Source organism: Rhinichthys klamathensis, unplaced genomic scaffold (assembly GCF_029890125.1).
Source record: "Rhinichthys klamathensis goyatoka isolate OS25496 unplaced genomic scaffold, OSU_Roscu_1.1 h1tg000133l_1, whole genome shotgun sequence".
NCBI lineage: Eukaryota > Metazoa > Chordata > Actinopteri > Cypriniformes > Leuciscidae > Rhinichthys > Rhinichthys klamathensis.
In genome coordinates, this window is record NW_026606668.1 from 1,871,157 (window position 1) to 1,943,245 (window position 72,089).

General features: G+C 41.4%; 1 protein-coding gene and 1 pseudogene across 1 annotated transcript; both read right to left on the reverse strand.

Moving 5' to 3' along the window:
* Nucleotides 1-13,435: 13,435 nt before the first annotated feature.
* Nucleotides 13,436-21,808, reverse strand: LOC130089447 (uncharacterized; annotated as a pseudogene).
* Nucleotides 21,809-22,106: 298 nt separating this feature from the next.
* Nucleotides 22,107-22,763, reverse strand: LOC130089448 (uncharacterized). Its single transcript, XM_056256751.1, has one exon. The coding sequence runs from the start codon at nt 22,761-22,763 to the stop codon at nt 22,107-22,109; it is 657 nt and encodes a 218-aa protein (XP_056112726.1).
* Nucleotides 22,764-72,089: the final 49,326 nt, after the last annotated feature.

Below are 72,089 nucleotides of genomic sequence, written 5' to 3' on the forward strand. Positions count from 1 at the left end.
TGAACTGTAGTGTAGTGCAACTGTAGGGGGATCTCCCCACCACCAATGTGCAGCATCCACCAAGATGATGCGACAGCAGCCATAGTGCACCAGAACGCCACCACACGACGGCTTATGTGACCGATAGCATTGATTTATGACCATTTATAAAAATTAATATGGAGGTACTGACCAGGTAAGGTTTCTGCCCAACAGCGCCAATATATACTTGAATATATAACTTTCTATTGCAACTTTTATTTTGTTGACCTAGCTAACATTAGATAAAATAAAATATGTCGACCGCAAGCTAATAGTATTGGACATGTTTCTCTTTTGCACTAGTAATGGATTTCAAGGTCAAGGTAAGCTTAGCCTAAACGTTCAAATTTTAGGCTATATCTAGATGTCTTTCACAAAATATCAAATATTTTCTGTGACAAAAAATGTATTAAATAAAACTTACATGCATAAAATATATGTAAGAATTGTGTTGAATTGTGAAATGTGTGGCAGGTGAATTGTTTTCTGCAGTAAATATATTTATACTATTTATAAATATCAAAGGTTCTTATATGGGTCATTTTTGACCCATGTGTGTAAAATTGATGTAGAAATACAAAAACCGTGTTTGTTTATAAAGTAAGAAAATAAAAATAAAAATAATGATTTGTGGAAATCAAAAACAAGATATTTAATGAATACCTGGATGAATAAATGATAAAATACATTTCTTTCAAATATTCAGCAAAGAAACATGAATACGGGTCTTTTTAGACCCATGTTGCGCATTAGAAGGGTAGTGAAACAAAAACGATTTTTATTCGAAAAGTAAGAAAGGAAAAATTTAAATAAGGATTTGTAATGATCTAAAACGAGTTAATTGAGGAATACCTGGAATACTGAATGATGAAATTAATTTCTTGCAAAGATATAGAAAATGCAAACTCAGTCGGGTCTATTTAGACCCATGTTGTGCATCAAAGGGTTAATGAATAACTACACAGGAACAAATGAGTAACACAATATTAACAATCTAGTAACTACTATTAACTAACAAGAAATTCTGATTAACGAATTAGTAAGTAACAGCGCACAGATGAAAGTGGTAGTTCACTATTAACTAATTGATAACTACTTTTTTTTTAATGCTTCCCAGAGAACTACTGAAGAAGATTAATAGTTCATGCAAAACTAATCAATAACTAATGCAGGACAAATGACTAGCACTACATTAACATTAATAACTGCTGTAAACAAATACACAAGGTTTATCAATATGTAATAGCATAGCAGACTTATAAATAATTAGGGAAATAATTAGCCTATGCTATCTCCTAGAGAACTATTTATCAACTGAATAATTTTAAAGAAATGGCTTTTTAAATGCAGTTGTCGGGACCTTACTTGTCCTGTAGTGATTCAATGCCAGTCCAGAGGAATGCCAGAAAATTGGCCAGAGTCACGGTGACGGCTGGAACATATTGAGTTATCGGCGATCCAAATACCATATACAGTGATTTTATTATTTAACCTACCTCGAAAAAATAAATAAATTTGGTAACGCTTTAGATTACAGCCCGGAAAGTACTGTGTAATTAAGAGGAATTAAAAGAGTAACTTTCGGTAATAGTGTACCTATAAAGTACTTACATGTAAGTATAAGGGAACAATATGTAAAGTTTGGGGAATAAAGGGGTAACAACCAGGAGAATTAAAAAAAATATTTATACTGTAAGTATTATAGAACGGGTACTTATTCTACTATATGATACAACAATCTTACATTTGGGAGCAATTTAGCGAGAACATACACTGCGTACCTTTTTGTAATAATTGTGTACCAAGGCAATACATACTGTATAGGCTTTTTAAAAATGACAGGGTACATATCTATGCATTTATACTTTTATTTTATTTTTTTTGATAGCAAAAGTGCAGATGTTTAAGTTTGGGCTAACATGTTTCAAGGCAAGAAAAGCTAAGACTATTGCAATTTTTTTAAATACTGGGAAATGTATATTGTTTCATGTGGTTACAGGGTAAGTGGTGCTTGTATAATAAATAAAGGTTTCCGAGTCAGTGATATAAGATTGTATGTATTTTTATTGTACTTACCCTGTAACTACATGGAACAAGAGGGTAACAAGCACCACTTTAATTTACAGCCCGCAATTTCACACTTACCCTGTAACTACATGGAACAAGAGGGTAACAAGCACCACTACATGAAACAAGAGTATCTTTCCCCAATATTTATGCAAAAGTTTTCGTTTTCAGTGCACTTTTGTTAAAAAAATTACATTTTAAAAGTTACAGGGTACATATCTATTATATCTATTTATAAAGCCTATACAGTATGTACTGGTTCACCATTATTTCAAAAAAGGTATACGCAGTGTATGTTCTTGCTAAATTGATCACAAATGTAAGATTGTTATATCATAATAGTAGAATAAGTATCCCTTAGTTCTATAATACTCACAATATTAATATTTTTTTTAATTCTCCTGGTTGTTACCCCTTTATTCCCCAAACTTAAAATAATGTTCCCTTATACTTATATTGTAAGTACGTTATAGGTACACTATAATTACCGAAGGTTACGCTATAAAATTGCTTTAATTACCCAGTACTTTCCGGGCTGTAATCTAAAGCGTTACCAAAAATTGTATTAATGTCTCCTACCTCATACGTGTGTGCAAATATCTTGTGAAGGATTAGAAGATTCTACACTTTAGGATTGGCTTTTCATGTAAGAATCATGCTAACTAACTAGTAATGACTCAAGTGTTACTACACTTCTAAAGGAATGACTAATTATTTGGATCGGTATTCTAAAGTGAAGATCATGGTAACTAACTAGTAATTACTCAAGTGTTACTACATAGCCTACTTCTAAAGGAATTACTAATTATTTGGATCCGTATTCTAAAGTGAAGATCATGGTAACTAACTAGTAATTACTCAAGTGTTACTACATACTTCTAAAGGAATTACTAATTATTTGGATCCGTATTCTAAAGTGAAGATCATGGTAACTAACTAGTAATTACTCAAGTGTTACTACATACTTCTAAAGGAATTACTAATTATTTGGATCCGTATTCTAAAATGAAGATCATGGTAACTAACTAGTAATTACTCAAGTGTTACTACATACTTCTATGGGAATTACTATCTAAAACTTCACCAAAACCCTCAAAAGCTTAAAAGAATTAGTAATTCCTTTAGAAGTATTTAGTAACACTTGAGTAATTACTAGTTAGTTACCGTGATCTTCACTTTAGAATACGGATCCAAATAATTAGTCATTCCTTTAGAAGTATGTAGTAACACTTGAGTCATTACTAGTTAGTTACCATGATTCTTACAGTAGTTCTCTGGGAAGCATTAAAAAAAAGTAGTTATTGATTAGTTAATAGTGAACTACCACTTTCATCTGTGCGCTGTTACTTACTAATTTGTTCATCAGAATTTCTTGTTAGTTAATAGTAGTTACTAGATTGTTAATATTGTGTTACTCATTTGTTCCTGTGTAGTTATTCATTAACGAAGGAACCGTATTCTAAAGTGTTACCTCTAATTGCTCTTCTCCAAAACAGGAGCATTGCAAGAATTCTGTCCTGACATGAATATGAACTGTCTGCTTCACGTTAAGCCACAACATCTCAATTGGAATTCAGTTAAGACTTTGACTTGATCCTTCTTTCTCCTGAGCCATCTTAGATTTGCTACCGTAAATCATTTAGGTCATTGGAAGTTGTTGGTCATTGGTTGTTGGAAGACCCATTTTTTGTCCAGGTGGTTTCTGGCAAAAATTAAGGCAGATACTATTTTGGTTCTAGTAGTAGTTAAGGATCAATACAAGAAAGTTCTGCAAATTACTAAATGTTAACCCTTTAACACGTACATTATTATTAATCACTCCTTTCCTATTTGATTTAACTAATGCTTCTTGGGGTTGAATTTTATTATTATTTTTTCACACATGATTTCTTACTACAACAGAAACAGGAAAAACTGTATGCAGCAATGACTATAGGCTATAATTTAGCTATTGAGTCTTTGATTTTACCACATACTTCCATTTAAAAGCACAGACATTATGTACAGAAAAGGCCCCCAAAAAAAAGATCAATGGAGGTCGGATGATTAATAATTTAGGAGAATTTCAATGATAAACTCCTCACCTTTTTAATGAAACCTTCTGATGCCCTCCAATATGAGGCGAATCTTGCCCCATAACCTATACATTTGGCATTAAGTGAACTGTAAATGTAATGGCCGTTTTGCCAATGTCATATTTTATTAAGTGCTGTTTCATCCTTGAGTGACACACTTATCCTTTTTGTGCTTCTCAGCCTGAAAGATTCATTAACAAAGAAATTAATTTTAATGGACAACCAAGTAACTAGTCTAATGCTGAAACAAATAATAAAATCTCTGCCATTTGCGTTTAAATGTGACCAGTTTCTCATTAATTCTTGCGGTTTATTGGCCTTGCAACAGACCTTGAGAGATCTGTAAGAGATGCTCATTTCCTTTTGAAAATGAACTAAATGTTTTATTGGTCACCACAAGAAACTGTTTTTTAAATCTGTCTCCAACAACTTTTTTTTTTTTTTTCGTGTTATTGGATAAATGTTCAATTGGGTATGACTCTCAGGTAAAATGGTCCACTCATGCTGACTAGTGTCAGTCTGCTGTTATTGGTGCATGCGTGCAGTGCTGCTCCGTTAGCAAGATAACAAGTGATTAACATGCACAAGGAGTGGCAAGCTGTCAGACTGAGCCGATAGCGGGCTGAAGATGTTGAGGTATGACTAATTAGAGAAACGAGGGACCTGGCATGATGACAGGCCATAGCCTGGGCAAGAAGCTCAGAGAATTGGACCTTTGAACAGAGATTTCTGAGACCTAGCAGGCCATGGCAGAGTGTTAATATCTTTACATTCCCAGGGCAAGGATTTTACGCTTGAGTATTCCACTCCTGGAAAGTGCGCTTGGAAGTTGTAAGCTTGATTCGCCTCAACCTATGTAAATGTGCCATAGAGTAAACTCCAGCTCGCCATGCTTGGATGTACTGTAGCTACTGGCACCCCATCCTTACTGGATACTGTTACATCCAGGTAGTTGAAAGCTTGCTGAAAAAGCAGACCACAATTACAATCACGACATCCATGATTAGACATCAATCCAGTCGTTTAGATAACCCAAACTGTCTTGAAAAGGAAATCCACTTGAAAATAAGTGCTCATCGTCTTGCATGTCATGCAGTCTCGAGCTGATCCACATACAGCATTGTGTTTAATATAGCCTCAGGTTTGTATGAGTCCTCTAATCATCCTTAACTACATTGGGTCACACAGGCCAGTCTGAAACCCCAATGGTTTAAGCCTGGTGGAACTTTAATTGGAAGGTAATGTCTCATCTGACCTTATACCCAAGGAGTCCACAGGGAATTATCCCTCACAGAATGCCATGATCTGGGATTGTCAGGAGAAAATCCCCACAAGAGCCACAGGCTGTCAGAAGCCTATGTAGCCACATTGAGATGTGCCTTAATTAGCTCAAATTATTTATAGGGAATTTTAATAATTAATCATGAAATATGATTAATATATTTGCATATTACAGTTATATTATCGAAATTGAAAACAGATCGATCGTATGTATGAATGGTAAATCATAACGAATTATAATTCCTCATTCATATATCAATGGTCTCATTACAGATCGATTATATGAGATAACTTTAAGGGAATTAATTAGTTATCAAACAATCGGTTTGTCCAGCAAACAGCCGTAAGATTAACTTACCAACTTCTCAACAAAGTTATCCCTTTTTATAAACTCCAAGAAATCTCAATGTTCCGGCCGTGAACATTAATTTTCTCGTGTTTATAAAATTTACGTTACTGAAATAGTAACAACTCGTAAAGCTTTGTAGCTATGAGATCATTATTTCATTGACTTGTAAATGAGCACTTCAGGATCAATCAAGAATATGGTTTTAATAATTGAAACTACGGATACAGAATTCTACATTTGAACACAGGATACATGTATGTACAGTTAAACAGTAACACTAACGAGACAGACGAATAACAAACAGGAGTGACAGAGAGAGAGGTTGCGAGAGAGAAAGAGTGGAAGGGAGAGAGAGAGAGAGAGTAAGAAGATGAGAGATCTTCTGGTTTGGCAAAATTCATCACAGACAGAACCTTTTGAGACTACAAGAATCACAGATCTTAAACCTCGAAAGAATGGTAAACGGTTACTTGCACAGGTAAAGCTCTTTTGTGGTTGATGTGAAGAAAGCGTGTGTGTCTCTCTCTGTCCTCGTGTCACGAGTTCGGGTTCGTCCAGCGCGCGCGAGCGCGGCGTGTTTGAATGTCCTTGTAGGTGAAGCTTGCCAGTCTGGCTATGTTCATTTCTTCGCGAGAAGACATGAACAGAGGAGACTTCGAAAAAGATAAAATAAACTTGAAGAAAACAAAAGAGAAACGATGGATCATCACACTAAGGCGAGGTCCAGATGCACGAGGAGTCACATGATGAAGCCCCGAAGAGCAGGAAGAGCCAGGGAGTTTAGGAAGAGAGTTTTCCGGAAGGTTTCAGAAGCAACAGAGTTGGAGTGAGCGCGCCGACATATATCACCTGGGAGAAATCCCGCCTCTCCCTGTCGGCTTGGCCAATCGGAGAGTTGGAAGTCACAGGCGGGAATTCAGCTTTTATTACTCTTTGTCTGAGAGCGCACGCTCCTCATCTCTGTGTGCGAGCGGGGAGGGTTTACAGTCTAAAGACACTTCGATCTTGAATGAGAGTAAAACTGATCAAAAATACACTTTACTCAATATTTGTATGCATATTCGCGTTGTTCACGCCACAAGTGTTCTACAGGTAGTAAGAACGTTATTGTAAGAGGGATATACAGTTATATTCAAAATGCATAATGAAGGTATTTATAACTCACTTTATGCTACGATAAAGTCATAGTTATTCCCATGTGACATGGGCAAACAGACACACATAAAAACACGTCGAATACATCTGGTTAAATGTCTTTCAGTGAGGATATTGGAGAAAGATTTGTGTGTGTGTGTGTGTGTTGGAATGGGTAATTGTTCGTCAGCATTCAGGCAGTGCTCTGTTTGTGAGATGATCAAATCATGACAGACCCTAAGGGCCTGTTCTCTGCGTGAACCTTCGGCCAGCCTCATGATCTCATCTCGAGTCACATGTCCAGAGCTGGCTCAACTCGTAAGCAAAGTATTCCGTTGTTCATTCTTTAGAGAAAGATGCTGCATGTGCGAGTCAGAGTCAATGATTTAATCAATTCAAAACACTATCCCCTTTGTTTCACGAATGGAAGTTAAGGGGAACTTAACTACATTAGAATCTAGTTAATTCACTCCAACATACCAGAGCTGGCTCAACTACCGATCTGATTATCACTACACCTACTTTACCATAACTGAACAGGCTAAACGCCACATTGATTGGGTGAGTCAGGAAGAGCTGAATGTTTTATTTGTTAATTGTGACATAAGCTTCTCGCTCCAGTATATAGGCACTTTTGGTTATTTTGGCTAAACCTTTTTAAAAGATGCTGATGCATTATCCACATCATAAGACAGACAGTGAAGCCATTTGAAAAAAAAAACAATCCATAAAATATTGAATATGGGTAAGCTTTGGAATTGATAAAACACTCTTTGTTTCAGGGGTGTTTCCTCAGAGGCAAGGGAGGCAGTATCTCCTCAAAAAAACTGGATGAGAAAATAATCAATATTACAAAAATAAGACAATGCACATATTATGAAATGTGACATTAAAATGTTAATCACTATGATTGGATATGATTGGCTATGACTGGATATGAGTTGTCCGTAAGATAAGTCCCGCCTCTTGTTTTTGTGCACGTTCTCGAATTGGCCTGGATGAAGAAAATGATGGCATTAATGGAAAGACTAATTAAAAAGTAACTGAACGACTCACTTACTTTGATATCACCGCTTTATGTCATGTCAAAATCAAACTTGAAATGGCCTGAAAATGTCTCAGGTTACGATTGTAACCCATGTTCCCTGAGAAGAGGGAACGAGACACTGCGTTGATGATGCTATGGGGAAAGCCCTCAACGTGAACCGGTGTCTGAAAGCTTATCCAATCACGGCAATCGTTATTGACCGGCGACAGCCTATGACGTCACTACAAGTGCGACCCAGAAGTATAAAAGGGGTGCCTAGAAAACATGTAAATCACTTATCGTCTGACGGGACTGTTCAGCAGGCATCCCGTGGCATGGCTAGCAACGCAGTGTCTCGTTCCCTGTTCTCAGGGAACATAGGTTACAGTCGTGCTGAGGGGAGTGCATGCCAAATTATGGCTGTGACAAAAACGTCAGAAATGGCAGTTTCACTGAAATGCCAAACACTCCCCCTTCGGTTCACATACAGGCTGTCAGTGACTGTATTCCCTAAGGCCACTTCCCAAGCTATAAGCCTCAAAGAGGTACAATGAAGGCCTACCAAGGCCGCTCAAAGGCTTGGAACCAACAGCTTCCTTGGATGGGGTTCCTTTAACCCTATGGGGTTAGCGGTCATGCCGACGTGACCAGCTCGCTTTTTTTCTTATCAGTGCAAAAGAGACTCAAAAAACTCTATTAATTTTGATCTTACATATAAGTGTTATACATCATTCAAAACTGTTAAATGTCTTCTTTTATTTGTGTATGTATTGTTCCTCTATACTCCGTATTCAAGGACACAACACTCAGGCTGTAAACAGATAACTTTTTATTCTTCTTCACTTACTCTGGCATCACTCTACCTTCAACTACTCCAGTGCCCCACTGAGGCCATAACATGCCATTACATCTCCCCTTTTTAGATGAAAGTTTAACTGTTTTAACAGAGCCTTTAAATAACACAATACATTCAACAGTATGGCTACTTAGTTATTTCGCTCACTGAACTTGTGATTTTACGAGGCTTCAAATCCTTTTTCAAACTTGAAAGTGTTCATAGAGAAATGAACAGAAGATATTTTACTTCACCGTAGCCCTTTTTATAGACCTTATCCTAAATTAACTGGAAAATTCAATAACTTAGAACATGCCTTTTGTAATGAACATTTCACTTTTTAAACAGAAAATTATTACTTTTTTTTTTTCTCTGGTGTGTATGCATTTGTTTCATGCTCAAAGGTCCAGTCTCTCAGGAGCCTTAGACAGTCTCCCTGACCTAGTCACCGTCATATCACCTGATGCTGAAGGCCCTGGAACTTCCCTGAGGTGTGAACGGTTGCGTCGCAGCCGTCCTCCCTCCGGGGTCTCCACCTCGTATGAGCGTGGTGTATGTGCCTGACTAACAACAGTCCCTTTTGTGTGTGTGGGTTTGATCCACACGTGCTGTCCAGGCTGGAGAGGTGGTAAGGTTTGAGTACGGTGTCTGCGATTGAACGTTTGTTGCTGTTGCAATTTCAACACCGTGTCCTTTTCTCTGAACCTCTCAAGATCGGGCCACTGTGGTTGTAACTGCTCCGATGATATGGGGACTGGTGTTCTAATTCTCCTCCCCATCAGCAGTTGTCTTTCACTAAAAGAGACTTCACAGTTCTAACGGCCCGTTCAGCCTCCCCATTGCTGCGGGGGTAACGGGGGCTGCTTGTCACATGGGCAAAGTCATATTCCTGTGCAAACTGAGTGAAATCATGACAGGAGAATTGCGGACCATTGTCTGTGACAAGCACTTCTGGGCATCCATATCTGGCAAACACAGCTTTAAATCTGGCGATGGTCTGTTTTGCTGATGTACTGCCAGGTAGGGAACAAACTTCGATATAGCGAGAGAAGTAGTCTATTATAACTAAATAGTTCCCATTCTGCCATTGGAAGAGATCAGCAGCAACCCTCTGCCACGGTCTGTTTGGTAGTTCTGTTGTGAGCAGAGGCTCGACTGTTGTTTGAGCTTCACGTGCGCAAATCTCACATCTCTCGACCATTTGCTTTACAGCAGACGTGATACCTGGCCACCAGACTGATTCTCTGGCCCTTGCTAGGCATTTGTTGATACCTTGATGTCCCTGGTGCAGTCTCTGCAGGATGTCAGGTCTCAAGCACTCAGGGATTATAAGTCTCTCTCCTTTCATGAGCAGTCCTCTTCCTTCATGCAAAACTGACCTATTGGGCCAGTAGGGCAGCAGCTGCTCATGCACATCTCGTCTGTGTCCCGGCCATCCATTTGCAATGTATCGGCTGAGACGTTTGCAGGTGTTATCTGACATTTGTGCACTCTTAATCTGTTCCAGCTTCGTTGGAGTGGCTGGCAGGCTTTCAACTACGCTGTCCAGGTAAGCTTTGCATTCTCTTTCCAGGTCTTGCTCCGCCTCTGTGGCTGCAGTTGGAAGAGGTGCTCTGGACAGGGCGTCAGCTGTTATCAGATTTTTACCTGGAACATGGATAATGTTAAAGTTGAATCTGAGCAGCCTGAGTCTGAATCTGATGATCCTCGGCGGGAGGTCATCTAGTGCTCTGGATTTCAGGAGTGTTATGAGTGGCTTGTGATCAGTTCTTATGGTAAAGTCCAGTCCACTCACGTATCCACGCAAGCGCTCACATGCCCAGGTCACAGCCAAAGCCTCCTTTTCTATCTGGGCATATCTTGATTCGGCTTTGCTCAGACTTCTAGAAATGAAGACGACAGGTTTCCACTCTCCGTCTGTCTGTTTTTGTGTCAGGACACCTCCAAGTCCATATGACGAAGCATCCGCCGATACCATGGTTTCGTGATTTGGGCTGTACTGGGCTAACACAGTCTCTGATCCCAATTCTTTTTTCGTCTCCAGGAATGCTTTCTGTTGGGGTGCTCCCCATGTCCAGCTGTTCTCTGTCTTCAACAGGTCACGAATGGGCTTTGTCAGATCTGGCAGGCGTGACGAAAATTTGCCTACAAAGTTCACCATGCCCATGAAACGGCGAACATCCGCCACATCCTTTGGCTCTGGCATCTCCAGGATTGCCTTTATTTTTCCTGGATCTGCTCTGATGCCCTGAGAATTTATGACATGGCCCAGGAAACGGATCTCTGTCAGGGCAAATTGGCATTTCTCATTTAGAGTGAGCCCAGCCTCTCTGAATTTCTGTAGCACCCTGTGCAGCCTGTCGTCGTGCTCTGCCCGGTCTCTTCCTATGACCAGGACATCATCAGCGTGACATAGGACTCCATCAACACCATCAATCAGTTGAGAAATCCTCTTCTGAAAGTGTTCTGGTGCCGAAGATATACCAAAAGGTAACCTTTTGAAGTAATAGCGCCCCTCTGGTGTGATGAACGTAGTCAACAGCATGGAGTCTTTGTGAAGTGGGACCTGCCAGAAGCCTGATGTCGCGTCAAGCTTTGTGAAGACTCTGGCTCCTTCCAGCTTGGCCAGTGTCTCATCCACTGCCGGTAAGATGTGTCTCTCTCGGATAACACTCTCGTTCAGACGGGTTAAATCCACGCAAATACGAATTTTCCCCGACGTTTTCACTATAGGGACCATGCCCGCACACCATTCAGTCGGTTCTTCCACACGAGCTATGACCCACATCTTCTCCATCCGGTCTAGTTCCTCTTTGACTTTGGCCCGAAGAGGAATGGCCACTCGTCGCGGGGCCGAGAGGGCATAGGGTGCCGCGTTGTCTCTCAGCTTAATTTTATACTCCCCCTTAAGGTTACCCAGCCCTTTAAATACCTCGGGGTAAGTGGAGCGAAAGTGTTTTTCTGCGTCGTCGATGCTGTTGAGCTGAGGGATCATCTGTAGTCTGCGGATAGCTGGGAGGCCCAATAAGGGTATAGTCAGGTCCTTCACGATGAACACCTCCTCCTCAATCTTTCTGTCACCTCTCTGAATGACCGCATGCACTTGCCCTTTTACGTCCAGAGGTTGGTTGGCGGGGCCCAGCAGGGGTCTGCACGGCGCTGAATGTCTGCCATATCTATCCTGTTTGAATTCTGTCTCTGGGATAGCGGTCACAGACGCACCTGTGTCTACTTTGAAGCGCAACGGGCCGCCGTTTATGGTGAGTATTTCAGTCCATGTGGAGGACTGTGGATAGTCAACCGCACCCAGATAAGCTGCCTCGTCCACTTCAATTGAATCCATCTTTTGAGCTGATCTGCACACTGCCGCAAAGTGTCCCCTCTTTTGACATTTTCTACACTCAACGTCTTTTGCTGGGCATTCAGTCCATGAATGTTTTGGGGTTTTACCACACTTCCCGCACTGTTTTGGCTTTGATGAGGTAGGCTGAGGCTGAGAATAGCTTCCGCGTTGAAAAGATTTTTTTCTATGAGCCTGTGTTTTACTGTTGTGAGACAGTGCATCAATTTGTCCTGGTGAATCAGCTGACCGCAGAACAGCTTGTTGCTTTTTAACTTCCTCGTGCTGCCTCACTTGGACTATAGCTGTAGCTAAATCCAACTTTGGGTTGAGCTGAAGTTTTTCAGACAATTTAGCATCACGTATGCCGACAACAATTCTATCTCGAATCATTTCCTCACGTAAGACGCCATATTTACAATGTTCAGCTAACTTGTGTACTGCGGTGATAAAGTTTTCTGCAGATTCGCCGACGTCTTGACATCGTTTATTGAACTTGGCTCGTTCATAAATTACATTATGTACTCCTACAAAATGTTCATCAAAGGCTTTTTTTACCTCGTCAAAGTCCTTTTCTTTCTCATCCGTCAACTGCAGTGAGCTCAGAATATCATCGGCCTTGTCGCCCATTGTATAGATGAGAGAATTCACCTGGTATGCGCCGTCTTTTTCTTTCAGTCCCGACGCCATTCTGAAGCGTTCAAACCTTTTGATCCACGCGGGCCACGAGCTTGGCTCAAAGTCGAATGGTCCCGGTGGTGTGATAGTGAATATGTGGTCCATCCTGTGTGCTTTTAGCTTGCCGCTAGCTGTTATTGCTCTCGCCGACTCGCTCTTTCTCTTGCTCTACAGGTCCCGCGTTTTCACTCTACTCACCATTAAAGCTACTCCGACTATTTTTCTGTACCACTAGACTCTTTCTGTTGTGGGTTATACGTCTCTGACACCATGTATTGTTCCTCTATACTCCGTATTCAAGGACACAACACTCAGGCTGTAAACAGATAACTTTTTATTCTTCTTCACTTACTCTGGCATCACTCTACCTTCAACTACTCCAGTGCCCCACTGAGGCCATAACATGCCATTACAGTGTACACTCATAATAAAAACAAAATGTTGTGTTTTTCGTAAAATAAAGAAAATTGTTGTAATGATACATCTTTTGATGCTAAGCTAGGGCACATCATCAGTGATGTTCCTGATCTTATTGGGTGTTTCAGGTCTTTCGAAACATCAGACACCCTCCTTCAGGTGACCCAGCTGAGGTTGATCAGGCCTCAGCTTGTGCCCTAGCAGCATTTAATCACGGATCCGCTCTTTTGATCCAGAGCCACATCGAAGCCTTCTCTGCAGCCTCTGTGGTATTGCTATTAGCCCTTCTCCTTCTCTCACCTGTGATGCTGAGTGCAGTGTAGGCCCCGTAGAGGGACTTCCCTGCAAAGCCTCTGTACCCCACCTCCACAGGTAAGCACCTTGCCTTCCAGCCTTGGTTGTGGCAGTCGCTGACGAGGCCATTATATTTCTCCCTCTTTCTCTCAAAGGCTTCCTCCATTCGGTCTCTTTCCATGGCACAGTGAGCTCCAACATGACCAGGTTTTTTGTTGCCTCAGATATCAAGACAATGTCAGGTCTCAGGGTGGTCTCGACGACATGCTGGGGGAACTTAAGTTGTTTGCCTAAGTCCACTTTCAGTTGCCAATCCTGTGCAGTGTTCAGAAGCCCTGATGTTGTCCTAAAATATTTTGGCTTCTCTCCGGCCCTGATGAAGCTGATGGTTTGTTTGCAGGGCTTTGACCTCCGGCAGCTGCTGATAGTAGCCTGGATACCGCCAGCGATATCGGCCTTCCCCCAGAGCTCTTGGGCAGCAGCTCAAGATGTGCTCAAGGGTTCCCTTTCTCTGGCACAGGGCACATCCTGGTGTATCGACCAGACCCCAGGTGTGCAGGTTGGATGGGCTGGGGAGGACGTCATAGACTGCCTGGACCAGGAACTTGATGCGGTGTGGCTCCACAGCTTGTTCCCATCTAGTCCAGGCACCCTGACGTGCCATTCCCACTGCTTTGCTGGACCTCTCCTCCTCCACCGCTGCCCTCACCTCACTTTGAACTAGCTGACTCTTCTCCTTCCCCCGAGCCTTGTCGAACCGGGGCCCTTGAAAGGTTCCTAGCCCAGCCCTTCCTCTGGCCACTGCTCCCACTAGGACACCAGGGCGCAGCCGTGACTCTGCCTGGTCTACTGGCGCCTCTGCCCTCCATTTCCTGCCCGTCTTGACCTCTACACCTGCCCCAGAGACTTTGGGGTCCCTAGACTTAAGGAGCTGCAGCACCTCTCTTGCGCGCAAGACCTTGAACTCCTCTTCAATGGATTTTAGCGGGAGCTGCAGCTTGCAGGTGTTTCCATAAAAGGCAATGCTGCTTAACCCTCTCTAAGGTGTTTTTGGGGTCCTTGAGATGTTTTGACATGACCTGACATTTGTGCTTTTTTCAGTTGCTTATAAACATATTAATGGCACAGGTGAAATTACACTCTATTTAGCACAAACAAGGCTACCATATTATGTGAGCAACATGTATGTACATGTTTGTATTTTTGAGAGAATATTGCATGGTTATTGAAAAAACTAAAAATTAAAGTTTCTGAAATAAGGCCACAAAACACATACTACATATCTGTCCACAAGACTTTTGACTAATGGATGTTGTTGCCTAGAGTTTTTGCTTCAAAATGATCTGAAAATCATCTTGCCTAATCATTCACATAAAACAATAGATTGTTTTAAATTGTGAAAAACATTTTTTTGTTTGGAAAGGCAATATGCGTGGGGGCGTGAACGGCCCAACCCACTCATGAATAATTAGGTGGTTCACACCTGATGAGCCTTTCATTCAGGTGTGTCACACAAGAAAGAATGCAAGGACTATATATATACATATATACACACACACACATATATATATATATATATATAATCAAAATATAAATGAAAGTCAAAAGCACATTTTTAGTCATACCTGGAAACAAATCCTGTTCAAATAGGTTGTATTGGCCATTCTACAGAATTGGTTCAAAGTTAGAGTTGGAAACATCTTGAAAAGAAAATGGTCTTTTTCCATAAATGTCTTTATAAAGTATTATTTTTTTAAAGTAGGCCAATACATTTTATCATACATATTTAAAAGTTAAGGATTCATTATTTTGATATAGTTTGCATTGGAACAAACACTATAACAGTTGATTAGTTTATTTTTGACAAAACATACTATATATTTAACACATGAGCAGAAACTGTCTAACAAAAGCTTATTTGATGTCTATTTTATATTAAAAACTTTATAATCTATCCAAAACTAGTCAATGAAATGTTGTCATTACAGACACTATTCAAAATTTGCATCATGTTTATTTTTCTTTATTTGACAAAAAGCAGAACAGTTTGTTTTTATTGTGAGTATCCACAAAAAAATTTGACACTTAACATGATCTAATGATGTACAACACTTATATGTAAGATCAAAATCAACAGAGTAATTTGAGTCTCTTTTGCACTGATAAGGAAAAAAGTGAGCTCGTCGCGCCGGCGCGATAGCCGACCCAGAGGGTGAAGCTCCTCGGGAATCCCAGCCATCTCCTTAGGTAGCGGCTGACTCTCCTTTCTATTTCTGAGATGTTGGAAATCGGAAACTCGTACAGAAGCAGAGGCCACAGTATTCTTGGCAGTTGGTACACCCATGCCTTAAATTTCCCAGGGAGCCCAGTTTTATCAACATTCTTCAGTCACCTCTCCAGCTCCTCACATGTTTTTTTGATGGATGTTGTATCCCTGAGGCTGCTGTCGAAGATCTTTCCCATGCTTTTTACTGTTTTTTCAGACAGGGTCGGGATTTGAGTTCCTGAGATGATAAAACGAAACTTCTCCACCATCCTGCCCTTCTTTAGCACTAAAGACCTGGATTTGGTTGGCTTGAATGACCTCCTGGCCCGTTCAATCACCCTCTCCAGACCCCTCAGTATCCATCTGGCTCCAGGCACTGACTCCGTTATCACTGTGAGGTCATCCATAAAGGCACGGATTGGTGGTTGCCGCGTTCCAGTCATGGATTTGGGGCCTCTGCACGACCAGAGCGAACAGGATCACTGAAATGGTGCAGCCTGTGAGGATTCCCACCTCCAGCCTGTGCCACTCTGATGTTGTTGACCCAGATGAGACTCTCAGCTTGAAATCACTGTAGTAATCCTGGATAAGGTCTCTCACTATGGCAGGAACATGGTGCCTCTCCAGAGCCTCCTGTACCAGTTTGTGGGGCATAGAGCCATAGGCATTGGCCAGGTCTAACCACAGCACCACCAGATCATCCCTATTCTCCTTTGCTTCTCTGAGGAGCTGTGTAACCACGCCTGTGTGCTCTAGGCAGCCTGGAAGACCTGGTATGCCGCCTATCTGCATAGAGGTGTCTATGTATCCATTTTTGAGGAAGAACTCTGCCAACCACTTCACAACTATGATGAAGAAGATCTTTCCTTCAACGCTTAAGAGTGAGATGATGCTGAACTGGCTGATGGTCTTGGAGTCTTCTTCTTTTGGGATCCACACTCCCTCTGCACACCACCACTGTTTTAGAGTTTTTCCTTTCCTCCAGATGACTCTTAGGATCCTCCACAGCCGATGTAGCAGCTTTGGGCAGTGCTTGTACACCTTGTACGATGTTCTGCTTGGTCCTGGTGCAGACCTAGACCTTGCCTTCCTTACCACTTCCTGTACTTCTTTGAGGAGTGGCTCCATCAGGTCGAATGCCTCTACAGGCTCTGGTGGTGTTATCAAGGCATCACACTGGCCCAACTCTTGTTCTCTGGAGGGGTCACTAAATGTATCTGAAAGGTGTTGGTCAATTTCCCCTATGGCTATCCATGAGCAAAACCTCAAACATACAGTGCACTACTTTTCAGAAGTTTGGGGTCTGTAAGATTTATGCTTTTGAAAGAAATCTCACTTTTTAAAATCATTAACTCCAGGTTTTTTCAATGAGATTATCCTTGAGAAGCCTGTAGGCTAAATAATCAGCTAAATATTAAGCGACAAATATAATGGTCGTAGTTATAATAATTCATTTAACTATTATGATAACAGGATATCATGGTCATTGGTATATTTTATTTCTCTAGATCTGTTTTGAATTATGTTGGCCAATGAGACAGACACCATATTGTCCAACTCAAAGGTATTTATTTATTTGTATGTATTTTTTATTGATAAATACTGAAATTCCTTTTACTTATGTAGTCACATTGAGATGTGCCTTAATTAGCTCAAATTATGCATAGGGAATTTTAATAATTAATCATGAATATGATTAATATATTGCATATTACAGTTAAATTATCGAAATGGAAAATAGATCGATTGTATATATGAATGATCAATCATAACGAATTATAATTCCTCATTCATATATCAATGGTCTCATTACAGATCGATTATATGAGATAACTTAAAGGGAATCAATTGGCTATCAAACAATCGGTTTGTCCAGCAAACGGCTGTAAGATTAACCCATCAATTAATTCAACAACGTTATCCCTTTTTATAAACTCCAAGAAATCTCAATGTTCCGGCCGTGAACATTAATTTTCTCGTGTTTATAAAATTTACGTTACTGATATAGTAACAACTTGTAAAGCTTTGTAGCTATAGGATCGCATTTCATTGACTTGTAAAATATGAGCATTCAAAACAATCAAGAATATAATGGTTTTAATAAAATGAAACTACGGATACAGAATTCTACCTTTAAACACGGGATACATGTATGTACAGTAAACAGTAAAACAAATGAGACAGACGAATAACAAACAGGAGTGAGAGAGAGAGATTGCGAGAGCGCAAGATTGGGAGAGAGAGAGAGAGAGAGAGAGAGAGAGAGAGGAGAGAGAGAGAGAGAGAGAGAGAGAGAGAGAGAGAGAGAGAGAGAGAGAGAGAGAGAGAGAGAGAGAGAGAGAGAGAGAGAGAGAGAGAGAGAGAGAGTGAGAAGATGAGAGATCTTCTGGTTTGGCAAAATTCATCATAGACACAGAACCTTTTTAGACACCAAGAATCAACAGATCTTAAACCTCGAAAGAATGGTAAACGGTTACTTGCACAGGTAAAGCTCTTTGTGGTTGATGTGAATAAGGGTGCGTGTCTCTGTCCTCGCGTCATGCGTTCACGTGGTTATTTCAGAGCGGGCAAAGCGCGTTAGTTTGAATGAAGACTTAAAGGTCTTTGGTTCTCCTGGTGTTGCTGAGGAAAACCGCGTCTTGCGTGCGTGTCCTTAGGAGCGGGTGCGTGCTTTCTCAGCTCTTCTGGGCGAGCGTGGTCGCTGCAGATTCGAAGAGTCTCCTTCAGGTTGAAGTTGCCGATTACGTTCATTTCACTGAAACTAAACGTAAGAAAAGTCCGAAGACGAAAATAAAGAAAGATTAAAGAAAACGGAGAAAGCTCCCCGAAGGAGCCATGGATCCTCTCACAGGAAAAGCTCTCATGTGGCGTAGAAACTGCATCGAACAGATTGTGGCGTTCGAGTTTTGAAGGAGCTAGAGGCACGCCTTTGTTGCGTGTCCTATCCAATCGTTTGGGAGGGGGCGTGTTGTCAAACTTCTGTGTTTGCGAAAACACACGCCCTCCGGGTCATGTGCATGGAAGATAACATTTAGTAAAAATACACTTCTAAACTGGTATTGATAAAAGTATGCCTCATGTTGCACTTTGGGTCAGTGATTCGATCTTATTCGATTCCTCTGATTCCAATCATACCAAGCGCGACATTCCTAGGGCTAGTAAAATGCAGATACATGATTTTCGTGATTAAACGAATGTCAAACTGATTACATACCATAAAAGCTTATAGTTACATCAATTTGGTCACATGGGGATTGGAAAACACAACAAGAGAAACACTTCATACGTTTAAAGAGGTAGGCATTTAAAAGTTCATGAATGAGTGTTTCTGCGTGTGTGTGTGTAGCAGAGTTCAGTTAGAGTTTGCCGGGGTGGTGGACTCTCGCTCACTCCCCCTCTGGGGAGTTTCGTGTGTGTGCGTACTCCTCTGAGTTGATGAGTTTAATAATTTGAGTGGTGGTGATCACGTTATTACACTTGTGCTCTGTGTGTGAGGTGATTAAAACAGAGGAGACCCTAAGGGGTCGAGTGGTCTTCGGCCGGACTCACGAGATGTCATCTCGAGTCACATGTTCAGAGCTGGCTCAACTCGTAAGCAAAGCACTTCGTTGTTCATTCATCAGAGAAGACGCTGCATGTGCGAATGGAGTCAATGATTTAATCAATTCAAAACACTGTCCCCTTTGTTTCACGAATGGAAGAGACTTTAGTAAATTAGAATCTAGTTAATTTACTCCACATACCAGAGCTGGCTCGATTACCTATCTGATTATCACTACACTTATAAATGCTGAATGTGGTTCAGGGGGTCGACAACTTTAGGCTCGCAAGTTATTTTTCACAGATATCTGACCAGCTTACTCATGTCTCATACTCTTAGCCTTTAAAATGTTTGAATTTATATCCCCAATGCAATATCAGGGGGTAAAGATATCATTAGAGTTCTTAAAGTTATGGCTATGCTCTTGTCACCAGATGAGATATAATCCCTAGCGTTTGGCCCTGTGATTCTTCAGGACAAGCTCTTGATGCCATCCACACTCAGATGAAGAAGGTGAGTTTCACAGTAGCTGCCACTATCACAAACCAAGAGACAGAACACAACATGCTTTCATCCATATGAACTCACCCATATGTAGGGATGGGTATCGAAACCCAGTATTAAACCGGCCCTGGGGCCAAATTAAGGAAGACCGCAGTATCGATAAGCTTGGACGTTATTGGTTCTTCATACAACGTGTTTTTCAGGCTGGTTGTTTGTAATTTTGTAAGAGTAGGGAGAGGCTGTACCTCTCATGTGTGTGTACTGTGTACTATAACTTTTCAACAGGAGCTGGTACTCCTTTGACTTAATTGAAAAGTTTTAGATAGAGCTGTTTTTTTCACTCTCTATTCTCATTATGTTCATTTACATGCCAATAGCTCATGATGAAAATTTTGTAGCATTTATATACTACTAATAATAATGTTAATATTAAGCAAAGTTATTTACAAGATCTTTTAAAAATGTATAATTAAATGTCTTTATTATAACCTGCAATACAAAAATAGTACAGTTCAAAATCTATTATATGAAAATAGTTCCGTTGTGTTGACGGAAGGTGGCCTATTTTCAGGCGCTGCGTCATATCATTACGCCTGCTGCACTCATGGTACGGCAGTGAAGTTTCTTGATTATTACGCAGGAATGAGAGTATAGTTCCTAGCCATATCAGCCTAGAAAATCGCAACTTTACATTTTCCGTCGGTCTTAGTTCACGATGTAACTACAGAAGAGTCAAGTTTTAAATAGGAAAAATATCGAAACTCTTTGGTCATTTTTTTTTTAGAAATGCTAATGGTCTTGTCCACTCCAATGATGTATGCTAAGCTATGCTAAAAGTGGTACCGCCAGAACCGGAGATCGGCTGAATGGATTCAAAAACGGTAAAACTGAACAGTTTAACTCTGGGGGAGTTGTAAAATGAGCCTATTTCCAAAAAAAGTGGAGTATCCCTTTAAAGCAAATATTCTAGGCTACGTGATACTATTTTCAAAAGTCTTGTGAAGAAATAATCAGTATGGGTATCATGACCTTATTTCAGTTTTTTTCACAAACCACGCATAAATGTCAATATCTCAAAACTACAAACTTTTACATACATGCTGCTGACATATTATTGTAGCAGAGTTTGTGCTAAATACAGTGTAATCAGACTTTAGCCATGAAAATGTCACAAGTAACACAAATAAGCACAGATGTCAGCATATGTCAGAACACCTCCAGGGCCCAGAAAAGCAGAGTTTGAAAAGCAAAACACGCCAAACATAACGTCATAACATTTGAAAACATTTGAAGTAACATGATAATCCATATATTTTTCTCTAGTGTATTGTACTGAAGGGTTCCTTTCCAATGATTTAAAGTTATAGGCCGTCTGCATTTCTTTCCCAAAAAAAATGTTTTCTGTAATGTAAAAATTGTTATTATTGTTATTATTATTTTATGCACCCTACAAGTATATGCCTACAAGATACAACAAACCTGGTGTTCTTTATATATATTTTTGTGAATGTTAAATCTAAATATTAACCAGAAAAATCACAATTAGATTTTCTTCCCCTAGTCGTGCAGCCCTATTGTTTTCCCTGATATCAGCATGTTCACAGTTGTTGTTTTACAGGGACCAGATTCCAGATGCCACTGATGAGTCCTGCTGACTTGAACATGGTAAAATGAAAAAGCAAACAACTTGGAAATGACAGGTATTTTGAACAGGAACTGTTTCAGGAACGGCACAAAGGTGTGTGACTGTTTGAGTCTCTCTGTTTAGATTATTGTGCTCAATAATGTGCCTTTTTGTCCTTCGTTGTGTATCTTTGGATTATGTTGTGTTAAATAATACATCCAAATGATCAAAAAGCCATTCTATAATCTCTCCTCACATTCTTTGTGCAAATGCCCTCACAGTCCCACCTGATAGGGCCATTAGGGGTCCCATTAGGGTCTTTGTCTTCCCAGGTGTGAAACACATCGATATTCATGATGATTAACGCCTCCTTGCATACAGCTTTCTTACACAAAACATGTCTTACAAATTTTAAAGCAATATATTGTTTTATGTGAATGAGTGGGCAGGATGATTTTCACATAGTTTTGAAGCAAAAATTCTAGGCTACATGATACAATTTTCAAAAGTCTTGTGAACAAATAGTCAGTATGGGTAGCCTGGATGCCAGCCCAAAGGGCCTATTATCTTGTAATTTTTACAAGAAAGATTTTACATTCTCTACTAAACCCAAGGGACTGGAGGCCTCAGTAAGTGGCCAACGGCATTCGACCTTATCTTCTTCCTAGCGTATGTCCCGCTTGTCGGCAAGCCTTTCTCCACTTTCTCCGGTCCAAGGCATCCTCGGGGGCGACATCGATGTATTTCATGTCTTCCTTGATTCGGTCCATCCACCTCTTTTTCGGTCTTCCACGTCTTTCGCTTTTCCCCTCAGGGCTGAGCCGCAGTGCTCTTCTCGCCACTGACTCTTCCTCACTGCGGATCACATGGCCATACCATCGGAGGCGGGCTTCTCGCATCTTCTCCGTGATTGGTGCTACTCCCATGATCTTCCTGATATTCATAACGTGGTCCAGTCGGGTCAGTCCCAATGTCCATCTGAGCATACGCATCTCCATCGTGTGGAGGGCCTGTTCGTGTTTGGTGGTTGCAGGCCAGCATTCTGCTCCATAGAGGGCGACTGGGCGAAGTACCGTCTTGTAAACCTTTGCCTTGAGGTGGCTGGGCATGCGTCGATCACAGAGGACACCAGTGACCTGGCGCCACTTCATCCAGGCAGTGTTGACTCCTGCTCTGGTGTCTGGAAGGCTATCACCATTAGCCGAGAGGGTGGAGCCGAGGTACTTGAACTGCTCCACTTTCTTCAGCTCCTTCCCATTGATGGTGATTGTGCCGTCGGTTTGGGCGCCACCTTCCATGTATTCCAGCATTCGACCTTATGACTTGAATTATTTTATTCAAAGGGCTCAGAGGAAATTTTTAATTTTTCAACTTAACCTCTTAACCGTCTCCAGAGCGTCGGCGCACTGAAGCGTTTTTTTATTTATTTAGTTCAAATATACTATCAGATTTAATGTTATACCTTGACAAACTATACATCATTAAAAAGATATAAGACTCAAGATTCAGTATTTGACCACTATTGTATTCTGAGAAACTTATAGTGACAGTTATGTCTTAATTTGTGTCAGGAGTTATGAAATTAAAAAATGAGTCGTTACCTTTAATATGAATTATGAGCCTCAGCCGGTCTCATTCAGAAAAAAACTCCCGTGCGATCGTCATGACAGCGCTTGACAAAACAACGTCCCTCAGGGCTTTTAGCTCAAACATGTGCAGATTTGGAGAAATATTGATAGATTCTCATAGCTTTACATTAGACTTCTATAGACAGGAATAATATTTATTGAATTTATACCCAAATGCGTCGATGTAATCATTTTGAGCGCTGTATACTCTGTACTGTGTTATCAATTCATCCTGAAAGTGAGGGCGCTGTTTGAACAGAAGTCCATAATATATGGATCACATGAAGAAGAGCCATAATCATGTGACATTCAGGAAGTCCTGCCACAACAAAGCTATCCGAGATCGCTGTAAAGTGCAGATAAAGATGTTTTGAAGACAATAAACATGATTGCAATGATATTTGATTTACCTGTGTTCTTCGAGTCATGTCAGGTATTTTCATAATAATTGATTATATGTATAATGTAATGCTAATCGAGATAGACTTTCAAATTGTGCAGAATACAATAAAATAATATATTTTCTATCTGATTTTTTTATCTGAAGCCAAATCAGATTACAGAAAGTTATTTAAAACACTCGACTTGCGCTATAAAGTAAGTTTGGAGAACAAACATAGTTTTATTCTCATAAATTGTCGTGTATTGATGGTGTGCTAAGCTAACATGCTAGCTAGTACTGAGCACCTGCTACCTTACTTCGGTGTAATTTTTATGATTTTTTTCTAAATAAGAATGCTTACTGAAATGTTTCGTTTTTCAAAAAGGGCATTTGATACAGTTTCACTGTGAAGTGAGAACTTTTATAAAATAAATGAGGGATTGAAACAGTGTGAATTGCTAGTCGTTAGTGATTATAATGCAGACAAAAGAAAAGCATATTTAGAGCAATAAACTGGCTGGAGAGGTGTGAATATGTGCAGGGGAGACTGAGACTGAATGGGGCTCGTTTTTGCATCACAAAACAATAGAGGCAATAGACTGAATAGATGCTTATAAGAAAACAATAAACACCAGTCTAATCAAAATAAAGTCATATGACATGATCTTGAAAAACATTGAACTAAATACAGAGTTTTAGACTTATCATCTTCAAATTTTAAATATAACATGGCCAGACATGTGGCTTTAGCTGCAGTGCATTTCTAGATTGCTACAATGCCAACTTCAATTTTATTTTCATGAAGATGTTTCATAAAAATAAATGTATAATAACTTTACAAAACTTTGAAGCTATTTATAACTATTTTTTTCATTATGATAATAATTAATTCTACATTTACAATAAACTTCCAGGTGTCAGCTTTCAAATGAGATCTTACTTGTGCTTTTAGTACAAAGGGTTCATGAACTGTATCTGTTTCAGTTTGGGAATGCCATATCTGGGGATTTTTCAAAAATGGGCTTGAAGCTTAACAGGTTAAGGGCTTGCTGGATATACCAGCTACTATACTCAATACTGTAAAGGGTGGAGGCCTGAGTATACTGCTTCTTACTCTCTAGAGAGAAAGACCTGACAACACTCATGAGATATCTGCATGGGAGGCATTTTGAAGATAGCCTGCTACCTATGCTGCTATCTACCCTGTCACACCACTAGCATTTTACACCTAATGCGTAGGTATTCGTCTTCCACTAGTGCTTTCAGCACTGCCTTTGGCGGTCAGGAGCGAAAGGAAATAGAACGCTGGTTACAAACGTAACTGTGGTTCTATAACTAAGTGGGAGACCGCCCAGAGTCTCTGGTTACTCGGCATCGCGAGAATGATCTAGAAATCGATCTGACGTGTTAGGAGGTGGTTATAGCTGAAGACACGTCATAAGCACTGATCTATATAGAATGACTGGATAGCTCATGACATCATAAACAGTGAAGCCACCGCGCCACCATATTGGTATTCCCTAGTGAGCTCACGCGTTCTATTGAATCAATAGGAAATTGTATGATTTGACTGAGAAAACATTGCATAACGAGACACCGTTTTGAAATCTAAAGTCTCCCTGAATAGTCTTACAACGCAAACATCATAAGCATTTAAATGGGTATTTGTTTAAAGTCAGAAATTATTCCTGCTTACTAAAAATTAAGTATATGTGAATTATGTACTTAAAATATAGCTCTTTCTGATTGTGTTTTACAGATAGATCAGTAGTCTGTATACGTATTTGATTAGTTAGCAAGAACATGTTTAGGAAATGCAAAATACAAATTGTATGGGTTAATGTACGCCTGTTTCACCTCTTATTTTCCCCTTATTTACACTGCACACGTACGTCTGCGGCGCGTTACAGCTGCGACACGGCTACCGGAACTGATCGCGCCCACAAATCGGCAAATCATGTGGAAATGCTCCTGGTGTGAGTTGACGCGTGAAGGACGGAATAAAACATTGCACACATCTGCGGTGCATTATGGCTCCGACAGTGTAAATAAGGGGTTACACATAGGCCTACTCCGTTTGCAGTGCATATTTTTTACCATACCCATGTTAACAGGTTGGAGCTTTCACTGCATGCGGATGCCCGTCAATACGTTCCAGGAGCGGTGCGTATGCAGCAGTGCAGAGATCGTTCCCGCACCGAGTCTATTTCTGCTGTGCAGGCGCTGAATTAAAGTGACAGCGCATGGTTCGTGGTCAAACTGAACACGGGTTGACATGAAAATATAGTAAATAAATGCATGTAATTAAATTAATAAGAAGTAATGCATTGAATAATATGTTTTTTAAGTTTATTGGGTTTAAACTTGAATACGTCTGTGAAAGAATGCATAGTAGCCTAGGCTACAAATTTGTTTTTTATTAAAAAAAATTGTTTTTATAGAAGACGCTGATAATAAAAATAGTGATTTGAAATAAAAATAGAGAATAAATGTTGTTTGTGGTACAGTTGTACATCAGTTGCGCACTGCAAACAGCATGTGGAAGCACAAGGGCGTGCTGCTCCTGCACCGCATACGCACCGCAGGCGTTAGTAATGGTAAATGGACTCTGCACGAAGCTCTTTTGAAGCAGTCAAATGGGGTCACTATTGGACACTTAATTGTGATTATTGCTGGTCTGGGGTTCCTTATCGGCTATTGTTGAACGTTTTATCGTTTGTTTTTTGAAGAAGCATTACTCTTGCCTCGGAGAAAACAACACGGAAATAGCGACAATTGTGCATATAAATGACTACTTATGGGCATAACCTGTGGGCAGTTTTTGTAGATCCTTTTGTGAACTTCGTTTTACACTTGTATGATGCACAGCGGGTCATCTTAAAAGTGCCGTCGGAGCTACAAATCTTTGTATAACGGCCGTTGGAGCCCTCTGCTGGTAGGGAATCGTAAGATGGCCGCTCGAACACTTCCGGTGGCTTCACTGCCTGGTGGCAGTTTAGAACGTCATGATCTATCCAGTCATTATATAGATCAGTGGTCATAAGTCATGAGGTGACAACTTTGTTATTCGAATTCTCATCAGGCGCAAGCGCGAGGGATTTTCCACCAATGCTTTCAGCACTGCCTCTGGCGGTCTTCCACTTAGTCATAGAACCACAGTTACGTTCGTAACCAGCATTTTTACCTGTGGTATCGAAAATGCTATCAAATATTGATATATTTTCAAGATATTATATCGAAGTTAGAAACTCCAGTAGGCTATCGTGACAATACAACAAAGTTGGTTCCGATCTATCTGCTTGGTCATACGCATTTTCAGAATCAGACTTGGGCTCGAAATGGTGTGATAAAACCAATTACATTATTAACTGTTTGTGTTTACAATTGCTTTGGAAATCTTGGAAGCTTATTTTGAGTCGTGTAAGGTGTTTGGCCAATCACAACGCACTAGGTCAGCTGGCCAATCAGAACACTCTGGGCTTTTCGGAAGGAGGTTCTTTGTACAAACCAGAACTCAGTCAGCATGTTTCAGACATGTTTTTTTTTTTTTTTTTTACATAAAGCATGTTAACCCATTTGTTAGCACCTAGTAAACAAAATAATGACTTTTTGAAACAGCATGTGTACTATACATTAGTGGAATGTGGCACTGTTTGAAAGCAAATCTTTGTTTTATGCTGTCTGGTTTTAGATTTTCTTTGGGCCACATGAGATGTGGAATGTTTTGTAGTCTTGAAAACAACGAGATGGCATCACAGCGGGGCATTCTGGGACAGTAAGCAAGAGAGCAGATGAGAACTGAGAACCGCTGCATGTGGCCAGGTAAACAATGTCTTCCACTGTCTCTCCCTCTATAAATTCACTTTGTCTCATACCAAATTTGCCACTTCAGTTCACTTTACTCACCCCAGTCTCACCGGGCGATTTACTACTTGTTACTTTTTCCAGGGATTCTAGACTCTTTTGATTTCAGCTTTTTGTTCATGTGATTCCTTTCATTCCTTTCAGCCCTTCTCCTCCACCAACTTCAGCCTCTGTTCTGTTTGTCATTCTCTCTGCTGTATCTCAGGCACTTTATAGCTAAGAGAAATAGCCAGTAGCCTCATCAAAGGTGTTTCATTTTATTTCTATCAGCGGGAAAGCTAGGGATCGCTGTCCTTTGATTCCCATGTGTTAGAAGTACAATTACTCCTCATCTTAGGGCAACCGACCCAGACGCTTTGAGCCTCCAGAGTGGGAGATGCTAACGTTGAGCAGGTATGTGAATGAGTCTGCATGCAGTCATTTTTTACTACTCTTTCACCTTATGCCACATGGTACACCATGATTGAGGTGACTATGCTAACCGCAGGTGGTCTCAACCCAAACAGCCTGAATTGGATCTGAATTCTCCTGATAATGCGAATGTTCTTTTCACTTTTCACCCTTGCTCCAAGAAAGCAAACTATGCACCTTGGAATATTTGCCATCAGGCGTTCACCGAGGATCCTCCTTGTGGCAACAATTATGTGGAATATTCATTATACCAAGCCATACAAGTGAAAAGAAACATCATGCTAAAAAATAGCTGAATAAGCCTTTTGTCATAAACTAAATCATACTAATAATTTGTTCTATTATGAACAAACAATAGCATCGCTAGGCTTTCTTTAGGTGTGTAATGAAGTTAGATGTTATGGGAAGGAGGCGGGAACATTCCCAAGATTTTAATAAATTAAATAAACAAATACAAAAACGAAAGTAAAGACTGCAGTCCCTCACGGGCGACTGCCGCCACACATAATAAAACAAAACATCAAATAAAATAGTCCAGGCCTGGTCCTCTCTCGATCTTCACGATCGTCAGTCCTCCTTTCATGCTTCCGCTCCTCCGTGAGAGATACGAGACCGGTGCGTCGCGCAGGTGTCGCTCCTCAGCAATTCTCATCTATTCAGCCATTCTCTCACGGCCCTCGGCCTCGTCCTGCTCCCAGCAAGGTGCCTCTTGCCTCTTTAGCTCTGGGTAGCTGACCATCAGTATAATGTACTTCTGAAGCCACTGCAGTCCTCGTCATCCATTCACCCTTGTTTAAATAATTCAGACTGACATGTCATTCTGGCTGCTCTGGACTTTAATCTTAATGACATGAGAGGAATGTTAAGTGAAGCGAGGGGAGAGGGAAATGGAGATGATGAGTAAGACTAAAACAAAAAGATGGAAAACAGAATGGAGAGGAGTGGAATAGGATGGGAAAAACAGAATGGAAAGAAAGGCTTGGATGGAGATGAAAACATGCACAAGTTGTTTTGAAATCGGGTTCCCACCCCCCTCTGTAGAAATCGTAGAATCGTCACCACCTTTCGGCCCTCTAGCGACGGCCCTGTCCATACTGATCATGAAAATGCTGCTGACCTTTATCAACAGCACCACTAAACAACACAAGTTCATGGATGAATTTAATTTTTAAGCAAAGCAGACAATGTACATATTGTACATGATGACATTCAGACAATAAACAAATATTATAAAGCACAAAATGCTAATATAAATACTAATATTTAAATATTATTTCATTACAGAATTTTAGAGCAGTGTTTCCCAACCGGGGTGCCGTCTGACGATAGCAGGGGTGCCGTCTAAAAATCATTCAAACTTTTCTAAAATGCGTATAAAACATTTAATATATATGATAAATATCTGATGTCTGAAATAATAAATAAGACAGACACACATACATGCATAATAGCCTAATAATAATAAAAGAATCAAATTCCCTCCCCTCGACGACCTGTCAGCAGCACGTCAATGCCAATGTGCGTATGTGTGTTTTATCCTGAATTAATAGTGTGTGACGATGTGTGTGTAGTGCAAAAGAATATGGACAGATTTCTCAAAAGAATAGCTCCAGATGCTTTTGGACCAACAACTTCATCCTCATGTAGCAGTCCAGAACGGGCAGCTGAGAGCAGCAGCAAGAAGACGAGAAGACAGTACATCAACAATTACTGTCATATGGCTTCACCTTTATCAGAGATCCATCATGTCCTCTTCCTCTGTGTCTGGTATATGTGGGGACAAATTGTCGAATGAAGCAATGGTTCCTAGCAAACTGAAAAGGCATCTGACAAAAAATCACCCATCACTAGTAAGCAAGGATGCAGAATATTTTATTTGACTAAAAAGGCTACATGAAAACCGAGAGGAAGTTATGGTTAAGAGTGCAAAAGTGTCCAAGAAAGCATTGAAGGCTAGCTATCTTGTAGCTGAAATAGTAGCCAAGGGGGTGCGAAATGAATAAGCTCTGCAGGAATTGCAGGAGTTTCCCCTTAACGTACTTAAATCAAAATAATTTTTGTTCAAAGAAAATGTGTTCCTGTTTACAGATATATTTAAACCATGAGAGAGGATTTTTTAAAAAAAAAGTTTGCTCATTAGTTTGAGGAGTATCAGCAGTAAATGAGCGTAAAAGCTTTAGGGGCTTCTGACAATGACCCTGTGATCTTCAGCTCAGACCAGACAGCTTCTGATGAGTTTAACAAGGTCATTAACTAATTAGCCATCCACACTTTTTGCTACATCCAGCACCTCTCTGAGCCCCTTAGGGTCTGATTTAAATCTGTTAAGTACTGCCATGAGGGACTCTGGAGCAGTGTGCTTTGTGATGACCCGAGTTTAAATAACTATTTTTTAAAGAGCTACATGCTAGATATATTGAACAAGACAGGCGCACAGAGCGAAGCTTAACAAATGTTGCCTGCTGCCACTTCTAATATCAAACAAGTTGAGTGATTAAACATTCATTGCAAACAAACATACAAAAAACAAAACAAAAAAAACATTAGATCTTGGTTTAAGGAGAGATAAAGGCAGAGGTATAATGGATGGATAACGATTTTTTTCAAGTGCAGAACTGCATTTACTTCACATCTTCACATTTACTTCACCCTTCATCCTTACTCACTACTTTTTTGGAACATAAAAGAAGATATTTTGAGAAATGTCTATTTTTTTTTTGCTTCCTTTTTCTTAAATACAATAAAATTGAATAATAACTAAAACTGTTTGGTTACCACTATTTTTCTAAATATCTTCTCTTGTATTCTATAGAAGAAATAAAGTCATACAGGTCATGCGGGTGAATAAATGATAACAGAATTTTCAAGTGCCATTAATGTACAGTAGCTTCCTTAATACTGGCAGTCCCAACAACACTACGCTTGGAGTGCTTTGGGTATGAGAAAAGAACATTATAAATAAAATCTGTTATTATTATTATTATTATTATTATTATGAATGAATGAATGAATGAACTGCTGTTTTATGGAAAATAACTGCATGAATATTCTTCAGAATATCTTATTTTTTGTTCAAGAGGAGAAAGAAAATCATACGGGTTTGGAACAACATGAGTAAATGATGACCGCATTCTTGTTTTTTGATTGACCTGCCCCTTTAAGAAAGGTGTTTGTGTGAATGCACCTCCATGTGGGCTTCACTATCTCTGATTTATATGCTAATGCAATAGGATTTGACAGCAATATGAACAATCATATTTGAATAACCTGCTGTTCTCCCTGGAGTGTCTTGTTCTAATTTCGCATATTTTTTGGGGAAAAATGCAAGTAAGAGAAATACAGAGAGAGAGGGAAGCATATAATAGGGCTATTCCTTACAGATTATAGTGCTGCTCTTCACAAACCTGCTTCAATTACTGCAGAAGTAGCAAGCGTTTCTTCCCTTCTTACACACAAGAGACTTAAAGGGGTGGTATAATGCCCTTCTCACAAGATGTAAAATAAATATCTGATGTCCCCAGAGTGTGTATGTGAAGTTTTAGCTCAAAATACCCCACAGATATTTTTATATAGCATGTTAAAGTTGTCACTTTTTGAGGGTGAGCAAAAATGCACCTTTTTGTGTCTGTCCCTTTAAATGCAAATGAGCTGCTGCTCGCGGCACAGGGGGCAGAGCTTCAACAGCTTGTGTCATTTTACCTCACACAGACATACAGACATACACTTAAAATTTCAAAAACTTTTAGCCTTTTACGTTCAAACCGGAGTCAGATAATGTCAACGGAGTCAATGATGGAGAGACTCAAGAAGTGACAACATGTAGAATGCAACAGGACATTTCTGAATGGTTAGTTGATGAATTTATGTAGCCTATGTGTAGTTATCTTCTAGTCATTGATTAGCATATTCTGTTTTGATAATCTATAAATCGTGTTCAGGGGGCGGGGTTTATGTAAATCCTAGGGTTGGTTATGTCATGTTGTGAATATTGGAATGCTGTGTAGTCCCTTCCAGCCGTTTGTTGTAGTCCTCAAAAAGCTATTTCTTTAAAACCAAATATCTTCCTTTGCTTTGAACTTTGAGTGTTGTAACTTTTCAGATATTGTTTATGCTCAAACAACAACATTACACACTAACTAAAAAAAGTGAAATCATAATCAACCACCCCTTTAAAGATACACACACAAACATCTCGGTTACGTGTGTAACCCTCTTTCCCTGTGTAGGGAACGGAGACGTTCCGTCGTGACGACGAATGGGGTTTCGCTTAGAAAGCCTATCGACTTTGAGTATACAAAATGAGCCAATGGCAAAGAAATACCATGGGTCTACGGCATGGTGTAACTCCGCTCCACCTCATGGGTATAAAAAGAGGACGCTGGCAATATGCAGGTATGTTTCTTCGCTGAGGAGCCGAGACTGAACTCAGGCGGTCCCCGCGATACAGCGGAAGTGGCAGGAAGACGGAACGTCTCGAAAGGGAATGTTCCCTTTCGTTGTCACTACGAGTTACGTCGTGACGACGAATTGGGTTTCAGTCTAATCACGCCACCTTCACAGATGTCTTCCAGTGCCCTGCTGTAGAGACTTTAAGGATGAACCAAAATAGGGACCTAACCAAAATAACCTGTTCCCTAAGCAATGCCTTCACAGCCCAGCTAAACCTAAGCCACCAGCATGTCACCTACCTTCAGGAGGAGCTGACACGTGCCCAAAGCCGCATAGACAAGCTTGAAGTGAAAGTCCAGGATGACTCCAAGACCACCGAGTTCCTGAGAGAGCTGATGCACACTCAACACTGCAAAGACCAGCTCAAGGGTGAAGCTCAAGACAAACTCAAAGTGTCCGACGAAGCGGAGCAAGAAACAAAGACACAAGTTGACAAGCTCCAAGAAGCCCTTGCAGTCACTGAACGTGACAAACAAGAGTTAAAGACTGTCCAGAAACACCTGGTAAACCAACTCCAGTCTGCTGAACATCAGTTAGAGAAAGCCAAAGCTGACATTGAAAGTAAGAACTCTAAAATCACTGCTCTGAAAGACCACCTGGAAAGGTGCAGCGCTGAAATGGACCATCTGACCCAACAGCGAGACGACGCCAACGATGAGCTCTACGCAGTCAGAGATGAACTCCAGCACATTTTCCAACAGAAACCAGAGCCAAGAAGGGAGAGACCTCCCTCAGCATCACCCCTGCTGAGCAGAACAGAGTCCTCCATCCAAGAACTGGCATACAGTGAAAGAAGTGAATGGCCACAACCCAAAACGTCACCGGCCTTCACCACAGAACTGTTCACTGCCAACAAACGAAGAGAGCTCATCCAGGCAGACTCCAAAGCTGCACATGGGATGACCTTTAAAGATCTCAACCAGCTGGTTAAGAATATCACTCAGTTCAACCCGAACTCCACAGAGGGTCCCGACATCCAGGCCTACCTCCGAGATATCGACTTCCACCTAGAGGTGAGACCCCATATGACTGACAGAGACAGGTTATACCTCCTCAGATCCACATCCAGTCCAGAGGTACGAAGCTTTCTAGACTGACAACCTGCTAATGTCATGTCAAACTACCAGCTACTACGTGAGACACTGATTAAAGAATTCACAGGCCCAGAGTCAGAACACGGTGTGTTAATCGCCTTGGAAACCAAACAATGTCGACAAGAGACTCCCCAAGCCTACTACCACCGCTTTCGACAAGCTTACTTAGGTGCACATAGCAAACCTGAACTTGAAGAGGATGTGAACTTCAAAACCCTCTTCCTGAGAAACCTGCACCCTGGATTGAGTCATCATCTTGGCATCATGGCCTGCCCAGGCACAATGACAATTCAGCAGCTACGTGACCTGACCCACAAGGCCTACATCAAACAAAAGATGGCCTCAAAGAAAGGTTTGAAAACATCCACAGTGTTAAACTCCATCAGCCAAGACACAAGCCTTGCACTGGAAGACACCCAGTGGCATGACAACTCCACAGTCCTTCATAAGGAGCACAGAGGACGTTACTCCCATGCCGATGACAGCTACCACTCCAACCACATGGAAAAGTCATGGGACCCACCAGAAGGAAACAACTGGAATCAACGAGTGCATTCAAAAGCATTCTATGAGGGTAAGCGACAACGAAACCCACCTCCGCACCACTCAGCCAAACACCACACTGAGTGTGCCCAAGAACAGGACAGTCTCCCCTCAGAAGACATGGAGCAACTACTGAGGCAACTGCAAGTGTTAATCAAAGACAAGCTGAACACAGAAGACCAGTGATCACCTTGTACACCTTCCTGAGACGACCACCTGTTCTACAACAACCCAGAACAAAGTGGTCTCTCACAGTCAACCACTGACAAACACCCAGAGGTACCAGAAAACACCATCCTGGTTACCGATCACACCACAAGCTCCAAACTCAAGAACCATGTGTGTGCTACAGCAACGACAGTAAGCACAGAAGGTCAGAAATCTGTCACGACCAGAAGGCATCACAAGAGGAAGGCAACAAAGGAGACCACATTTTGCACTACAGCTTCACGCATCCATGCCAAACCACCTCCCAATGTCTGCCAGAGAACTTCCTGCCTTACTGGACTGACCCCCAGCAGATCACAGAAGATCCCTTTCCAAGGCAAAGATGCAACAAGCCCATCAAAGCTAAGCCATCAAGCAAAAGGGGGGAGCAAACAGACTGAGACAGATCTGACATACATGCAGTACATGCACTACACTACACTGTACCACTAACATACACCAGTTAAACACAGCTACCGTGAAAAACATTCAACAAACATGTTCTTCCCACAGGTAGACACGGAAATCGCAACACTGACTTAGCTATCCTTTCCATAGGAAACATGTAGCAATACACCCAACAAGTATAACCCTCTCATTACATTGTGACACCTGACACTGCACAACAGTAGCCATACAGGAGTCACTCAACTGCTTGGTTTTGTTTTACCTCTTCCTTTTCTTCTTCCTTTATTAGGTAAAATCCCTGTTACCCCATAAGGGTCAAGGTTACCATATAAGGATTGACGCACCACGCCTGACGAATGTTAGCCTAGAGAACTCCCTGCATCATTCGAATCAAAATGTGAAAGGTAAATTGGTCTAAACCTAGAACAATTTAGAAGAGAATAAAACAAACAAATCAAATTTAGTCACAAAGTTGATCAATCACAGTTTTAAAACAAACTAGAATAACGGTCCTAAAATTGAACTAAACTTTTTCCACATGATTGACTACATTGAGAGAGTGAACCTGTTTTAGGCCTAGATAATCTAATGCCCTGCACCAGTAAAGTGACCAGTCTTGGAGGTGGTTGCCGTGTTGTTTGCTGTGTGTGTTTGCTTCTTCTGTTTCTCCAGCGTTCAATGATGTCTTCTTCTCAACCCATCATCGATCGAAGGGGGGAATATGTAGAGACTTTAAGGATGAACCAAACACAAATTAATCTTTCTAATCTCTCATGGGATTCATTCAAATGTGATTCAGCATTTCGGATCTGAATACCACATTCCAAAGTCACAAGACTGGCTCCAAATTGTCTAGAAAACCCCCCAGAGAAGTCTTTTATGGCCCCGCAGGCATCAGAGATAAGCCTAAACAGGAAGAACGTTGTCACTGTTTCATCCTTAAGCAAGACAAAGCTGCTCAGAAATGGTGAAACGAGGCCTGACCGCCAAGGGGCCTGACCACCTTTGACCTCCCTCAGCATCACCACTGCTGAGCAGGACAGCGATGTAAGACAGACCACGCTTCCATGGAACGTGAGAGACTTACACAGACTTTACATATCAAACCCATTAAAACTCACGCAGAACAATGCTCCGTGGACTTAATCAAACATCATAATTCTTGTTGTTCCTACAATTCATGTTTGTATTATGCGTAGATCACATATAAATCATGTAATTGTGATATAACTGTGTGTATGGATGAAAGGGTATCGTGCTTCCAATCAAAAGAATCGTATGCCCTTAATTCAAAAGGTGGCTTGTTTGAAATCTGTGTAAAATGTTTTGTATGATTATAATAATCTATAATGTTTAAACTGGGGTCTCTTGTTTCTCTGCTAAGTGCTGGAACCCAAGCAGATCCCAGATAACGATAAGTAGGAACGATCCACCTCCTAAAATGATGCCATTGTCTCATTGGTCAGAATTCTCCAAAAGAGGTTGGATTAACGTTTAAGTTAAAGACCCGAACAAAGGAGTTAGAGTTGTTGAAAAAGAAATTCGGTTCAGAGAGCAGTTCGGGGTTGCCGTTCGGTTTTGAGTTCGGTTCGGTGTTGAACTAAGTTTGCGCCTCTCTCTAGCAACAGCAAGAGAGTGTTCCTGTTCGTGCTTCTCTCTGAAAACACCAAAGAGCGTGTTCGCACGCTTATACATCGACCAGACCAAATTAGACCAGCAGACAAATAAACAAATCAAGATCGGGGTTGAAACAGCTCATTCAAGCCATCTAACTCGTCTTACTTTCATTTCTTCCTTTATTTTCCTTTTTCATAAAAGTCTCGGTTCAACGTTAAGTTGCTGCGAAGTTCGTTTAAACGTCTCTCCTGCAACGCGCTTCGAACTGTAAAGACTCTTATTCGCCTGCCAATTACACGTGACCGGCTGTTCAGAAACTTCCATCCAGGCACTTCAAAGACAACCAGCCACACGGACCCGGTCGGGAAACCCCTTTGACGAAGCACCGCAAAAAGGGAACTCCCTAAGCAACGCAAAGACAAGCAAGTAGCAGCTACTCCAGACTCTTAACTGAACTGGTGCTTTAAATGTAAATTGAATAACCTGTCTAAGAAACGAAGGTTTAAATTAATGCTTGGTGGTTCGTTCAGGTCATGTCTTACCAAGTGCATCTCACTCTGAAAACTCACTCTTTCTCTCTCCTCCTCTGCGCCTTGTATGAATTTGTGTGTGTGATTGTGTTTAGACCTTAGTTATGTGTTTAGAATAGTTAATAAAGTCGTCAATATATTTGAAAAGATATTTGCCTTGTGTTGTGCTTGCACATTTAATGTCTTGTACTGTCGATCTAAAGTTACCTTGCTAATACATAGTGTTTCACTATAGATTGGATATTCATATCTGTTGCCAAGGTTATAATTACGGCCCGTTCAAATGAACTCTAAACGAGTCATTTGCTCGGTTCCATAGTGATTCGGTCAAGATTCATTGCAAATCGATGAATCATTCCTTTTGAGCTAAATTGGCCTTCCGGCCCCCCTTAAATACATTTTATGTATATTATTATTGTGTGATTCGTTACACTGCGTAAGTCTCAACTCCCTGTCGTGAGACTAGCATGGAAAAAGAACTCCTACTTAACACAGGAATACCAAGGTACACTGCGCAGGCACCTAGCCAACGCGCAGGCAATAGACACTGGCGTCGACGTCAGCAGTGCTGGAGGAACTCAGGGCTTGTCGTGGAAGCTCATCTGAGGAAATATCGCACGTATCTAGTCCGTGGAGTGGAATGGCGAGCAAGCCACCTGAGCGGGTCCTAGTACTGGCTGGTTGAAGCGAGTACACGAGAGGACACAGGCTCTGCTCGGAGATTGTAGAATCTGGCGAATGTGTTAGGTGTCGCCCAGCCTGCAGCTCTGCAGATGTCTGTTAGCGAGGCGCCATGCGCTAGAGCCCAAGAGGAAGCCACACTCCGGGTGGAGTGGGCTGTCACACCAAGGGGGCATGGTCGACCATGCTGCTGGTAAGCCAAAGCAATGGCGTCCACTATCCAGTGAGACAAGCTTTTCTTGGAGAGAGCCTTTCCCTTCAGCTTCCCACCATAACAGACAAAGAGCTCGTCTGAGGTCCTGAAACAATGCGTTCTGTCTGCATAGGCGCGGAGAGCACGTACTGGACAGAGCAGTGCCAATGCTGGGTCTGCCTCCTCCAGGGCCAGCGCTTGCAGGTTCACCACCTGGTCCCGAAAGGGAGTGGTGGGAACCTTGGGCACATTTCCAGGCCGGGGTCTCAGGATCACGTGAAAGTCGGCCAGCCCGAACTCAAGGCACGCTTCATCAATGGAGAATGCGTGCAGGTCCCCTACCCTCTTGATGGAGGCCAATGCAACCAGAAGCGCAGTCTTCATAGATAGGAAGTTAAGCTCCACTGATTGCAAAGGCTCAAATGGAGCACTCTGCAGGGCAGTTAGAACCACTGAGAGGTCCCAAGAGGGAACGAGAGGAGGGCAAGGAGGATTTAGTCTTTCCCACGGACTTACCTCCAACTGTGTCATTATGTGCGGCAATAGCGGCGACATACACTTTCAGGGTGGAGGGAGACAGCCTTTGCTCCAACCCATCTTGCAGGAAGGCAAGCACGACACTGATCAGGCATCTCCGGCGGTCTTCTCGGTGAGAAGAGCACCAGTTGACGAAGAGGTTCCACTTCAACGCATAGACATGTCTCGTGGACGATGCCTGGTGGTAGGGTACTCAAACCTACCTCGTCCTGTCCAGGAGCCACACGTGGAGGTTCCATAGGGTGCCCCGTCCCTGAGAAAGTAGATCCGAAAGCAAACCGCAGGAACGGTCTGTGTCGAGGGGGAATGGAGACATGGAAGTAGGCGTCCTTCAGGTCGATCGCTGCAAACCAATCCTGGGGCCGCACACACTCGAAGATGCGTTTGGCCGTGAGCATTTTGAACGGCAGGCTGTGAAGGGAGCGGTTCAGGATGCGGAGGTCCAGGATTGGCCGTAACCCACCGGATTTCTTCGGAACAATGAAGTAGGGGCTGTAGAACCCGGACCTCATTTCGGCTGGAGGGACAGTCTTGATCGCACCCTTCGCCAGTAGGGTAGCAACCTCTGCTCTCATGAGAGGGGCATTGCCACCGACCATAGTAGAGCGGACTCCCCTGAAGCGGGGAGGAGACCGTGCGAACTGAATCGCATAGCCGAGCCTGATGGTTCGTGCGACCCAGCGGGACAGGTTGGGAAGCTCTAGCCAGGCTCCCAAGTACTGTGCCAGCGGGGTCATGCGATCCACAGACGTCCCCTCGGTGGTGCAGCGAAGCGGAATGACCGGCCCGGACGTGGACGGCATAGCGGCCCGGTGTGGGGGCACGGTCATAAACCGCCCCCTGACAGAGGAGGCCAGGGAAGGACCAGCGTTCCGCGGGGGCCTGCTCTGCCAGGGGTCTGGCGACAGAGGGGGATGAGAGTGGTACGGTCCAGGGACGGCACACACTGTCATCCGAGAACTCTGGGTCAGAGGGGGACGAGAGTGGTGAGGCCCGTGGGCGGTGCCCACTGCCGTCCGAGAACTCTGTGTGCTCAGGGATGGGGATATCAGTTCTTTCTTTAACCACATTAGGGTGCTGCCCACCCGAGGGTGAGCAGCGGGGAGTGGAGAACAAAAGATTCTCCCCTGGCCCTCCACCGGGGGAAGGAGTGGCCCTGCTACCACCTCCTGCAAAGAACTGATGCCCATCCCTGAGCTGCCCGTCTCAGGAGCACCGCTTGGCCTGGCGTTTAGCGGGGCGTGGGGCTGGAGAGGGCGGTGGCGCAGGAGGGCCCATGGCGGCGAACAGACTGAGGGTTCTGCGCCAGCGGCTGGGTGGAGGCAGCAGCGGGCCGCCGGGGCAGAATATGTTTTATCGCCTCTGTTTGTTTCTGGGCGGCTAAGAACTGTTGGGCGAAGTCCTCAACCGCACCGCTGAAGAGGCCGGCCTGGGATATGGGGGTGTCGAGCAGCCGAGACCACTCGGCATCCCGCATATCAGCCAGGTTCAGCCACAGGTGTCACTCCTGGACCACCGCAGTGGACATCACCATACCCTGGGAGCGTGCGGTCACCTTCGTCGCCCAGAGAGCGAGGTCGGTGGCGGCGCACAGCTCATCAAAGAGCCCTGGGTCTGTCCTACCCTCGTGCATCTCCCTGAGAATCTGGGCCTGGTAGACCTGCCGAGTGGCCATGGCATGCAGAGAGGCGGCTGCCTGTCCTGCGGCTCTATAGGATTTCGCCATCAGGGTAGATGAAAACCTACAGGCTTTGGACGGGTGTTTAGGACGCACTCTGAGGACACAGCTGCATCGCAACAGAGCGTTCAACCGGAGGGACCCCAGTGTACCTATGGACAGCGGCCCCATCTAGGGGAGGAAAGGCGGAGGAGATCAACGAGCCATCGCGGGAAGACATGGGAGTCCTCCAGAATTTCGAGATCTCCTCATGCACGTCCAGGAAGAAAGGTGTTGGGGTTGGACGCCGACGGGGATCGACGGCCGCACCCAAAAAACAATCGTCCATCCGCGAGCGCTCGGGACAGGGTGGAGGGTTCCACTCTGACCAGATGCTCACGGCTGCCCGGGAAAGCATGGCAGTCATCTCAGTGTGATCAATGCCCAAACACGCAGAATAGCGATCGTGCCCATCAGAGTCAGAGATGAATCTACCGCAACCATAAGTGCACAGGGGAGGCATCTTTAAAAAGACGTGCCGCGTGCAAAGCTCTTTTGTGAGAGGAAAACTCTGCGGATGTTGAAGCGCCCAGGGAGAAACGCACTCACTGGCAGACCACTGCACAGATCAGCAGGTAGTATGCACTCGCTGGAGAACGCCGTCACACCAACACCAGAGAGTCGCTCGTCTCGTAGCTAACAGTCGATCAGAGATGGAGTGTGGAGTGAAGAAAAACTCTTGGCTCTGAAGCGAAAACATACCTGCATATTGCCGGCGTCCTCCTTTTATACCCACGAGGTGGGGCGGAGTTGCGCCATGCAAATTCTGCAGACCCATAGCATTTCTTTGCCATTGGCTCGTTTTGTATACTCGAAGTCGATAGGCTTTCTAAGCGAAACCCCATTCGTCATCACGACGGAACTCGTAGTGACAACAAAAGGGAACCTTTTATTGGAATCTTATTCCAGGACGATGGTGTAAAAAGAATAGTAATATTGCGAGATTAAAAACAAAAAACAAAACAAAAAAAAGAACACAAGGTAGGAGAGCCATTTTCTTACTCACAGAACAGCAAGAGCTGATCACCCAGCTCTCAAAATGAAAGCCTTCAACTCATAGTTGTGAGACTAGGGTAACCAGAAATCTTGCTGTTCTTTATTGTTCTTTGTATTGTTCTTTGCTCTCATGGCTGGTGTGTTGTGCAGCTGAATGTTTGGGTTATTGAGTGAATGCTCCAGTAAAGTGATAAAACACCTTAATTTATCATGAATTTAGAAATAAATTGAAGATAGATTGAAGAAAAGGATGGGTTTGTAATGGAGAGAGCAAAACTGTCCGTCTTGGTTACTTTCCATTTAGCAGACACATTTCATCCAGAGAGACTTATGCTAAACTAATTGTGTGCAAAGTCTCCCTGAAGGAACAAGAGATTAAGTGTCTTGCTCAAGGGCACAGTGATAATTGGACTGGACTCTGACCGCTTCCTTCGTCACTTTTACTTAGGATTGAAGCAGCATACTTTAGAGATCAGATCCTCAAAGAAATATTCTAGGTAATTTCCAAGTTATTGCCCATGCAATACATTTGTGCCATGCTGTCAGTTACAACAGAAAATATTTTGAATTTTCCCTCATTTATTTAAACGGCTTGATAGATAGTCAAATGTTTTAGAATTCAACCATAAGATGTTAAATATGGTGTTATGAGGGTATTCAGGTCTACTAAATTGAATTATATATATTTTTAATCATTTTTATTTTTATTGCTATTTTTTATAATTATTTTAAAATGGCAAGGTTTCACAAGTTTAATAATTTATAATAATAATTGTATTAATTATTAATTATTGTATTAATTATTAATGAATTAAACTAAAAACGAATTAAATGAAAATATATCACATATAAAGGAAAGACATTTTTGCTCAGTGCACATAACTCAAAATGAAAAACACTGTCACAATCTCCATTCACCAGTCCAGTCATCAGCACACTATGTTTCCCAGAATCCCTCCTGGCTCACACTCAACAATTACCAAACATGTCTTCGATTACCCTCATCAGCACCTCTCTATATAAGCTAGCACCAAGCACACATGCCAAGCCAGGCCTGTCTGGTCTGGTCATTCTTAACCTGAACCACTTCTTCCCGACCAGTCTTCCCCCATCCCTGAAACAGATAAGGACTGTCATTCAACCACTTTCATCAGACAACTTATCCTTTCACTCAGTTACTCACAACGCTTGTTCTCTGCATACCGGCAAAAAAATCTCCTGTTTGGATATTACCTGTGTGTTGCATTCTTCTGTTCCATGACAAACACAACCAATGCAACTCGTGCAAATGATCACTTTGTTCAAACAGCCCCAAATTTGCGAGCATGTTTGCAACATTTGTGTTTGCATATGTGCATAATTCCTTGAAACAGGTGCTAAAACAGCATGAAAACTAACAATGGGGCTGCAATTCAATCTTATTCAATTGACAGCATGTCTCAAATACCTTTCCTGCATATCTTAATTTCCACAAATGTCTTCACAAATAAGTGTCTAAAAAAGAGAGATTATGTGCAGCAGAGCTTTAACTGCTTTACGTGTGTGTTCCATATGAGCACACCGTCAGAAAACCTGTCAGGATAAACAACCACCTGTGCAACAGCGTGACGACTCCCCACAGAAAGAACTCAAACACATGCCAGATCAAAGGGACGGCATTGGACACGCATTGATCATTTGTGAAGAGAAGTTTGGCTTTCATAAGGGTAAGTACATTTATACAGTATTTTCATTTTTGTGTGAACTATCAATTTAATGTATCTCAGTCTGAACAATCAGATAATTTTGCAGTATGTAGTACAAAGATTGGTAACCCAGCTGGTGCACGCAAAGGCATTACTTGCACCAGTGTATCGGCAACAACAATTCCTTTTTCAACAAGGCTGTTTACAAATTTTTTATCTTTTAGAAACACCACCACCACCTTGTTCATTCTGGAGGCCGATGTTATGTTTTCGTGCCCTACAATCTCGCCCATTGCTAAAAGTACGTCTTCTACGGTAAATGCTTGATAGATAACCCCGGCATTCCCTCACCTGAGAGAGACGCCATAGCCTTAATCAAAATAATTAATCACACCAGGTTTTTTCTTAAACTATATAATACACCAAAAATGTGATAAAATAACAGGAGGTGGTAAATACCTTCCATGCCTACAGAACTGACTTATAAAAAATGTCAGATTCACGCGGTCATCATTCTGGAGCTCCATTAAGAAAAATTGTTTGTCCAATCCCATACCTCTGACCCACCTGAGAAGAAGCTGTCTTTAGCCATGAGGCATCCGTGTGATTCAACAGTCTCTGAGCTGCTTGTAACCGGAAAGCCATAATTCTGGATCTGATATCAATCAATCCTTGACCTCCCTCTTGAACCGGAAGGTATAAAGCAGCACCACGTATCCAGTGTTGTCCAGACCAAAAAAAATTCACAAGTTGCCTTTGAATTTCCTCAATAAGTCCATGTAGCTGTATCAGTTGTTTTATGCCACAGAGTAGAAGCAATACTTTTGTTTTTGCCCCCATTTTTCATGAGCTGAACTCAAAGATCTAAGACATTTTCTATGTACACAAAAGGCCTATTTCTCTCAAATATTCTTCACAAATCTGTCTAAATCTGTTTTAGTGAGCAATTCTCTTTTGCCAAGATCATCCATCCCCCTCACAGGTGTGGCATGTTCAGTGTAGGATTGCCAAAACCTGCCAATACCAGCCAATACCTCTGTTTTCTATTGAAGCACTGTGTTACATTTACATTTAGTCATTTAGCAGATGCTTTTATCCAAAGCGACTTACAACTGAGGACTAAACCAAGCGAGTCATCGTGAAGAGGCAAAAACAACGCAAGAAGTGCTCAAAATTCAAAGTTCAGACATAGCTCGGAGTAGCATAAGCCAGGCAAGCGAGGATTTAGAGGAAAGGATTTTTTTTTTTTGTTTTTTTTTTGTTTTTTTTTTGTTATGTTAAGTGCTCCCGGAAGAGATGAGTTTTCAGTTGTCTTTTGAATGTTGTCAGGGATTCTGCATTCCGGATGAGGGTGGGGAGATCATTCCACCAGCATGGAACCGTGAATGAGAATGTTCTGGAGAGTGATTTTGTGCCCCGCTGTGATGGTACCACGAGCCGTCGCTCATTGACCGATCGTAGGCTTCTGGTAGGGATGTAGACTTGTAGTAGTGAGTGGAAGTAGGAGGGAGCTGAACCTGTGGTCAATCTGTAAGCAAGCGTCAAAGCCTTGAACTTGATGCGAGCAGCGAGTGGTAGCCAGTGCAGAGAGATGAACAGAGGAGTGACGTGGGCCCTTTTGGGCTCGTTGAAGACAAGACGAGCTGCAGCATTCTGGATCATTTGTAGAGGTTTAGTTGCACATGATGGAAGTCCAGCCAGAAGAGCATTGCAGTAATCAAGCCTAGAAATGACCAGGGCCTGGACGAGAAGTTGTGTTGCATGCTCAGTTAGGAAAGGCCTGATCTTCCTGATGTTGTGCATAGCAAACCTGCATGATCGAGCTGTCTTTGTAATGTGGTCTGTGAAGGTCAGCTGATCATCAAAGATTACTCCAAGATTTCTGACCGACCTTGATGGGGTGATTGAGGATGAATCAAGCTGGATAGTGAGGTCGTGCTGTAGAGACGGATTGGCAGGGAGGACGAGAAGCTCAGTCTTTGCCAGGTTGAGCTGCAGGTGATGTTCCTTCATCCAACCCGAGATGTCCGCCAGACAGCTTGAGATCCGTACAGCTACTGTGGGATCATCTGGTTGAAATGAGAGGTAGAGCTGGGTGTCATCAGCATAGCAATGGTAAGAGAAACCATGTGCCTGTATGATAGGTCCCAGTGATGTGGTGTACATGGAGAAGAGAAGCGGTCCGAGAACTGAACCCTGAGGAACGCCTGTGGTCAGTTGATGTGCTTTGGATACCTCACCTCTCCATGTGACCTTGAAGGACCTACCTGTGAGATAGGACTCAAACCAGTTGAGGGAGGTTCCAGTGATGCCCAGTGATGAGAGGGCCGACAAGAGGATCTGATGATTCACAGTGTCGAAGGCAGCAGACAGGTCCAGTAGAATGAGAACTGATGATTTGGAAGCAGCTTTTGCAATCCGCAGGGCTCCCGTGACTGACAGCAATGCAGTCTCAGTTGAATGTCCTTTCTTGAAGCCAGATTGGTTGACATCCAGCTGGTTGTTTAGAGACAGGAAGGATGATACTTGGTTAAAAGCAACTCGTTCAAGTGTTTTCGCAATGAATGGTAGGAGAGAGACAGGTCTGTAGTTCTCTAGAAGTTATGTGTTTAATGTTGATTTTTTAAGCAGAGGAGTTACCCGAGCCTGCTTAAATGCTGTAGGGAAAATGCCAGTGTGGAGGGATGAGTTGATAATGTGTGTGAGAGCTGGTAGAAGTGTGGGAGAGATGGCTTGTAGAAGGTGTGAGGAGATGGGGTCTAGAGGGCAGGTGGTAGGATGACTGGAGAGGAGAAGTTTAGATACTTCTTCCTTGGTTAGTGGAGTGAAGGAGGAGAGAAGGTTATTGGCTGTGGGAGAGGTTAGTCTGGGTTCCTGTGTGTGTGAAGCTGAGAACTGACTGCTGATAGTTGTAGTTTTGTTAGTGAAGAAGTTAGCAAAATCATCAGCAGTTAAAGAGGAGGTGGGTGGTGGTGGAGGTGGACAGAGGAGAGAATTGAATGTCTTGAACAGTGAACGTGTGTTAGAGGCGCTGTTGATCTTGTTGTGGAAATATGAAGATTTTGCGGCGTGAACATCAACAGAGAAGGCAGAGAGCAGAGATTGATACCTACTGAGGTCAGATGTGTCTTTTGATTTGCGCCATTTCCTCTCCGCTGCCCTGAGCTTGGTCCGGTGTTCACGAAGAACCTCAGATAACCAGGGGTTAGAGGGAGTGGTGCGTGCTGGCCTAGAGGAGAGAGGGCAGATATTGTCTAAAGAAGAGGTTAGGATGGAGCATAAAGTATCCGTTGCAGTATTCACATCCAGAGATGAGAAATGTGAGGGTGAGGGAAGAGAAGATGACACAGCAGAGAAAAGATGGGATGGAGAAAGTGAGCGCAGGTTTCGTCTGAAAGTAAATGGTGGGGAGGTTGGTGGAGCATGGGTAGTGAGTTGTAGATTGAAAGTAATGAGGAAATGATCTGAAACTTGGAGAGGTTTCACCAAAATGTTGTCTGTGATACAGTTGCGTGTGTAAACCAGGTCCAGTTGGTTGCCTGACTTGTGAGTACCGGTGGTGATGAGCCGTTTGAGATCGTGTTATACTACCGGTCACAATTGTGACCGTAAACAAATTTACAAGTCTTACGAGCAAAATATATATGCTGGAGTATAATTCTCAAAATATATCAGTAGTAGACCCTTTAAAGAATATATGTACAAAATATGATAGTTCTATATGTAAATTAAGATGTTTTATATACTACTTTTTGTAGTAGTCTGAGGAAGACATCTTATTCTAGATGTGCAAGCAGGAAGTGAACTGATCTGGTCATGTGACCTTTCACACTAGTCACATGACATTAATTGATTTTAATCAAGACAATCTATTTTGTCATTTAAAAGTTGATTTTCTTGCCCAAAGTCAATAAAAACATTTTTAGAGCTTCCAGAAATAAGAAAAAAGCTGCGGTCACAATTGTGACCGGTGGGATTAAACGGGATAATACTTTTTACGACCCCAAAAGGAATTTGCAGAGAGTTGTGCAAATTAATTAACTTAATTCTGGCTGAGAAGGAGAAATAAACCCTTTTAATCCTATATAATATATATATAACCACTTGAGAAATGTATAAACATGTATCTAATTCTCACATCTCATGATTTTCATTTTATGTGGTTTGGCCTATGTATTCATTCTCTCTTTTAAACTCTTTTGTATTAATGTTTCAGACTTGCATACTATGGTTAACCAAAATCAACAACTTCTTATTGGCTCACAACCCTCCAGAGGGTGTGACATCTTCACGCTTTAAAAACCACTGATCACAAGATCACGCCTCCTAGTTATTCTGCTTCAGTTCTCTTTCCCTTGGTAAACTGTATGCATGTATGTATGTTAGAGTAGTTTAAGTGTTTAGTCTAGTTAATAAAGTCTTGTTCATGTCACACGTAAAGTTGTCTGTGTTTCAAGCTCATATATACTGGAGTCCCTAATCATGCAGATGTGGACTACTTGCTCTTAGTAGTATTGTAAAGTAAGAAATACATTTCACATACCTCGGAAATGTAAATTTCTTAGAATTAATAAACAATTAACTGTTCACAGGACAAACAGGTTAATTGATTGTAATATTAATTTGACAACATTAAGTTAATTATATTAACTGATCCAATTATTCATAATCAATTATAACAAGTTATGATTGATTTATTAATATTTCTTTAGAGCTAATTTGCTACACACACTACAGTATATGTCTGTGTAACTCCAGTTTGTCCTTCTCTAAGTGGATACATTTGACTACAGTTTGACCTTTCTCAGGGCATGTACCAGCTGCAGTGTCCCAGAGTTTCATGCTGGGATTTCTCGGGCTTAGCGGGAGCCCTTTTCATCAGACTGCTCTCTTGTTCCTCACACCACACCAGATAAAAAAAAAAACTTACATTTATTCAAATGCCTGACTCAGACTCGACTCATTTAAGTTTATTTCAATTAATTAACTGTGTGCACTTGGCCGCTTGTAGTTTTTGACTCAATGGGTAATGCAAATCTGCCAACCAAAATGAGTCTTGGGAGCTCAGAGCCAAACATGAGAATTAATGAATCACTTATTACTGTAGCCAGTTCCAGATGTTTCACTGCAATCAAAGTACTGAATGAATGTGAAATCACCTCAACTGGAGCTTCAGAGGCAGTTCAACATTTGTATCTTATTTTATTGCTGGAAATAATTAAACAGTAGCCTACTGTATGCGGATCCAAGAATGTCCAACTTCTTCAAAGTTTCCAAAACCCAATAAAATGGCCTCAGAGGTATACGTATTTGTGTTTGTTTGTTTATAAACAACTAAGAGCTGCTCATCATGTAAGTGTGCTAGCACAGCAGGGAAATTAAAATCTCATGCGCATACTTGTTCTCACTTTCACAGACGCACACTCGCATGCTAATACAAACACAGAGCAGAAAGATGTGTTTCTGTCCCCTTTTTTCATGTAACGGTCAGGGAATACATTCAATGTTCTATAATTTATGAAAATAAGTCACTCTTTCCTTCGCAGCTTGTTTTTTTCCTAAAAATATGGGTGAATGAGTAATCAAGGTGAGAAGGCAACACTTGAAGAGGAATCTCTAGCATACACAGGGGTACACTCCTATTTTTAGAACGCCTCCACCAAGACACGCACCAGAGCCACAAAATCAACTGAATGAGTTTAGACATGAAAGAGAGAGTGTATATATTTTTAGAAAGTCGCATTCATATTTTCATGAGTGAAATGTGTGGATCGCCTGTGGCATATCAAAGCGCGTGTGTTCGCATGTGTGTGCTCCAGTTGTTGTAGAAAGGCAACTGGAGTTCTTCCTTCCCACAAAAACAGATTAGCTGTGGCAGGTTCAGGACAGTCGCGGCAAGCATGAGCACGTGTGGGTGTGTGTGAGTGTACTGATCTAGTAAATGTGTATGGATCGTTCACAGGGACTTAATGTTTGCATATTTATGTAGGACAAATTAATGCTCTGAGTCTGCTGATGTTAAATAGCTTTAGAGAAATGAATTTGAGTGTCTGTTGGTATGTGCATAGTTGGTTAATCTGTATGTGCAGGTGTGTGACAGAGAAAGTGCATCTCAGACTCAGGGGAAATCTGCCTCCAGGGAGATGAGGAAGCTGTGAAGTGGAAGGAAACCCACAGTGTAGTCTTTGTGTGTGAATACGTGGGTGTTTATTGGTCCTCTAATAAGTGTAAAAATAAATATACAACCATAATAATGTGAAGTCAACAAAGCTAAAATATTGTGTATTTATTTTCACCTCATGCTGGTTCCAAACCTGTATGTGGTTATTTTTCCCCCATGAAACACAAAAGTACAATTGTAGAAAAGTACATAAGAATCGTCATGCATTTTTTTTTTATGTTTACACGACAACAATGTTTTTCGCGTACAGAGACGACAGTGTTGTCAAACTGATCCTCATTCACGGATCCGTGAAAACGACTAAAAACGCTGTATTATGATATGAATAACTGACAGGTAGTTGGCGAAGACACTTTGTAGAGAAACACTACAATTTACGCTAGACTGAACACGTAATACGCATGTGCATGACACCGTTTTCACAAATTCGTGTAGTTTTTGTAGTGTGCATGGAGACAATAACTGTATAATTATCAAAAACTTGCACTTTGAAACCTGTTATGCATTTCCAAAACGTTGTTGTGTAAATGAATGGCCAAAACAAGTAAAAAGTTTTCAGTTGAAAACGGTTTTGTGTAAATGTCCCCTAAAACAAAAAACAAAAAAACAAAAAATTTACTTAAATAAATAAAATAAATAGATTATTAACTGAAATGAAATACAATATAGAAAATCGTAAACTTATTTTATTTCAGCTAGTTGTCAAGGCAACATTTCTCATTTGGTTTAAGTTGAAGTACTAAAATAACTAAAACTAAATAAAACTAACAAAAAAAGCAACAACTATATAGACATTGTAGCAATGTTAAATGTTCAGGGAAGAAGGCGGGAACAGACAAACGATCAATGTAAAATCAAAATAAACAAACGCAAGTAAAGCGGCAGCCCCTCATGGATGACTGCCGCTTAATCTAAAACAAAACCATAACATAAAGTCCAGGCCTGGTCCTCTCTCATCTTGCACTGTCGTTGCTCCTTTTATCCTTCTAAATCTCCTTCCATGAGACTCGAGGCTCGCTCCGTTCCCATGGCTCTTGGCCCCGCATTGCTTGTAAGCATATTTGCTTGGTAGTGCTTGGAGTCAATAGTTTTATTTGTGAAAACGCAAATGAAACATGCCAAATTGTTTTGACTGTCATACAAAGAAATTATGAACAATACAATAAAACCTGTAGTTTGCCTTTTTTTGTCAAATAATTTTCAGATAAATACCTTAAAGGTCACCTATAGTTCAAAATTGAATTTACCTTGGTATAGTCAAATAACAATTGTTCAGTGCATGGACATGACATAGAGTGAATCTCAAACTGGACTGTTTTCGCGTTCTCATTTAATTCACGTTTATGAAAAACACCCCTGAAAAACGGTCGGTTCTCCACACAATACCGACTGTGACGCAATAGTCGGGATCATTAATATGTACGCCTCCAGATATTTGCATAATGCCAGCCCCAGGGGCGCAACTACCCAGTGTCAGAGGGGTATGCAGCAACAATTTTCACGCCCCCCCTCAAACAAAGAAAAATAAATAAATAAGTGTGCCATGTAATAAGTGAGTAGGAACGAGTGAGAGCCAACAGATAAAAGTGCAAAATTGTCATTTATTAATACAATTAAACTATAGCTACTCCACCGTGATGAACCCCCCTAAAAAAACTATAAGCTCAATTGGAACAGCAATACCAGTGTTTCTCACAGGATTTTAGGTAAAACTAAACCCCCCTTGTAAGAAAATGTTGTGTTCTTTAATGTTAAATTCAGCAGTCTGGTGCACTTTGAGAGTTCAAAATTAAAAGCTCGAACCCATATTCAGGGTGCAAATTAAACAAAGAAAAATTCAAACCTCTTTTAGTTAGTGTCTGTCTACATTACACTAGCTTACTACATAATAATAGTTATAATATTAATCCCATGATAGTAATAGCATAGGCCTATATTGTAAAACAAATGCACTGAAAAATAAAGTAAACTTTCATAATTAGTTTTGTACTAATTTCTATACTTGAAAGATATAAGCACATGATGACGTTTCATGGGCCGGTGTGTCAGAAAAAAAACTAACGCTGACTTTTTTTGACCAATGCATTACACCGGCACTAACCCAGCGCCGCCAATTAAGCGAAACAAAAAACAAAACAAAAAGTATGAGATGTATCGGCCGAAAAAGCACGTCGGCCCACCGGGAATCTCCCGGTAGTCCCGATGGCCACAGAGATATAGATAGCCTACATGCCTGCACACGCGTGCATGGCAGAGAGAGGGAGCGAGCTAGCGACCTAGTGTGGGCGTGTGTGCTAGTGTGCGCGTGTGCCTCACAAAGCGCATGTAAGGACCCAACCAATCAATTGTCAGTGCAGGAGGGCTTTTATCTCTACTACTCCCGAACCGAATTAATCAGAAATTACTTTGCAAGTTACTTGCTAGGGATGATGTTAGGAAGTGATATTCAGCTTGCTACATTTTTAATGATTACAGTAGTTAAAACAGCTAAACTTTAACATTTTAGCTGTAAAATGCCTGTATGCAGGAGCTAATATTAAGAAATATGTTGTGCTTTTACTTTTAAAAATGTTGGTAACGTTACAGTTAATGCTTACAAACTTTGAAGATTTTGAATACAGAATTACATTTGTAATGGTGTATTTTCATTTAGATGTGGTATTATTATTTGTGCAGTAGATTAATTACTGCATAAATTAATTAAGATTATTAAGTAATAAATTCATTTTAAGACAGCATGGAATTGTATAATACACTCTCAGAAAATAAAGTACATAATTGTACCTTTAGGGGTACAATGCCTTGTCACTGGGGCTGTACCCTCAAGGGTACAATATTGTACCCTTGGCATAGGGTACATATTTGTACCCTTGTGATTTGTACCTTAAGAGACCAGTCTTGTACCTGTGGTGACAATTTTGTACCTTTATTTAACAGTACAAAAATGGACCCTTCAAAAATGGTACAAAATTGGCTTTGACAGGGTACAATCGTTGACTATAATGATATATATATATATATATATATATATATATATATATATATATATATATATATATATATATATATTACACACATGCTGAATTAAAATCAGAATTTATTAGACCCTTTTAATTTTCACATTTTCCAACATTTCATTTTAAACTCAATGTTTAACTGTGACATATAAATGATCATCATCTGAGTAAGAGTCATTTGCCTGAAAGTCCATTTCATCTCCTTTCATCTCGACGTCGGTTACTTCTATGCCTGCTTCTGATATTTTCTGAAGGACCTCCTCGGTTAAAAGCCCTGTAAGAACCATGAGTAACCGTGCTCTGACTTCTTCTCCACCGATGGCCAAAAAAAAGAAAGACCGCAAACTGGACAATCTTTTAAATTGAGATTCAAGCAGCCAATCAGGGCTGGCTCTACATGCAGTCTCAGAAAATAAAGTACATAATTGTACCTTTAGGGGTACAATGGCTTGTCACTGGGGCTGTACCCTCAAGGGTACAATATTGTACCTTAACCTTTAAAAGAAACGGTACATATATGTACCTTTTAATGCTTTTTGACCCTCAAAAAGGTACATGTATGCACCTTGAGGTCCAACAGCAAAAACTCCAGTGTTAATTGAACTCTCCTGGGAGTTTATATGACTCCAGACTCAAGAATGTTAAAGTTAATGAGATAATTACGTGATTCATTGAGTGATGATTGACCATTATTGAAGACACCTGATGTTAACAAGCAGAATCACTGAAGGAGAAAACATAATTTTTTAAGACACCGTTATGGTGATCAGTGTTTGCTTTAGTTGGGCTCTTGACCCTTAAACCATTAATTTTAGATTTTGTTTGGCTGTTGTATCTGAGCTATAACTGCCAGATGAACAAAGCGAAAAGGTGATCAGGTGGTGTTGGTTATGTTTTGACATAATCATAATTTGCCTGAATCACTGAACTCATTCTTTTTCTCAATCTCAGTCTTAATTGTATATTGTTGATTACAGCAGCCTGTGATTCTACAGCAAATGATTTCCAGCAATTTCCATATAATCCAAAATATTTCTTAAAAGTTGTTCTGATCAAAATACTTTTTTAAAATTATTTTATGTTGACACACTGACATCAATAATCAGCATGTGAATCTCGACAATGGTGACAATAATAAAGCATGTTGCAGTGCATTCTGGGTGACACCAATCAAAACTCATTCATGGCTCCCATCATGCATTGCGGTATGAATAAATTATGATCCAAATTGTTTTACTAATTTCCTTTCCCTAATTGAATATTCTTTTTGTCACCATTGTTGAGATTCATACACTGATTCTTGATATCTGTGTGTGTGCCTAAAAGAAAGATTTGTTTTATCAGATAAACTTTTAAGAAACCCTTTAGATTAGAAAATGATGGATCTTATTCTGTTGAATCACAGGCTGCTGTAATCAAAAATATACATTTAAGTCAGAGATTAGACTTCAAATGAGTTCAGTGATTCAGGTCAAATTATGATTGTCAAAACATAACCAACACCACCTGATCAACTTTTCTCTTTGTTCATCTGGCAGTTGTAACTCAGACACAACAGAGAAACAAAATCTAATGTTATCAGTTTAAGGGTCAAGAGCCCAACTAAAGCTAACTAAAACTGATCACCATAGCGGTGTCTTAATTTTATTTTATTTTCTACTTCAGTGATTCTGCTTGTTAACATCAGGTGTCTTCAATAATGGTCAATCATCACTCAATGAATCACTTAATTAGCTCATTAACTTTTGTTAATTTAACAGTCATATTTTAACACTTTAACACTCTTGAGTCTGGAGCCATATAAACTCCCAGGAGAGTTAATTTAACACTGGAGTTTTTGCTGTTTTATAATGATTTAATATCAGTAAATTGACTTACAAAACGTTTATTTCCTCTATTTCAAGGCTAGTCAAATATAGTGATAAGTTAAAATCTACCTTAAATGATTAAGGTATCCTTAAAACCTTAAAACCTTTAAAAAAAAAAAAAAAAAATTACTTAGCAGAGGCTGTCTTTTGATATTGTACCTTAACCTTTAAAAGAAACGGTATATATATGTACCTTTTAATGCTTGAGGACATATATGTACCTTTTTGACCCTCAAAAAGGTACATATATGTACCTGGGGGGACAGAAATGGACTCCTACTGTACCCCTATTTCTGACAGTGTATGCTGTTAGCTATAATTTGGATGGTGTAGTATCATGAGCCACAATTAAAGTCTTGTGACACTCATTTGTGCAGGCGTTATTGTTGTTGTTGTTGTTGTCGAGTTTCCGCGCGCCGATTGCTTTGGGCCGGGCCTAGTCAAAGTCCAGGGCCGTTTTTTAGTCCCAGTCCGTCCCTGACTGTGAGTGTAAATGCAATTAAGAAAAATAACATTTAAATGATCATTTTGCTACAGTTTTTGCTTGACCATTTTAAACAGATCTAATAATTTCTTTAATACATTTTCATTTTAATTTTGCAACTTATAAAGCGTTAAAATATGTATTCAATTTACATATTAAAACATATGTATGAAATGGCATATGTAAATTATATAACTGAATTATCATTTTCATTTTGCACCAAACGTTGCACAAATGTAATGAAAAATGTAAATTTAAATACAGAAATGCATTGCCATTTTACATATTGCATTGTCATTTTACATATTTCATTATCATTTTGCATATTACATTTAAAATTGAATATTGCTACACATAAGCTTCCATACTAAGCAACACTTTCTGATGAGTAATTGTTCAAGTTCAGACAGGTAATCTTTCTCTCAAAATCGTTCAATACTGTTTAAGCATCAGTAAGTCAAGCCAGTGACTAAAATATCAGCTTCACATCGTTTCTTTTAGTAGGATGAAAATAATCGTATTTAATTTGTGAACAAATTATATACAGAAAGCGATCAAAGAACAACCTTTCCACACAGCGCGAGTTTATCTGGACACTTGCCAAACTCGTTATGAAATCAATGATGCACGTTACTGCACAACGAAGCTCTTACTGTATTTACATCATCGTGTTTGCATTGGTAAAAGCCTTAGAGAGAGTGCAGAAACTGCTTTGCAATGATAAGATCTTCATTTTCGCGATCAACACACAGTCATCTGCTCAATGCTCATCACGGCAACATTTTATGTGATGGGAATAGATCTAAATACTTTAAAAACATCTCACGATTCGTTAATCTCGATAGCTGTTATAGTAAAAACGTATAATAGCAGTAGTAAAAGTATTCGGGAGAGAGTTTCACATGTAATGCGTTGCTATTTCATATGCAAGCATGTCAGCCAATCACAGCAGTGGCCGCGGTTACACTGAATCCCACAGTAGACACGCCCCTTCAAACAGAGTGTTCAAATCAGAGGCTAAAAGCAGGCCAGGAAAAATGCCATTTATTTCTAAATTATGATTATTTTTTATCTAAAAAACATACTAACATTATAAGGGTAACCCAGGAAACATTATAAAATAATAAAAAAAAAACATTCTAGGGCACCTTTAAAGTTAGTGATTTGTTCTTCCCTCATATTTAAAATTAAAATATTTCTCAGATTTTGATGGTTTAACTGGGTCATTAAACACAAATCCCCAAACCAATACCCTCACAACAAAATGACTTGTTTACTATATTCCCAGTCTTGTGATCCTGAAATTTAAGATGTTATTCTGTGACAATCTTCACCTTTGTTGAATCTCTAAAAATGGCATTCATGTTCACATTTTTTTTAAGTAGCCCATACAATAAATGCACTAAATTCCTAGTCATCTTTAGGTATACAATAAGGTATGAAGAAACCAAGAGAACTGATATTTAAATCTTGCTTTTCCTCTACCCCTCTGGGGTTCTTCGTTTTCCAGTCACACTCAGGACCTTCGCGGTCAAAAGTGACCGGACCCCTGAAATCAATGTTTATTTTTTTTCAGTAAAATCAATGAAATTTATTTTTGTTCAATAATGTATATATATATATTTTTTTTTTGTGTGTTTTGAGAGAATTTTATGAAAATAATTAATATTTATGCAATAATTATGATACATTTTTTCCCATTGAATATAATAGAAAATTTATATATATATATATATATATATATATATATATATATTATTTTTATTATTTTTTAATTAATGCTGTATTTCAGATTAAAGTGGATCGTTGGCCTATAGAAAACATTTTTTTAAATCACATTGGAGCCATCTGGTGGATGTAGTGAGCATAATTATCATGCAATATCATATTTTAACCACTAGATGGATTTACAGCCTCTGTAGAAAGGCTTGTGAATTCTAGTTGTTTTTGCACATATTTGCCTATTTTTTTTCAGGTTGTGGATTTTAATTTATAATAAGTGATTCAGAAAGACTATTTTTGTCAAGTTTTTTGGTTGTTTGGTTGTTTTATTTTATAAAAAAAAAAAAAAAAAAAATTCTATTATTTTCACATAGACATGAAAATCACTATCCAAACTTAAATGGTTGTAAGTCAAGAATGCTTTGAAATATAGACCTATGGTTGGTCTTGTTTTAAAGAAGACATTTGCCAGATTATTGTAGAAGTGAAATAAATTATGAAAGTGAAACAGAAAAAAAGTTATGTAAGTTTGAGTTAATGAAAATGAACAATGTAAAATTTTTAAAATTTATATTTTATATAAAATATATATATTACAAAATATATTTTAATCTAAAACTGCAAGAAAATGAATGCCAAAAATCTTAAGAAGTTGTGTTCCAAATTTTAGGTTGATATCTCAAAAAATAAGCTTTCAGTCAAGATTTTATTTTGGCGCATACCAAACTTTTTTACTAGATGGAAAGCCAAGCTTCCTTACTGACCATATAAGGGCGCCTCCATTTTCATGTATGTTTTGAGTGATCTGAACCATGTATTTCCATAATTTTCATACAATTTATGAAGTAGACATCCTATTCAGAAGTAGTATGTATTTGATTTGAATTAAACCTCTAATAAACGCAGAAAAATGAGCACCTATGTGCTACAATAGGCCTGGAGGTTACTAAGGAAGAATTCCATCGTTTGATCTTACACTGTGTGTGTGTGTGTGTGTGTGTGTGTGTGTGTGTGTGTGTGTGTGTGTGTGTGTGTGTGTGTGTGTGTTCAAGAGAGAGAGACATAGTGTGTGACCTTTGCATTTTGGACCCAATGTCTCCCCTTTATTTGATTCGTTGATTTTATTTCACATATTCTCACATTTCTCTGTTACAGTTTCACCAGTCTCATATTTCCCTATGTGTGTGTGTGTGTGTATTTTGCAACCTTGATTGTTTACAGTCTCATCCGTTCATTGCTGTGCGCTTTATTTCTTACATTGATGAATAATTGCTTTTATTTCACACGTTTCCCAAAATTAGCTTTTGCAAAGACACGCGTTCATTTGTGTACATGCGTGTGTTTTTGTGTGTATAAGTGTGTGTGTGTGTGAGTGTATTTGTCTGTTTTGCACTCTTGATGTTTTAGAGATTCCCCCCTTCACTGTTGTGTGCTTTTTTCCTGCATCGTGGCTGATTTGTAGATTGTACGCACAAATAAACTCTGTATTTTCATATTTTTGCCAATTTCCCATTCATTTCCTATGGCCGGTCATTTTTGACCGAAGGTCCCGAGTGTGACTATTTTTTTTATGACCACTTAGACTTTTCAAATCCTGTCCCCAATTTTTGTGTGTGTTCGTATACCAAGTACCATAAAAGTCACCAAGTTTCGTACCATTCCGACGAAGCTACGATTTTTTACATTTTTTTATTTAAAAAAATCCGCTCAGAAATGACCGAAGTACCCACTTGAATCAAGCCAGCATTTGTATACAGAATTTAAAAAATGACATGTTGCCATTCAACAAATTATATAGCCTACTACTTTTTATCATTACTTAAAGCCGCAGTCCGTAACTTTTTTGGGTTAAAAAATATTCTAAATGCATTTGAGCAAGTACATAACCAGCCAGTGTTCAAAACTATCTGCTTGCCTTAGCTTGATTCAAAATGGTAAGCTTGTAATAATGTTTTTAATTCCAGTGGTACTGGTGGATTTCCGCGGGAAATTTGAGCATGTCTTTGCATCATTATGTCACATCTGTACACAAAGAAAGTGTCTTGGCTAGTAGGCTATATTGCGTGTGAGGATGTTGGAGCCTGGAGGTGGATATTTATAGCCTTTTCTCACAGCACTTGACATAATTAAACTTTTCAATATCAATTTGATGGTGGATCCAGAAAGGTTCAAACGACAATCACCAGTGACAACTGGAGATTCACCCATTGTAAAATGCGAAATACTTGCATTAGCAAGCAATACTTGCGTGGCTAGAGAAAAAAAGAGACTGCAACCGGGCCCATGCGAAAACAAGGATAAATATTGGAAGGGCTTTTAAAAGGTGGCGTGAACTCCGTGTTTTGAAGGGGTTCAAAGCGGACGCAGAGATGGCTTTTTTCTGCTGGACAGGTGAGACATTTCAATGGTTCAATTGTGTAACAGTAGCGCACTTGTTCGCTTAATTCATACAGGTACGGAGTACTGAACTACAGGAAGCCCTAGTACACAGTAAATGTAATCACGCAATGCTATGTTGTTAACATTAACAATTTGAGAACAAAGTATAATTTGCACGGTTTGACGTGATATGATAAGCGATCGTTAGATTTAATCAGCGCGATTTACGGCAATGCTTTTTTCCCCTTTACTTACTTGTTCAGATGACATTTGGCGGAGAAAATTCTAATGTTGGTCATACTTCCAAAAAGTAGAATCTGTGATTCCGAATGACAGTATCCACACCGGCACGGTGACTGACAGCCACACATTGTCCTCAAAACATTGGATTCATCCGCACTGTGCTGCGCCGAGGCACAACCCACGTAAAGTTGATAATTCCGCAAATAACTGCAATTGCAGATTTCGAACAGAGATGGCGACAGAGTAAAAACTGTGGACTGCAGCTTTAACAGTAATGCATTTGAAATCTGAGTGGTTTTGTTTTTTTCCCTGTTCAGAATTGAGTCGCTTTTGCTAGCACAGTCACATTGGTTGTCACAGTAATGCCACAAAACTGAGCATTGCATTATAATTTGCATATAATTGCATTATAATTTGCATTATAATAGTATAATGGCATTATAATAGTTTGCAATGAGCAAATTATAAAAGAGTCGCTTTGGAAAGTTTGCTGGATCCATTAAAATGTTGCCGCTTGGGTGTAAAAACGCATTAAAACACGTGATGTCTTTTCGAAGACAAGTATTCATGTTTTTAAATGCACAATCTAAGGAATTAGATATCTCATTTCGCCTTCAACAAGGGGACAGTTCCTAAATGATTTTTGCAACGACAGATAGTTTGCGATATTTTGAATGCGGTGATTTAGGACATAAGAAGTTTACGTGCCCGCAAAAAAAAGAAAAAAAAGAAGGAAATAATAATGAGCAAACAGTTCAAAGCGAAAAACAAAACAAAAGTCAAGACAAAGAAAAACAGCCCATAGTTGTAAAGGATGTAATGATTACAAAACAAACAAAAGAAAACCGGGTATAATGATAAGGATTCGGAGGCTACCGTTTCGGCAGGTGAACCCAGCATATTCCTCAGACTGGTTCTCCACCCGAGAGGAGTGCTTTAGATCCAAGTTTAAAGTCAGAGGTGAGTGAGTTTATTTCATCTATGACAGCTGGTGATAATGTTGTAGGCCCGATTGTTTTGGGGGATGGAGTTGTTGCTGTTAAGGATAAGGAATGTGTTTATAGTAGGGCTGTCAGTTAAACGCGTTATTAACGGCGTTAACGCAAGCGGATCTAGCTAGACCGGAAACAAAACAACAGGCACGCCGCACACACTTGTTTAGGCTTGCGAGCCGGCCAAATAGTAGGTTAACGTTACGTTTTGAGTGGATGACGAGCGCGAGACGCCGAAATGGATGCCAATAAGATTCTGAATGGAAAGTTTACTTTTAAAAAGTTGCCAAATGGTTCCATTGACAAGACCAAAGTGATCTGTGTGTTTTGTTGTTGTGAACTGAGCTATCATCATCGCAGCACGTCCAGTCTGAAATACCATTGATGATGGCCAAGCACACACACAGCTTATGCGAATTCTCCGCCCCCTCGTCAATATCAGGACCTCGTCAGTATTTCTTTCACCCTTTTATTGATGGACAGTGTTACATTGTGTGAGAGATTATTTGCTCCAAGTGAGAATGTTAGTGTGAAATTGAACACAGTATTGTCAATGTTGTTCTCTTACGAGAGTATCTCTCGTACTGCGTAATATCTTACGCTATGGGGAAAACCTCTTCTCCTCGAGATATTGAAGCCAAAAATTATCCTTAATTTTTAATCAATGCAAAACGCTTTGCGACAGCAAGCAGACATAGGCGAGGCAGCTCGCGCGCCTATTGGCTGCTCTGTGGCAAAAGCAGCAGCCTATCGAGAGTGGCTCTGCGTGACGCCTTGACCAATTTCGTCACGTCCCGCCAGAAAGGGCGTGGTTTCGCCCTATAAATATAGCTCGATAAGGCTGGTACACTGATTTTCATTTCTTCAGCGAAGCCTCTTGCATCGCTGGATCCGGAGTGAGAAGCCGCGCCGTTCGACGCAAGCCTTTCAGCGGGACAAGCCCTCGAGTCTGGAGTCGCTGGCCTTCTCCTTGCCGCCTTCAGCTGCCGTACCTGCTGCGCTTTCCGGCGCCCATATCCTTTTTACTCTGCTGAGAGTGTTTGTTTACCTAACTCTAAAAGAGCAGCGTCTTTTTAAAGATGCCTTCCTGTGGCTTGAGCCGAGCCCAACTCATGACGGGGTCCGCCATGTCATCTGCGTTTCCTGCCTGGGTGAAGATCACATGGCTCTCGCGCTCGCCGACGGCGGATGCCCTCATTGCGAGCTGCTGCCAATGGTGACTCTGAGGACTCGCCTGGCATCGTTCTCAGAGCCTGCACTTCTGCCCGCTGTGGTACCGCGCCGCAAAAAGCGCCATGCTCAGCGCGCACCCGAGCTCTCTCCTGCCCGCCAAAGCTCGCCGGTTCGCCCGCCAGCTTCGCCGGCATCGCTCGAGTCGCTTACGGATGGACACCGGCCGCCGTCTGCCGCCCGCGTCCGCCATTGAGGCTGTTGATCCGACCAAGGCATGTTCTCTCCTGGCATCGGATAGTGAGGACTGGGCGAGCTCTGTGGACCTCCCTCCGCTACCCCCCAGCCCTGTGGGAGACGAGGCGGCATTGAAGCAGAGCTGATGCGTCTGCTCTCTCAAGCCGCTGAGACCATCGGCCTCGACTGGGAGGCGCCCGCGCCACCACCGCGCAACAGACTTGACGGTCGCTTTCTCAGGAAGGATGAAGCACCGTCACAGTCTAGATCTTCCTCCCTTCCTCCCTGAGCTTCACGAGGATGTCGCGAAATCGTGGAACGCCCCCTTCTTCGCCAGGCTGCGTACCTCTTCCTCTGCTGCATTCTCCTCTGTTGATGGTGCGAAGGATAGAGGTTACCTTTCCATTCCTCCTGTGGAAACGGCTGTAGCTTCCCATCTTTGCCCGCCATCCGCTGGACGGCGCGCTCAGACGGCGCTACCTTCTAAAGCCTGCCGAGTGACGTCAGCCATGCACGGACGCGCTTACACCGCCGCCGGGCAAGCAGCTTCAGCGCTGCACACAATGCTCGTAGCCCCGCTCTGGACAAACCAGACCTGGTTCCCGGTCCTGATGCAGCTGGCCAGCACCGCCCCGTGGCCTGTACCACTGAGGAGAGACCTCCTCTCTCAGGCAGGGGGCTCGATTTGGCATCCTCGCCCGGATCTATGGTCCCTGCACGTGTGGGCCATCAACGGGTACCCGCTAACCTCCCAGAGGGAGTGTTAAACACGATCACGCAGGCTAGAGCCCCGTCTACTCGACGACTCTACTCCTCGAAATGGTCTGTGTTCTCTGCCTGGTGTCAAGCTCAGGGCTTTTCACCCGTAGACTGCGGAAGTACTTTCCTTCCTTCAAGAGCTGCTGGATAAGGGCAGAACCCCATCCACACTCAAAGTATACGTGGCGGCCATAGCAACGTTTGCAAAACCGGCGTCTGGCCAGCCACTGGGGAAGAACGACCTAGTCGTGCGTTTCCTCAAGGGAGCTCGGAGATTGAACCCTCCTAGGCCCCCTTCAGTCCCCATGTGGGACCTTTCCACGGTGTTGGAAGCCATGAAAAGTGCCCCATTCGAGCCAATCCATTTGTCAAATATGAAACATCTGTCTTTCAAAACGGTGTTTCTCATGGCTCTCGCTTCAGTTAAGCGCGTCGGGGACTTACAAGCGCTTTCGGTAAGCGCGTCATGTATGGAGTTTGGGCCTAATGACTCAAGTCATACTCAAACCTAGGCACGGGTACGTGCCAAAATCCCTCAACACACCGTTCAGGGCCCAGGTGATTTCCCTGTCCGCCCTTCCGGTTCTCAATGAGGAGAAGGACGCGAGTCTCCTTTGCCCCGTCAGGGCACTAAGAGCTTATGTGTCCCGCTCGTCTGGTTTTCGACAGACTGAGCAGCTTTTCGTTTTGTTTGGCGGACGTTCCAAGGGACTTGCCGCATCAAAACAGAGCCTATCCAGATGGATAGTTGATGCCATAGCGCTGGCTTACACCTCTAAGGGCCTGCAGTGTCCCTTGGGTGTCAGAGCGCACTCCACGAGAGGTGTGGCCTCTTTGTGGGCATGGTCTAGCGCGATTACCCTGCAAGATATTTGTACGGCTGCGGGCTGGGCCTCGCCGTCTACATTTATAAAATACTACAACCTGGAGGTTCCCGCCTTACAAGCTAAGCTTTTGGCGGTCTAGAATTCAGTACGATCTGCCCCGCTGTGTCGGCCCAGATGCTGAGTTTGGCCTGCGTATCGCTCACTGCTGATACAGCAGCTCCACGAGTGTCGATGCATGTATGGCCACCCAGTTTAGGCTGAAAGTGTTTTCACCCTGACTACGTGGTTTAATATCTATATGATTAGCACCTCTGGATGGATTTTATAAGGAATGACGCTTTAGCCCCTCTTCCTTCACTCGTATGAGTCTTTGGTGATTATGCACTGCATGCGCCCCGGGCCTCGGCCCTTGGGACTTTGGTGTTGGATCCTTGTATGCACGGCGTGTTACACTGTGTTCCCCATAGCGTAAGATATTACGCAGTACGAGAGATACTCTCGTAAGAGAACGTACTCGGTTACTAACGTAACCTCTGTTCTCTCTAGAGAGGGAACGAGTACTGCGTATCTTGCCGTGCCTACAACACGCTCTGGTTCGCTTCGGCGATGAAAACCAGTGTACCAGCCTTATCGAGCTATATTTATAGGGCGAAACCACGCCCTTTCTGGCGGGACGTGACGAAATGGGCGCGAAGTGCCCCCATTGGTCAAGGCGTCACGCAGAGCCACTCTCGATAGGCTGCTGCTTTTGCCACAGAGCAGCCAATAGGCGCGCGAGCTGCCTCGCCTATGTCTGCTAGCTGTCGCAAAGCGTTTTGCATTGATTAAAAATTAAGGATAATTTTTGGCTTCAATATCTTGAGGAAAATAGGTTTTCCCCATAGCGTGAGATATTACGCAGTACTCGTTCCCTCTCTAGAGAGAACAGAGGTGACGTTAGTAACCGAGTACGTTTTCAATAAAAAAGATTTTCACAAAGCAAGCCGATCCACTTTTTCATGTTGATAAGAGCATTAAAATGAGAAAAAATAATGGGACAAAAAGTAATCAAGAGACATTTAGAATAGAAAAAAATGTGCGATTAATTGCGAGTTAACTATGACATTAATGCGATTCAATATTTTGATCGTTTGACAGCACTAGTTTTATAGTGATGAGGTTTTGAGTGTTAACGGGTTACAGCATAATGTGCTTATGGAGAGTGAAAACAGTGATGGAGAACTGATGGAGGATTGTGACAATTGTTCAGAGTTTTGGAGATTGGTTGTAGTCAGGACGTTTATTCTGTCGAAGAATTAAATGAGTTTCTGGATTTAACTAAAGGGAAAAAGGTTGATGCTGCAAAAATTTTCCCCGATGTTAATAAGTTTATAAAATCAGTGGCGACGATAGCTCAGAAGACGGTGGGTTATGAGGTCATTTCAAAACAGAAACTGTTCTCTTAATTTTCTTTTAGATAGGAATAATGAGGAACCACATCCTGTATCAGTCTCTGTTTTGAAAAGTATTATAGTTCTGAATGATTTGGTAGATGTATGGAGAGACAGGAATAAAGAGATGAAGCAATTTACATGAAGAAAAGTTTCGCAGGGAATGATAAGTGTAGCAAGACTGGACAGGTTTTATGACAAGTGTGCTGAAAATAATAGAATAATGGGGTGTAATATTTTTCCATGTTGTCTATCAGATCACAATTTTATTACAGTTAATGTTGTTTTGACACAAGCTAAATGTAAAAGTCCGTATTGGAAATGTAATGTTGCATTGTTGAAAGAAAAAGAAATTTGAAATGTTTTGGAATGAATGGGGTTCCAAGAAAAATGAATTTGATAATTTGATACAATGGTGGAAAATAGGAAAGACACAAATAAAAATATTTTGTCAGCAGTATACATGTTTTTCAACAAGAAATATAAAACAAAAACATTCTGAAATAGAACAAGAGATTTTACACATCACATCTGGTATGTACAGTCCCCTCCAAAAGTATTGGAACGGTAAGTCAAATTCCTTTGTTTTTGTTGTTCACTGAAGACATTTGGGTTTAAGATCAAAAGATTATGAGAAGAGTATGAGACGACTTCAGAATTTCAGCTTTTATTTCCTGGTATTCACATCTAGATGTGTTAAACAACTCATGACATACCACCCTTTGTTTGAACCCACCCATTTTTCAAGTGAGCAAAAGTATTGGAACAAATAATCTTAAAGTAAATAACATTTAATGGTATAACCCTTGCTTGCAATAACTGCCTCAAGCCTGTGACCCACCAAAATCACCAAACTGTTGAATTCTTCATGATGCTATTCCAGGCTTTTTACCGCAGTTTCTTTCAGTTCTTTTTTGTTTCGGGGTGTTTCTCCCTTCAGTCTCCTCTTAAGGAGGTGAAATGCATGCTCTATTGGGTTAAGGTCAGGTGATTGACTTGGCCAGTCTAAAACCTTCCACTTTTCCCCCCTGATGAAGTCCTTTGTTTTGTTGGCAGTGTGCTTTGGGTCATTGTCCTGCTGCATGATAAACTTCCTCCCGATTAGTTTCAATGCGTTTCTCCATAAATTGGCAGACAAATTGTTTCTGTACACTTCTAAATTAATTCTGCTGCTACCATCATCAGTTACATCATCAATAAATATTAATGAGCCTGTTCCAGAAGCAGCCATGCATGCCCAAGCCATGACATTACCTCCACCATGCTTCACAGATGAGCTTGTAAGCTTTGGATCATAAGCAGTTCCTTTCTTTCTCTACACTTTGGCCTTTCTATCACTTTGGTAGATATTAATCTTCGTCTCATCAGTCCATACGATTGTGTTCCAGAACTTTTGCAGCTCATCTCTGTACTTCTTTGCAAATTTCAATCTGGCCTTCCGATTCTTACTGCTGATGAGTGGTTTGCATCTTGTGGTGTGGCCTCTATATTTCTGCTCTCTGAGTCTACCTTCACCCCTGAGGTCGTTGGTGATGTCACTTACTGATGTTTTGGGGGTTTTCTTCACAGCTCTCACGATATTTCTGTCATCAACTACTGTTGTTTTCCTTGGCCAACCTGTTCGACGTCTGTTACTCAGTACACCAGTAGTTTCTTTCTTTTTCAGGACATTCCAAATTGTTGTGCTTGCTATGCCCAATGTTTGTCCAATGGCTCTGGTCGACTTTCCTTCTTTTCTCAGCTTGACAATGGCTTGCTTTTCTCCTATTGAGAGTGAGGAGTCACGTGCCGATTTGGGCGGGGTCTGAGCCGGTCGGCCATGATGGTAGGAGACGCTATCGGTTGCCAGGGGCAACACCTTCAGAACTTCACATAGGCGCGACACTAAACATTACAGAAATAGCGAAAGAGAGACAGCGCAACTTAGTATTTGTTTACATTTTACATTTTAACGATACGCCGCAGTTTCTTTGGAAGATATGGAGAAGGAAGAAAAATGAAAGAGGTTCTATCGGGAGAGACTAAATAACAATGCTAGCCAGCTTAGAGTAACTGCTTGTCAATAAATTGACAGCAGCAACAGCGAGCAAAGCTTGCTTTTAAAAGCAAAACATTTCAGCACAGTTCGCCTTTTATTTAACACAAACGAACGAAATGAATACGCTGTTATTCAACTAGAGTTGTTTCATTTGTTATAGATATATCTGTACCGCGAAATGTTTTAAAAAGACACTTTTTTAATGACGTACGATTCGCATTGACAGGGGAATGTCTGATCTGTTCGCTTAACGTTGCACGGCAGGTGCAGATGCACGTATCTGATTCATATCAGATTTATATTCCACATATGAATGGGGCCTGAATGAAACATCAAGTATGACTGAACTCTCGCAGTTTAACGTTACAGAGGTTTGGGGGTTTCTAAGTCTTGCACCCAGCCGCAACAGACTTGTTCAGCTTCTAATGACTTAAAATGTTTGACAGTCCAAACAATCATGCCAGATTGATGTTTGTTGATTTTTCATCTGCCTTCAATACTATTCAGCCTCATCTACTAATCCAGAGACTAAGGGATAACTTTGGTCTGGAGGGTAGTATTGCTGGATGGATTTTGGACTTTCTTACAGGCAGAACACAAAGAGTCAGAGTAAATGGCCAATATTCTGATCTATCTGTGACATCAACAATAGCTCTGCATGACTAGTCTAAGTTTTCATCCTTGGTTCAAACCCTCGACACAACACAGCGCAGATGAACACGATGTTTGAGGAGACTGTGAGGCTGTCAGTCACCGCGCCGATGTGGATACTGTCATTCAGAATCACAGATTATTCTTTTTGGAAGTATGACCAACATAAGAATTTTCACCGGAAAATGTCATCTGAACAAGTAAGAAACATCCAACTTTGTTCTGGTTCTGACATTGCAGTAAATTGCGCTGATTAAATCTAACAATCGCTTATAAGTTATCATATCACACAAAACCGTGCAAATTATACTTTGTTCTCAAATTGTTAATGTTAACAACCAACGTCAGGATGGCGTGACTACATGTAATGTCCTTCCGATTTTTATCCTAGTTTTCGCATGGGTCCGGTTGCAGTCTCTTTTTTCTGTAACGTTAGCCACTACGAAGTCCGAACGAAGTCTTTTGCATTTTACAGCGCGTGAATCTCCAGTTGTCACTGGTGATTGTCGTTTGAACCTTTCTGGATCCGCCATCAAATTGATAAGTTTAATTATATCTGTGAGAAAAAGGCTATAAATCTCCACCTCCAACATCCTCACACGCAATATAGCCTACTAGCCGAGACTACTTCTTTATGTGTACAGATGTGACGTAATGACGCAAAGACATGCTCAAATCTCCCGCGGAAATCCAACAGTTCTGTCACCGATGTTAAGGCCAAGGGTTATTTACCACACTCCGGAGGAGCAGACACCAGAGGCAGACAACCAAGGTAAGTTTAAAAGGCAAGTTTTTATTAAATTTAAAAAGGGATAAAAGCAGGGGCAGGGACGTTCGTGGCTGTGGCTTTGGTAGGATACGGGGAGGGGAGTGCTGGTAGCCACTCTTCCGTTCTTCAGGTAAGCATATCCCTCTCTTGGTGGCTCGTGGGACAGGCAGTGGCTCTTCTCGTCGTCAGACTCGTTGAATAAGCTTGTGGGACAGACAGTGACTTCTCCCGTCGTCAGACTCGTTGAATAAGCTCGTGGGACAGGCAGTGACTTATCTCGTCATCAGACTCGTTGAATAAGCTCGTGGGACATGCAGTGGCTTCTCTCGTCGTCAGACTCGTTGAATAAGCTCGTGGGACAGACAGTGACTTCTCTCGTCAGCAGACTCGTTGAATAAGCTTGTGGGAAAGACAGTGACTTCTCTCGTCGTCAGACTCGTTGCATAAGCTCGTGGGACAGGCAGTGGCTTCGAAGACAGAAACGGGGTACTTTACCAGCCTTCACTCTCATTCTGGGTGGGTTAGAACGGCGCCGTTGGGAGAAATAGGGAGGCTGGACCTTCTTTGGCGTGGGGTACAGTGCTCGTGAACGGTGGCAATAGAGGTGCGTTGAGCTGTTCTCCTCTGCACCATACACACAATCCCAGAGACCTGGACACAGCTGAGGGGACAGATCAATTCGAAAGAATCTTCAAAGTTATGGATCAATTTAATCCATCAGAAACTCAGAGAGAACACAGTTGTTTGATCTCACCACACTCGTGCATAAATCACTCTTGTAACTCTCCACACGTGTTTAGTTCACTCTTTCAGACACTGCAAACTCACTCTATCTTCACAGCGATTAATCAACTCGTTTCTCTTTTCTTCATAGGATGGATGAACCAAAGAATAGTGGACTCAGAAGATGAACATGGATTCAGCGATCTTCCCAGCCGCTACTGTTACTGTCAACAGGATAACACACACTGCCCACAAACACAGGTTAGTCGTACACTGGTGATGGCAATCTTCACATGTGTTTTTCTCCAAAAGGTGAATCATAAAAGGGGTGCACTTAACTTTTCCTCGGTGAATCACGTGAATCCTGCAGCGGGTTTTCACTCTCTTTTCTGCCAGTCACTCTCCTTCCTGTGTGAAGTTTTCTCACTTTCTTCGTTGCATTGCTGTTCGTGGTTTCTTTAAAAAGACTCACTTAATGAGCATGTCTCGGGGGACTCAACATGGAACACCGATCAGGTCTTAAACCTCTGCTTTCTGCACTTGCCGCCGCTCACGGCCACTGCTACAATCCACTCAAGCTCTCCTGTGGAGCTTTCCTACTGCCAGAGCATTTTTTTTCACACCCTCCTGTGCTTCACGCCCCTCTCTTTATACTCATTTTTCCCAGACACATGCTTCAATAAAGCGATACTCACTGGCTTCAGCTGGCGCTTGTTATGGTCTGCGGCCATGACGGGTAAACCCAGAGCCGGCCCGGTGTTACACCGGCATTTCTTCCCCTAGGAAACGAGTCAACCATTTTTTTGGTTCCTGGTTTGTTCACCCAGTGACATTACCACTGGAATTAAAAAACATTATTACAAGCTTACCGCTTTGAATCGAGCTAAGGCAAGCAAATAGTTTTGAACACTGGCTGGTTATGTATTTTCTCAAATATGTATTTTGGATAATTTTCAACCCCAAAAAAGCTACGGACTGCAGCTTTAAGCAGCTACGCAATATTACAGTTACTGGAAGAAATCAAAGATGACATCGAATCTCCGTCTCAGCGTTCACATTCCATTCCATTCCGGCAGTTGTTAAACTCCTCGCTACATTACAATTATTGGCATCAGGATCATTTCAAACAGTCATAGCAAGCATCAGCAGTGAGAGGAGGAGGCCCATTCAATTGCGCGTTTAAATACGCGCAATTTACGGTATAGTGGGTGGGGACAGGCGCTGATTACCTGATGAACTGTACGTTTGGTACATAACACGCACACTGCGGTTTCACATCAAGTGCTTTCTGCGTCTTGGCCATGGCGCTATTAACGCTGCGTACGTACATCTGGCCCTGAATGTGTGTCACAGATACTGCAGCAGTTGCCTTCTCTTACACAGAGTGAGAATCTGGACAGTTCTGTATCATTTGAGGAATTAACTGATGCCGTTAAACAGATGATAACTTTTGTCAGATAAGTGGACTTTTTTAAAGCTGTGTGGAACTACATCGGAAAAGACTTTTATGTGGTGATCCAAGAGTGTTTTAAAGAAAAACGCCTTCCCACAAGTTGCCAACGGGCAGTATTAACACTATTACCAAAAAAGGGTGACTTGAGTGATCTTAAAAACTGGAGGCCTGTGTCAATTCTAACAACTGATTATAAGCTAATAGCTAATAGTGTTGGCAAATAGGCTGAAAACTGTATTAGGAGATGTAATACATCAATATCAATCCTACTGCATTCCAGAAAGAACCATATATGATAGCATTTTTATGATCAGAGACATTTTAGATTACTCTAGTCTAAACTATATGAAGTGAATGTTGGCTTTCTGTTCCTGGATCAGGAAAAAGCATTCGATTGAGTGGATCATGGTTTTCTGTATGATACAATGAGTGCTTTTGGGTTTGGAGATGGTTTTATTTCTTGGATCAAACTCTTATATATGAATGCCTCTTGTATTCTAAAAATATGTGGCAAGTTAAGTAAACCAATAAGGTATGAAACAAGGATGCCTACTCTCTGGTCAGTTATATGCTTTAGCAGTGGAACCACTCCTATATATGTTAAGAAAATAACTGTCTGGTCTAAATGTTGATGGTAACTGCAATGCGTTTAAGATAACAGCATATTCAGACGATATTACTGCAATTGTGAAAGATCAAAGAGATATTGATGTTGTTATTTAGTATCTCTTTATATGTGAGAACGTCATCTGCAAAACTGAACTGGAGTAAAACGGAAGCATTTTGGTGCAATGATAAAGATAAATGCTTTCATGTCGATGCAAAACCTGTTATCCCTGGAAATGTAAAGTGGGAAAAAGATGGTTTTAAGTCAGGCATCTTTTTAGGTTCAGAAGTACATCAAAGAAAAAACTGGGAAGGTGTTAAAGATAAAATTTGTAATAGATTATCAAAATGGAATTGGATTTTACCAGTGCAGTTAAGTGAAGGAGGCCAAGGCAGCTGCGTTTAGACTGCAGATTGTACAAAGACTCCTATATAATCAGTCTCAGAACTGGACAGAAATAGCTTGTGCTTTACTAAAAAGAGTGGGGCGGATGAACTTGGATAGACACCTATTTTTAATGATTTTGAAGGAAGTGGATTTTAATGGACTCTCTTCTTTTTATGCATCAATCTCAAATGCGTGGCAATTATTTATTGTTAAAAGAGAGCTGTCTGATGAGTAGGTTCTTGAAGAACCTTTGATTTGTAATCCTCTTTTATCTAGTGTGATGTTCAAATCTAAAGGTGTCTGCGAAAGCTTGGTTAAAGCAGTAATATGTAAAATCTGTCATCTTCGGTCAAGGGACAAATGGATTTCAGAGCTGCCAACTCTCACGCATTGACCGTGAGACTCACACAATTGACTCTTTTCACACGCACTCACGCCACACGCAGAGAAAAATCGTGAAGCGAAGAGGACACTGACACTGACAGACTAGACAGAGAAGGTTACTTTTGATATGGAACAAATTCACAGCTCTCAGATTATGTCAATTTTATTAAGAAATTCTAACAATAAATACAGTTCCCTTTCGAGGGAACTCGCGATGCGTCAACGACACTTTGGGAACGCTCCAAGCGTGAATGCGTCTGAAGCATCTATGTCAACTAGTCCAAAGGAAGGAATGAACGTCACGGGCGGGTGACGTCATGACCAGGAAGTGATAAAAGAGCATCCGGTGCAAACCGGCATTAGCTTCTGTTGCCTCAGCAAGCGATCTGTGTCAAACTGTCTGTTATATTTACTGTTGTCTGTCTGATATATATATATCTAAACACTATGGAAACGAAACAATTGCACAACTCTGAGTTCTCCCTGCTCGCGTAATTTAACGAGTAGGGACACACACACAAGCTTTGTGTGATGTGTTTGGGAGTAGAGCATGCGGTGTCAGCCTTCAAGGGGGCTGATTGCCAACATTGTGAGAAGCTTTCGCTTCGCATGCTCCGCTCCCGCCTGTCACTTTTCAAAGGAAAGTGGCCAGGCTCGCGATTCTCAGGGTGCAGGACTCGCGTCTGCCGAGGCAGCGCGGAGAATGCATTCCTGTGGATCGCAAATAGGATATCTTTACGGGGTTGGAGACAGGTCCGCCGCGGATCTTATCTCCTCCCTTTCTCGAGCGATCCAGTGCTCTCTCTCCGGTCTCGGAAGCCCGCATTGCGGTCTCTTCCGCCCGGGGAGAGGGACCAATGCTTCTGTGCTTTACCTCCGAGGAGGTAGATGTGCTGGGCATTGAAAGTGACACAATCATGGGGGAAGTGGATTTGCCATCTCTTCCCCAGCGTATGAGAAATATATATATATATATATAATAGTTTATATATTATATATAAAATATAATAAATATATATAAAAAAATGTATATATAAAAAATAAATAAAATGAATGCCAGTGGAGGTGTTTACTAATAAATTAAATATTTAATGGCCAGCAGAAATAAGGGGGCGCTCGTCCTAAAAATAAATTAAACGAGCTTCCTTCCCTCATTTTTTCACCTCCATCACGGGGCCTTCCATTTTTTTTCCCGATCTGCACAGCGAGCTGTCTAGATCATGGAAAAAGCCTTACCCATTTTGTCTTTTAGCCCCCAAGTTCATGTATATTCAGATATTAGGGGGTTAAGAGAGTATGGCTATGGGTCAATACCCCGGGAAGAACAGACGCTTGCGAGCTATCTGTCTCCCGGTTCAGTATCGTCCCTGAAG

Excerpts from the sequence above, each read along its gene's own strand:
- LOC130089448 (XM_056256751.1), bottom strand. The coding sequence starts at position 22,763 with ATGCTGGAATACATGGAAGGTGGCGCCCAAACCGACGGCACAATCACC.